This window comes from Rutidosis leptorrhynchoides, chromosome 3, assembly GCF_046630445.1.
Source record: "Rutidosis leptorrhynchoides isolate AG116_Rl617_1_P2 chromosome 3, CSIRO_AGI_Rlap_v1, whole genome shotgun sequence".
NCBI classification, from domain to species: domain Eukaryota; kingdom Viridiplantae; phylum Streptophyta; class Magnoliopsida; order Asterales; family Asteraceae; genus Rutidosis; species Rutidosis leptorrhynchoides.
Genome location: NC_092335.1, coordinates 116,412,442 through 116,484,530, shown reverse-complemented (window position 1 = coordinate 116,484,530; position 72,089 = coordinate 116,412,442). Strand labels below are relative to the sequence as shown.

At 34.0% G+C, this 72,089-nt stretch overlaps 2 protein-coding genes across 2 annotated transcripts; one reads left to right on the top strand and one right to left on the bottom strand.

Moving 5' to 3' along the window:
• Window positions 1-38,190: 38,190 nt before the first annotated feature.
• Window positions 38,191-43,272, top strand: LOC139896708 (ubiquitin carboxyl-terminal hydrolase 27). Its single transcript, XM_071879348.1, has 10 exons — window positions 38,191-38,616; window positions 39,084-39,210; window positions 39,673-39,773; window positions 40,055-40,285; window positions 40,980-41,048; window positions 41,671-41,799; window positions 41,946-42,083; window positions 42,346-42,408; window positions 42,488-42,742; window positions 42,834-43,272. The coding sequence occupies exons 1-10, from the start codon at window positions 38,308-38,310 to the stop codon at window positions 43,092-43,094; spliced, it is 1,683 nt and encodes a 560-aa protein (XP_071735449.1). The 5' UTR covers window positions 38,191-38,307; the 3' UTR covers window positions 43,095-43,272.
• A 3,151-nt stretch (window positions 43,273-46,423) lies between these two features.
• LOC139896707 (ribonucleoside-diphosphate reductase large subunit-like) lies at window positions 46,424-52,574 on the bottom strand. Its single transcript, XM_071879347.1, has 17 exons — window positions 52,182-52,574; window positions 51,931-51,992; window positions 51,736-51,823; window positions 51,004-51,267; window positions 50,632-50,872; window positions 50,477-50,553; window positions 49,652-49,822; window positions 49,467-49,559; window positions 49,229-49,378; window positions 48,872-48,958; window positions 48,604-48,768; window positions 48,094-48,213; window positions 47,594-47,796; window positions 47,370-47,519; window positions 47,124-47,271; window positions 46,783-46,869; window positions 46,424-46,698 (listed from the first exon to the last, which is right to left on the bottom strand). The coding sequence occupies exons 1-17, from the start codon at window positions 52,407-52,409 to the stop codon at window positions 46,594-46,596; spliced, it is 2,439 nt and encodes an 812-aa protein (XP_071735448.1). The 5' UTR covers window positions 52,410-52,574; the 3' UTR covers window positions 46,424-46,593.
• Between the last annotated feature and the right edge of the window lie 19,515 nt (window positions 52,575-72,089).

The window sequence follows — 72,089 nt, the reverse complement described above, 5'->3', positions numbered from 1 at the left end:
CGTACGTTTGTTTGGTCCGTTGGTTGTGGATGATACACGGCACTCATGTTTAAACGTATCCCTAAGGTTCCTTGTAAGGCATCCCGAATTTAGAAGTGAGACGAGTATCCCGATCTGAAATTTTAATGGAGATGGTACGCTGTGCCGAGCTAGAATTTTCTTTAATACACGTTTGAACAGGTTTTGTTTCTCAAGAGGTCCGCACTGCGAAAGATCCATCGGTTCCCGAAAATGGTTGTTAGGACTATTCACAGTCATGGCGAATACTAATATAATGTGAAGAGTTTCTCTCTCCATTGAGAAGTTTTATAAAGAGTTTCCTTTCACGGAAGTGCGAGCGATAAGACAGGAGTGAAATGAGAACTTAGAATAGGATGAGTTCACACCTTGAGGTAACCATGTAGCGCACTTAGTGGTCGAATGTTGAGGCTTGGTGGGATAACGAGATAGTACACGTAGTTGTATGATAAGTCAAAGAAGAGTGAAGTATCCTTGGATTGGGTGTTATCTTAAGTTCCAGTAATATCAGGCGGAAAATGGTGAAATAACAGAGCTATGCAACGTGGCACGTGTTGATGAGAAGGTTGATCGGGTCCATGATTAAGTATTCAAATTTTTCGAGCAAATTAACAAATTTCAGTTTCCTTGATTTCGAGTCGAGAGAGTATGCCTTTCGGGCATTCAAGTAGAAATATTTCCATATTTGAGTTCCAGTGTGCTAAACAAATTTAGCTAGTAAGGTTTGTGTGAAAGATCACGTTCAAAGTTCGGACACGGAGAGGTTTAAATTTTTCCCTCAGTGAGTTAACGAGTTTAAAGGTCGTGCAACACGAGAAAAGTCGGAAATGAATCTTCAGTGATAACCGGCGAGATCTAAGATTTTACGAATACAAGTCTGAGTCGTGAGGGTTTCCCGATTACGTGTGGTTCCGATTGCGAGATGTATTGAGATACTTTGACCACTAACAACATGGTCTAAAAATTGAACTTCGTTTTACCAAAATTCTTACTTGGAGAATTCGGTATAGAGTTGCTCTTTTCTCAAGTGTTCGAGCGTAAGTCGGAGACATTGTTCGTTTTCTTCTTCGTTTGAATAGGTTTAGAACATCAATTATAAGTACGATAACGATTTTGTCTAAATAAGTTTGCACACGCGGCTCCGGAGATTTATGAATACAGACGGAGCCTTAGATTAACTGAACGGTACTAAGAGAGATTTACAACTATCGTAGCGAGTTCGGAAAATGGTTTAGGAGACATCGTCTCCCTCAACCCGCAATTGATGATAACAAGGATGGAGATCGATTTGGTATACACACGAGATCCTCGTACTTGATCAAGAGGTCATTGATACGGGGAAAAAGAATATCGGTTCTTAACCGGAAATTATTTAGTTCACAATAATCTATACAAGACGATAGGGAAACATTTCTTCTTAACAAATAGGTTTTGAGCTCCTCAGCTCTATAGATGTCAAGTCAAAATTCAAATTATCCACCCAATAAGTTTAACGTACATCCTCCGATATAAATTTGGTGGCACACAATAGTTTTCCGTGGGTCACTTGAATGGCCTAAGTAATATCTAGGGGGAGTGGTGGAGTGCAAAGAGTACGAGTCAAAGTCTTGGTTATAAAACGTCTAACGGTAACCGAATTGAATAAGTATGAAATATGCGGGTTGTTGTGAAGAAACGTACCTGTGACTAGTCCATCGTTGTCTCGGGCATCCTAGGTGTCGATGTTGAAAGTTCAACGGCGGGCGTTGGGGTTGGCTTTCTTCTTTGGGCACGCATTCCTATAATGACCCGGTTGGCCACATTCGAAACAAACAACCGCCCTTGGCGCATTGGGCGTCTTTTGAGCGACGGTAACGGTACTTTTACAAATATGGGCCACATGGCCACTTCTTTGACACCTGATGCAAAATGGTTTGCCACATTCACCAAAATGATGTTTGCGACATTCGTTACAGTAGGGCAGGTTTCCGGCATACCCTTTCTTGCCGTCGGAGGTGAAGGACTTCTTGGTGAAGTTGTTGTTGTAGTTGCTCGATGGAGAGGCTTCCCATTTTATTTTGTTGTTACCCGGTTGGTCCTCGGCCGTTGGTGTCGACGCTTCAATTTCATTCACCATTTTTATAGATTGGCGGGCCATCGTTAGAGCCTCTTGTAGGTTGGCGGGTTTGGATGACATTACCCCGTGTTGAACGCTCTTCGAGAGGCCATCCATGTAAAGTTTGACTCTTAGGGATTCGGGAGTCATGAGATTTGGACACATTAAGACTAGTTCGGTAAACTGTTGATTATAAGCTTCGAGGTCATTCCCGACCATTTTTAAATTCCTTAGACCCTGTTCGAGCCTTCGAGTCTCGTCGCGCGGGAAGTATTCGGTGATCATTCTTTCTCTTAATTCGGTCCAAGAGAGTGTAAGGGCCTCATCGATACCCACTGATTGTACATACGTGTTCCACCATGAGAGAGCAACACCGGTGAAAGTGAGGGTGGAAAACTTGACCTTATCTTGGTCCTGACAACCGCTTATGTTAAAAACGGCTCCCGTTTGTTCGAACCATCGGGTGAGAGCAATCGGTCCCCCGGTTCCATCGAAAGTGGGAGGTTTGTACCCCATGAAGTTTTTGTAGGAGCACCCCTTGTTTGAATTACCGGCTCCATGATTGTTGTTGTGGTTGGAGAAGTGATCGGCCACGGCCTCACCCACGGCGGTGGCTATCATTCGTTGAAGGGCTTGTTCTAAAGTTTCAGGAAGGGTATTGTGTTGACCTTGGTGAGCCATTGTTCCTTCATGACACAAGAATATCGTTGATTAGTATTCTTAACAATACTAATCGCGATATGGAATAATGATGAAGAGAAAATTTTCCTTGACTCACCTTAAATTCTTTATGTCGTAATGTCGGAACGTTCATATGAGTCACCGTAATATAATCCCGGCAATTATATTACCCTGATTTATAAGTGCATTCGACATTATTCTATAAAGTCAAGGTGGCGCGTCAATCAAATTAAACAACGAAAGATTTAGATGAAGCGAGAGTTAGTTATGAGTAGAAACGTTCGAGTATAAATGCACAAATATTCAAGTAATTCCTACTTCAAGTCTATATGCCGGTTGTAGTCTAGATTCACTAATGTACCCTATGACTAAGGGTTGACACCAATGAACTCTAAATCTCTACAACCAATGCTCTGATACCATCTGTAGTGACCCGACCAAATCATGTTTGACGGCGCCATCTACGTAGGTCCCATTACATGGTCATAAGTCTTTAAGACAAAGTTTGACCGAAAATATGTCGCATTCATTTCATAAGTGTAGATGTTTCAAAGTTTACAAAAGTAGTTTCCATAACTAGTACATAACGATGTTTAAAGTACAAATGAAACACGTGCGACACAGTTTAAAGTAGTCAAAAGACGCTCCACATATGCAAGTATACACAACATCCAAAGCAAGTATCAAAAAGAATGAGCGGAAGCATGTATCACCTAATGTTCAAGGACCTGAGAAAAATATAGAAATCTATCAACGAAAACGTTGGTGAAATCATAGGTTTAAGTAAGTAAGTGAGTAAAAGTAAGTCAAACCACAAGATTTGCATCATTGATAAATAGTGTTAGAACATACACTGTTTCCCGAAAATATATTTCATCCGCATAACGGTAGCGAATCGTCCGAATGAGGGTTTGTCAAACCCATATGGCCATACAACATAAGTTCACGCCTACACTTACACACTGCAAGAGTAACTAATGATAATCGAATTGAGGATTTTGTTCTAAACTCGTATGTAGAATGTTTATTTTCATGTACTTGTGTTCACTTAGTTAAAAGAAGCGTTTATGTTTTCTCATCCCAAAAGTAAGTTCAAAAGAGTAAAAGTGGGACTATGATCTCACCTTAAGCGCAAGAGTAAATAAGTACTTCGACAAGTGATGTGTGCAAAGAACAATGCTAGTCTTGACCTAAACAAATAGGTTGTATCAATAACGATAGTCACGATTGGTCAAAGATGTTCAATTAGTCATATGGCTCGTTACGACTCGATTATAAAGCATGTGAATCAAATTGTCAAGTTTCATGCAAGATACAAGTATAGAATCATGTTAGAAATATTGCATAATCATTTGGTTAAGTTTGACAAAAGTCAAACTTTGGTCTGGTCAAAGTCAACGAAAAAGTCAACGCGTTCGGGTCGGGTCTCGAACTATTTTTCTGAGGTTTTTATTCATATATAAGCATGTTAGAATAAGTCTCATGTGAATAGGAGGTCCATAGCGTGCCAAACATTTTTCTTATTTTGACCAAGGAGGTCAGAGCCTGGACACGGCTTATGCCGCGCCGCGGCCCACAATTGTCGTGCCGCGACAATACACGGGAGCTGGTACATCGCCAGTTTCAAATGTTCAAGTCTTGATCCAAAATTCGTTTTAGCACAAAATGCAAACCGTAAACATTTAGAACGCGCACCTTATATCGTTGGAAAGCTCTTTTGACAAGAAACATAACTAAACATGTTTCATCAAACAAAAACATCATTTCCAATAACCGATTTCTCGTCATGTGATCATTTAAAGTCCATTTTCAAGTTTCAAGTTCACAAAATGCATTTTAAGTTTCGGGAATCCAATTCACACATATGATATGCCGTTTTGAAGGTAATGAAACATGCATTACAACTAAACACCAACAATTAATATTTCATGGCATTCAAGCATCAAAAAGTTCATCTCAAGAACGATCAAACCCTAATCAAGAATCACAAAATCATTAATCATGTTTTTGAAGTTTTACAAATCAACCTACACATCAAAATGAAGCTAGTGATACTAGTAACACAATTAAAACATGAACTTTAACAATTTAACAACATTTAATCTTCCAAAATCAAAGATTAAGCAAACCCATTTTCAAGTGTTCAAACTAGTTACTCAAAACAACAAATCGAACAAACAAAACATACATTCATGTTATACACGAGCCATAGATGTAGTGACCCGAACTTTTCCATGTTTATATATATTAATTGAGATTGATATTTACATGATTAAATGTTTCCAACATGTTAAACAATCAAACTTGTTAAGACTTGATTAATTGAAATATGTTTCATATAGACAATTGACCACCCAAGTTGACCGGTGATTCACGAACGTTAAAACTTGTAAAAACTATATGATGACATATATATGGATATATATATATAGTTAACATGATACTATGATAAGTAAACATATCATTAAGTATATTAACAATGAACTACATATGTAAAAACAAGACTACTAACTTAATGATTTTAAACGAGACATATATGTAACGATTATCGTTGTAAAAACATTTAATGTATATATATCATATTAAGAGATATTCATACATGATAATATCATGATAATATAATAATTTAAAATCTCATTTGATATTATAAACATTGGGTTAACAACATTTAACAAGATCGTTAACCTAAAGGTTTCAAAACAACACTTACATGTAACGACTAACGATGACTTAACGACTCAGTTAAAATGTATATACATGTAGTGTTTTAATATGTATTTATACACTTTTGAAAGACTTCAATACACTTATCAAAATACTTCTACTTAACAAAAATGCTTACAATTACATCCTCGTTCAGTTTCATCAACAATTCTACTCGTATGCACCCGTATTCGTACTCGTACAATGCGCAGCTTTTAGATGTATGTACTATTGGTATATACACTCCAATGATCAGCTCTTAGCAGCCCATGTGAGTCACCTAACACATGTGGGAACCATCATTTGGCAACTAGCATGAAATATCTCATAAAATTACAAAAATATGAGTAATCATTCATGACTTATTTACATGAAAACAAAATTACATATCCTTTATATCTAATCCATACACCAACGACCAAAAACACCTACAAACACTTTCATTCTTCAATTTTCTTCATCTAATTGATCTCTCTCAAGTTCTATCTTCAAGTTCTAAGTGTTCTTCATATATTCTACAAGTTCTAGTTACATAAAATCAAGAATACTTTCAAGTTTGCTAGCTCACTTCCAATCTTGTAAGGTGATCATCCAACCTCAAGAAATCTTTATTTCTTACAGTAGGTTATCATTTTAATACAAGGTAATAATCATATTCAAACTTTGGTTCAATTTCTATAACTATAACAATCTTATTTCAAGTGATGATCTTACTTGAACTTGTTTTCGTGTCATGATTCTGCTTCAAGAACTTCGAGCCATCCAAGGATCCGTTGAAGCTAGATCCATTTTTCTCTTTTCCAGTAGGTTTATCCAAGGAACTTAAGGTAGTAATGATGTTCATAACATCATTCGATTCATACATATAAAGCTATCTTATTCGAAGGTTTAAACTTGCAATCACTAGAACATAGTTTAGTTAATTCTAAACTTGTTCGCAAACAAAAGTTAATCCTTCTAACTTGACTTTTAAAATCAACTAAACACATGTTCTATATCTATATTATATGCTAACTTAATGATTTAAAACCTGGAAACACGAAAAACACCGTAAAACCGGATTTACGCCGTCGTAGTAACACTGCGGGCTGTTTTGGGTTAGTTAATTAAAAACTATGATAAACTTTGATTTAAAAGTTGTTATTCTGAGAAAATGATTTTTATTATGAACATGAAACTATATCCAAAAATTATGGTTAAACTCAAAGTGGAAGTATGTTTTCTAAAATAGTCATCTAGACGTCGTTCTTTCGACTGAAATGACTACCTTTACAAAAATGACTTGTAACTTATTTTTCTGACTATAAACCTATACTTTTTCTGTTTAGATTCATAAAATAGAGTTCAATATGAAACCATAGCAATTTGATTCACTCAAAACGGATTTAAAATGAAGAAGTTATGGGTAAAACAAGATTGGATAATTTTTCTCATTTTAGCTATGTGAAAATTGGTAACAAATCTATTCCAACCATAACTTAATCAACTTGTATTGTATATTATATAATCTTGAGATACCATAGACACGTATACAATGTTTCGACCTATCATGTCGACACATCTATATATATTTCAGAACAACCATAGACACTCTATATGTGAATGTTGGAGTTAGCTATACAGGGTTGAGGTTGATTCCAAAATATATATAGTTTGAGTTGTGATCAATACTGAGATACGTATACACTGGGTCGTGGATTGATTCAAGATAATATTTATCGATTTATTTATGTACATCTAACTGTGGACAACTAGTTGTAGGTTACTAACGAGGACAGCTGACTTAATAAACTTAAAACATCAAAATATATTAAAAGTGTTGTAAATATATTTTGAACATACTTTGATATATATGTATATATTGTTATAGGTTCGTGAATCAACCAGTGGCCAAGTCTTACTTCCCCACGAAGTAAAAATCTGTGAAAGTGAGTTATAGTCCCACTTTTAAAATCTAATATTTTTGGGATGAGAATACATGCAGGTTTTATAAACGATTTACAAAATAGACACAAGTACGTGAAACTACATTCTATGGTTGAATTATCGAAATCGAATATGCCCTTTTTTATTAAGTCTGGTAATCTAAGAATTAGGGAACAGACACCCTAATTGACGCGAATCCTAAAGATAGATCTATTGGGCCTAACAAACCCCATCCAAAGTACCGGATGCTTTAGTACTTCGAAATTTATATCATATCCGAAGGGTGTCCCGGAATGATGGGGATATTCTTATATATGCATCTTGTTAATGTCGGTTACCAGGTGTTCACCATATGAATGATTTTTATCTCTATGTATGGGATGTGTATTGAAATATGAAATCTTGTGGTCTATTGTTACGATTTGATATATATAGGTTAAACCTATAACTCACCAACATTTTTGTTGACGTTTAAAGCATGTTTATTCTCAGGTGAATATTAAGAGCTTCCGCTGTTGCATACTAAAATAAGGACAAGATTTGGAGTCCATGTTTGTATGATATTGTGTAAAAACTGCATTCAAGAAACTGATTTCGATGTAACATATTTGTATTGTAAACCATTATGTAATGGTCGTGTGTAAACAGGATATTTTAGATTATCATTATTTGATAATCTACGTAAAGCTTTTTAAACCTTTATTTATGAAATAAAGGTTATGGTTTGTTTTAAAAATGAATGCAGTCTTTGAAAAACGTCTCATATAGAGGTCAAAACCTCGCAACGAAATCAATTAATATGGAACGTTTTTAATCAATAAGAACGGGACATTTCAGTTGGTATCCGAGCGTTGGTCTTAGAGAACCAGAATTTTGCATTAGTGTGTCTTATCGAGTTTGTTAGGATGCATTAGTGAGTCTGGACTTCGACCGTGTTTACTTGAAAAATGATTGCTTAACAAATTTTGTTGGAAACTATATATTTTTAACATGTGAATATTATGTGATATATTAATCTCTTAACGCGTTTGATATTATGTGATATATGTCTACCTCTAGAACAAGTCCCATTGACTCACCTAATAATAATGAAGAGTCAAATGTAAATTGGAATGATTCGTGGACTGATTCACAAGTTCCCGAAGAGGAACCGGAAGAAGAGTGGGAACCGGAAGAAGAATCAGAATCGGAAGAGGAGGAACCGGATGAAGAAATAGAACCGGTGGAGGAAATAATAAAACGGTTAAGTAAAAGAAAATCCTCAACCAACCGACCAAGGTTAATTATGGTCAATGGTGTTTCCGCCAAGGAAGCAAAATATTGGGAGGATTACCAATTCTCCGATGAATCGGATTCCGACGAGAATTCCGATGATGTTATAGAAATTACCCCAACTGAATTTAAAAAGGCAAAAGAAAATAATAAGGGAAAGGGCATAAAAATAGAGAAATCTAATTCCAACCCCGATGAACTTTATATGTATCGTCAACCCCCGAAGTCCTTAAGTTGTAACAATGACCCGGGAACCTCTAAACCACCAGGTTTTTCTAAACCAATGTGGAAAATTACGGCTCGTATTAGGGGAACATCATATATCCCTAGAAACTTGGCAAAACGAACCAAAACCGAAGAAGAAGAAACAAGCGAGTCGAAATAAGATAGTTGTATTCGTGTGGTGTAATATATGTAATATAGTGTGCTTATGCTTTATGATATATGTAAAAATTGCTTGTATTAATAAGTATTTTTTTTATGAATCTAACTCTTGTCTATTTTACAGTATAAAAACACAAAATGGATAGACAACCCAATATTTTAAGAGACCTACCCGGAGACATGATTGATGAAATCTTGTCTAGAGTCGGTCAGAATTCTTCGGCACAACTATTTAAGGCGAGATCAGTTTGTAAGACATTCGAAGAACGTTCCAAGAATGCCTTGGTTTATAAAAGGCTTTCGTTCGAAAGATGGGGGATATCACATTGGGAAATCCATAAGTTACGATGTGTTTACTTTGACGCATATATTGCGGGGAACCCAAATGCTATTTTACGCAATGGGTTAAGAAATTATTTTGACTCAATATATCCGAATATTGGACTTCGTGATTTAGAAAAAGCGGCTAACATGCAACATAAAGAAGCATGTTATGCTTATGGATTAGTAATGTTCGCTTCTCACCAAAGTGAGAACAAGAACATCGGGCTACAACTATTAAACAAAACGTTCCCACAAGTGACGGAGTCGGTAATTGGGGTAAGAAATGAGGTTTTTAGATTGTTACGGGACTGTTGGACATTACGTAACCCTCGTCCCTTTAACGACGTTACACCACGCTGTCTTATCAACGGCCATAACGGTTATGTTCCACAAGACCAAGGATGGGAAGTAATCCTAGTAAAACCAGAATGCATGACTTGTTTCTGGACGTATGAATTACGTGTCTTTATTGCCTTTGCTGAACGACTTGTGTACTAGCTAGAATTATCTTCACAACCATCTTGTATCAAATTTATTGTGTGCTATATTTCATGCTATATGTAAAATAAGCGGTATTGTAAGTTTGTAAAATATTGGGTAAAAGTTTGAACGCGAAATATTATTATAATCAGTTTTTCATTTAGAATTGTAGTAGTTGAATTGTATATTAGCTACTAAGTATGAACTTAACGGGTAGGTACTACCCGAATTTAAACTTATAAAACGCTAATATGAAGAAAAAGCTTTTATAAATGAGTTCATATTATGCTACGAAATACTATTAACTACTCTTAATATTCTGTATGATTAACTTGTTCCATTTGATTATTTTGAAGGAAATGGCACTGACTACTCGACACACCGTGAATATGAATGAAGAAGAATTCCGTACTTTTCTAGCTTCAAACATAGCCGCAGTACAGGCTGCGCTACATACCAACAATAACCTTGGATCTAGCAGTACAGGAAATCGTGTAGGATGCACCTCCAAAGAATTCACTGCCTGCAAACCTTTGGAATTTGATGGAACCGAAGGACCGATCGGATTGAAACGATGGACCGAGAAGGTCGAATCGGTGTTTGCCATAAGTAAGTGTACTGAAGAGGACAAAGTGAAGTACGCTACGCATACCTTCACAGGTTCTGCGTTAACATGGTGGAATACCTATCTAGAGCAAGTGGGACAAGACGATGCGTACGCACTACCGTGGTCAGCATTCAAGCACTTGATGAACGAGAAGTACCGTCCCAGAACCGAGGTCAATAAGCTCAAGACAGAACTTAGAGGGTTACGAACCCAAGGATTTGATATTACCACGTACGAAAGACGATTCACAGAATTGTGCCTATTGTGTCCGGGAGCATTCGAAGATGAGGAAGAGAAGATTGACGCGTTTGTGAAAGGATTACCGGAAAGAATCCAAGAAGATATAAGTTCACACGAGCCCGCCTCCATACAACAGGCATGTAGAATGGCTCACAAACTAGTGAACTAGATTGAAGAAAGAATTAAAGAACAGACTGCTGAAGAGACCAATGTAAAGCAAGTCAAAAGAAAGTGGGAGGAAAATGGTGATAAGAATCACCAATACAACAACAACAGCAATTACAACAATAATCGCAACAATTATCCCAGCAATCGCAACATCAATCGCAACTACAACAAACGGCCCAACAATAACAACAACAACAACAACAACAACAACAACAACAACAACAACAACAACAACAACAACAACAACAACAACAACAACAACAACAACAACAACAGCAACTACAACAATCATCCCAACAACAATAATAACCGCAACAACAACAACAATCAGAAGCAGCTATGCCAAAGGTGTGAAAAGTATCACTCGGGGTTCTGCACCAAATTTTGCAACAAGTGTAAAAGAAATGGTCATAGCGCGGCGAAGTGTGAGGTCTACGGACCAGGGGTTAATAGAACGAAAGGAACAAATGGTGTCGGAACGAGTAATGGCGGAGCAAGTAGTGTCGGAGCAAGTTATGCCAATGTAGTTTGTTATAAATGTGGAAAACCGGGCCACATCATTAGAAATTGCCCGAACCAGGAGAACACGAATGGACAAGGCCGCGGAAGAGTTTTCAATATTAATGCGGCAGAGGCACAGGAAGACCCGGAGCTTGTTACGGGTACGTTTCTTATTGACGATAAATCTGCTTACGTTTTATTTGATTCGGGTGCGGATAGAAGCTATATGAGTAGAGATTTTTGTGCTAAATTAAGTTGTCCGTTGACGCCTTTGGATAGTAAATTTTTACTCGAATTAGCAAATGGTAAATTAATTTCAGCAGATAATATATGTCGAAATCGAGAAATTAAACTGGTTAGTGAAACATTTAAGATTGATTTGATACCAGTAGAGTTAGGGAGTTTTGATGTGATAATCGGTATGGACTGGTTGAAAGAAGTGAAAGCAGAGATCGTTTGTTACAAAAATGCAATTCGCATTATACGAGAAAAAGGAAAACCCTTAATGGTGTACGGAGAAAAGGGCAACACGAAGCTACATCTTATTAGTAATTTGAAGGCACAAAAACTAATAAGAAAAGGTTGCTATGCTGTTCTAGCACATGTCGAGAAAGTACAAACTGAAGAAAAGAGCATCAATGATGTTCCCGTCGCAAAAGAATTTCCCGATGTATTTCCGAAAGAATTACCGGGATTACCCCCACATCGATCCGTTGAATTTCAAATAGATCTTGTACCAGGAGCTGCACCAATAGCTCGTGCTCCTTATAGACTCGCACCCAGTGAGATGAAAGAACTGCAAAGCCAATTACAAGAACTTTTAGAGCGTGGTTTCATTCGACCAAGCACATCACCGTGGGGAGCTCCTGTTTTGTTTGTCAAGAAGAAAGATGGTACATTCAGGTTGTGTATCGACTACCGAGAGTTGAACAAACTTACCATCAAGAACCGCTACCCACTACCGAGAATCGACGACTTATTTGATCAACTACAAGGCTCGTCTGTTTATTCAAAGATTGACTTACGTTCCGGGTATCATCAAATGCGGGTGACAGAAGATGATATTCCAAAGACTGCTTTCAGAACACGTTACGGTCATTACGAGTTTATGGTCATGCCGTTTGGTTTAACTAATGCACCAGCTGTGTTCATGGACCTTATGAACCGAGTGTGTGGACCATACCTTGACAAGTTTGTCATTGTTTTCATTGATGACATACTTATTTACTCAAAGAATGACCAAGAACACGGTGAACATTTGAGAAAGGTGTTAGAAGTATTGAGGAAGGAAGAATTGTACGCTAAGTTTTCAAAGTGTGCATTTTGGTTGGAAGAAGTTCAATTCCTTGGTCACATAGTGAACAAAGAAGGTATTAAGGTAGATCCGGCAAAGATAGAAACTGTTGAAAAGTGGGAAACCCCGAAAACTCCGAAACACATACGCCAGTTTTTAGGACTAGCTGGTTACTACAGAAGGTTCATCCAAGACTTTTCCAGAATAGCAAAACCCTTGACTGCATTAACGCATAAAGGGAAGAAATTTGAATGGAATGATGAATAAGAGAAAGCGTTTCAGTTATTGAAGAAAAAGCTAACTACGGCACCTATATTGTCATTGCCTGAAGGGAATGATGATTTTGTGATTTATTGTGACGCATCAAAGCAAGGTCTCGGTTGTGTATTAATGCAACGAACGAAGGTGATTGCTTATGCGTCTAGACAATTGAAGATTCACGAACAAAATTATACGACGCATGATTTGGAATTAGGCGCGGTTGTTTTTGCATTAAAGACTTGGAGGCACTACTTATATGGGGTCAAAAGTATTATATATACCGACCACAAAAGTCTTCAACACATATTTAATCAGAAACAACTGAATATGAGGCAGCGTAGGTGGATTGAATTATTGAATGATTACGACTTTGAGATTCGTTACCACCCGGGGAAGGCAAATGTGGTAGCCGATGCCTTGAGCAGGAAGGATAGAGAACCCATTCGAGTAAAATCTATGAATATAATGATTCATAATAACCTTACTACTCAAATAAAGGAGGCGCAACAAGGAGTTTTAAAAGAAGGAAATTTAAAGGATGAAATACCCAAAGGATCGGAGCAGCATCTTAATATTCGGGAAGACGGAACCCGGTATAGGGCTGAAAGGATTTGGGTACCAAAATTTGGAGATATGAGAGAAATGGTACTTAGAGAAGCTCATAAAACCAGATACTCAATACATCCTGGAACGGGGAAGATGTACAAGGATCTCAAGAAACATTTTTGGTGGCCGGGTATGAAAGTCGATGTTGCTAAATACGTAGGAGAATGTTTGACGTGTTCTAAGGTCAAAGCTGAGCATCAGAAACCATCAGGTCTACTTCAACAACCCGAAATCCTAGAATGGAAATGGGAAAACATTACCATGGATTTCATCACTAAATTGCCAAGGACTGCAAGTGGTTTTGATACTATTTGGGTAATAGTTGATCGTCTCACCAAATCAGCACACTTCATGCCAATAAGAGAAGATGACAAGATTGAGAAGTTAGCACGACTGTATTTGAAGGAAGTCGTCTCCAGACATGGAATACCAATCTCTATTATCTCTGATAGGGATGGCAGATTTATTTCAAGATTCTGGCAGACATTACAGCAAGCATTAGGAACTCGTCTAGACATGAGTACCGTCTAGACATGAGTACTGCCTATCATCCACAAACTGATGGGCAGAGCGAAAGGACGATACAAACGCTTGAAGACATGCTACGAGCATGTGTTATTGATTTCGGAAATAGTTGGGATCGACATCTACCGTTAGCAGAATTTTCCTACAACAACAGCTACCATTCAAGCATTGAGATGGCGCCGTTTGAAGCACTTTATGGTAGAAAGTGCAGGTCTCCGATTTGTTGGAGTGAAGTGGGGGATAGACAGATTACGGGTCCTGAGATTATACAAGAAACTACCGAGAAGATCATCCAAATTCAACAACGGTTGAAAACCGCCCAAAGTCGACAAAAGAGCTACGCTGACATTAAAAGAAAACATATAGAATTTGAAATTGGAGAGATGGTCATGCTTAAAGTTGCACCTTGGAAAGGCGTTGTTCGATTTGGTAAACGAGGGAAATTAAATCCAAGGTATATTGGACCATTCAAGATTATTGATCGTGTCGGACCAGTAGCTTACCGACTTGAGTTACCTCAACAATTCGCGGCTGTACATAACACTTTCCACGTCTCGAATTTGAAGAAATGTTTTGCTAAAGAAGATCTCACTATTCCGTTAGATGAAATCCAAATCAACGAAAAACTTCAATTCATCGAAGAACCCGTCGAAATAATGGATCGTGAGGTTAAAAGACTTAAGCAAAACAAGATACCAATTGTTAAGGTTCGATGGAATGCTCGTAGAGGACCCGAGTTCACCTGGGAGCGTGAAGATCAGATGAAGAAGAAATACCCGCATCTATTTCCAGAAGATTCGTCAACACCTTCAACAGCTTAAAATTTCGGGACGAAATTTATTTAACGGGTAGGTACTGTAGTGACCCGAACTTTTCCATGTTTATATATATTAATTGAGATTGATATTTACATGATTAAATGTTTCCAACATGTTAAACAATCAAACTTGTTAAGACTTGATTAATTGAAATATGTTTCATATAGACAATTGACCACCCAAGTTGACCGGTGATTCACGAACGTTAAAACTTGTAAAAACTATATGATGACATATATATGGATATATATATATAGTTAACATGATACTATGATAAGTAAACATATCATTAAGTATATTAACAATGAACTACATATGTAAAAACAAGACTACTAACTTAATGATTTTTAAACGAGATATATATGTAACGATTATCGTTGTAAAAACATTTAATGTATATATATCATATTAAGAGATATTCATACATGATAATATCATGATAATATAATAATTTAAAATCTCATTTGATATTATAAACATTGGGTTAACAACATTTAACAAGATCGTTAACCTAAAGGTTTAAAAAAACACTTACATGTAACAACTAACGATGACTTAACGACTCAGCTAAAATGTATATACATGTAGTGTTTTAATATGTATTTATACACTTTTGAAAGACTTCAATACACTTATCAAAATACTTCTACTTAACAAAAATGCTTACAATTACATCCTCGTTCAGTTTCATCAACAATTCTACTCGTATGCACCCGTATTCGTACTCGTACAATACACAGCTTTTAGATGTATGTACTATTGGTATATACACTCTAATGATCAGCTCTTAGCAGCCCATGTGAGTCACCTAACACATGTGGGAACCATCATTTGGCAACTAGCATGAAATATCTCATAAAATTACAAAAATATGAGTAATCATTCATGACTTATTTACATGAAAACAAAATTACATATCCTTTATATCTAATCCATACACCAACGACCAAAAACACCTACAAACACTTTCATTCTTCAATTTTCTTCATCTAATTGATCTCTCTCAAGTTCTATCTTCAAGTTCTAAGTGTTCTTCATATATTCTACAAGTTCTAGTTACATAAAATCAAGAATACTTTCAAGTTTGCTAGCTCACTTCCAATCTTGTAAGGTGATCATCCAACCTCAATAAATCTTTATTTCTTACAGTAGGTTATCATTTTAATACAAGGTAATAATCATATTCAAACTTTGGTTCAATTTCTATAACTATAACAATCTTATTTCAAGTGATGATCTTACTTGAACTTGTTTTCGTGTCATGATTCTGCTTCAAGAACTTCGAGCCATCCAAGGATCCGTTGAAGCTAGATCCATTTTTCTCTTTTCTAGTAGGTTTATCCAAGGAACTTAAGGTAGTAATGATGTTCATAACATCATTCGATTCATACATATAAAGCTATCTTATTCGAAGGTTTAAACTTGCAATCACTAGAACATAGTTTAGTTAATTCTAAACTTGTTCGCAAACAAAAGTTAATCCTTCTAACTTGACTTTTAAAATCAACTAAACACATGTTCTATATCTATATTATATGCTAACTTAATGATTTAAAACCTGGAAACACGAAAAACACCGTAAAACCGGATTTACGCCGTCGTAGTAACACCGCGGGCTGTTTTGGGTTAGTTAATTAAAAACTATGATAAACTTTGATTTAAAAGTTGTTATTCTGAGAAAATGATTTTTATTATGAACATGAAACTATATCCAAAAATTATGGTTAAACTCAAAGTGGAAGTATGTTTTCTAAAATAGTCATCTAGACGTCGTTCTTTCGACTGAAATGACTACCTTTACAAAAACGACTTGTAACTTATTTTTTCGACTATAAACCTATAATTTTTCTGTTTAGATTCATAAAATAGAGTTCAATATGAAACCATAGCAATTTGATTCACTCAAAACGGATTTAAAATGAAGAAGTTATGGGTAAAACAAGATTGGATAATTTTTCTCATTTTAGCTACGTGAAAATTGGTAACAAATCTATTCCAATCATAACTTAATCAACTTGTATTGTATATTATGTAATCTTGAGATACCATAGACACGTATACAATGTTTCGACCTATCATGTCGACACATCTATATATATTTTGGAACAACCATAGACACTCTATATGTGAATGTTGGAGTTAGCTATACAGGGTTGAGGTTGATTCCAAAATATATATAGTTTGAGTTGTGATCAATACTGAGATACGTATACACTGGGTCGTGGATTGATTCAAGATAATATTTATCGATTTATTTATGTACATCTAACTGTGGACAACTAGTTGTAGGTTACTAACGAGGACAGCTGACTTAATAAACTTAAAACATCAAAATATATTAAAAGTGTTGTAAATATATTTTGAACATACTTTGATATATATGTATATATTGTTATAGGTTCGTGAATCAACCAGTGGCCAAGTCTTACTTCCCCACGAAGTAAAAATCTGTGAAAGTGAGTTATAGTCCCACTTTTAAAATCTAATACTTTTGGGATGAGAATACATGCAGGTTTTATAAACGATTTACAAAATAGACACAAGTACGTGAAACTACATTCTATGGTTGAATTATCGAAATCGAATATGCCCTTTTTTATTAAGTCTGGTAATCTAAGAATTAGGGAACAGACACCCTAATTGACGCGAATCCTAAAGATAGATCTATTGGGCCTAACAAACCCCATCCAAAGTACCGGATGCTTTAGTACTTCGAAATTTATATCATATCCGAAGGGTGTCCCGGAATGATGGGGATATTCTTATATATGCATCTTGTTAATGTCGGTTACCAGGTGTTCACCATATGAATGATTTTTATCTCTATGTATGGGATGTGTATTGAAATATGAAATCTTGTGGTCTATTGTTACGATTTGATATATATAGGTTAAACCTATAACTCACCAACATTTTTGTTGACGTTTAAAGCATGTTTATTCTCAGGTGAATATTAAGAGCTTCCGCTGTTGCATACTAAAATAAGGACAAGATTTGGAGTCCATGTTTGTATGATATTGTGTAAAAACTGCATTCAAGAAACTGATTTCGATGTAACATATTTGTATTGTAAACCATTATGTAATGGTCGTGTGTAAACAGGATATTTTAGATTATCATTATTTGATAATCTACGTAAAGCTTTTTAAACCTTTATTTATGAAATAAAGGTTATGGTTTGTTTTAAAAATGAATGCAGTCTTTGAAAAACGTCTCATATAGAGGTCAAAACCTCGCAACGAAATCAATTAATATGGAACATTTTTAATCAATAAGAACGGGACATTTCAATAGACACTAATTAACACTTTTATAATTCAAAAACATCAAGAACACAAAATCTAGTGATTTTAGAAAGTTACCCAAATGAGATGAAATTGGTATCAAGTCGAAGAGGATGAAGAGAGGATTCCAAATATGTAATTTGTTTTGATGTTAGCCTCCAAATCCGAAATTAGATGATGAATCTTGTTTGAGTTCTTGAGAGGAAAATGGAAGTATGAAAAGAGAGAAAGAGAGAAAATGGGAGGAGGAGGTTGAAGGTTTGACTAGTTGACCTAGTCAAATCTTTGGTCTCTTTGCAAGTTTAGTCCCTCTAGTTCGGGTGCGGGTGCGTGAATTAACCAAACGAATTATTTTGAATTACACGAGAGTGCGAGAGATGTTATAATCCAATAACGAAAATATTTTAAGAATGTTAGCTAATGGAGGATACGAATCGAGATACTGGGGATATTATTAAAATAAAAAGACGGGCGTTAAAATAATTTAACGGAAAAATGCGGGATGTTACAGCGCTCCTATACAGGAGCGGCACTTTTGTAGTTGTTTCCTGCACTTGTCATTTTCTTAGCCAATTTTGCCCATGATTTGGTCAATTTTACACCAAATCAACTCCTTAGCCCTTAATTTACCAATTAGCTCAATAACACACTAAATAGGCTTCGAGATAGTCAAAAATCGAGCAAAGTGAGGTAGATATCGTGAAATAAAGTATATATAAATGGAGTGATATCACCGATCACAACTTAATTATTTACACAACTCACAATCTCGTAATCTCGTAATTATTTACACAACTCACAATCTCGTAATCTCGTACGTTATTATTTGATGCATGTGATTAATGATTTGCATACTCGCATACACTATATACACCTGTCACACACAGATGCGAAACTATAATTTACATATTAGGATAGCTTATATGAAACTCGAAAAGTTGTGTCATGTAATTTACATAATTTGGACATAAATTATAACTAAGACTTAACTTTTAAGGAGGCTTACAATTATCTGGACATAATAATACAAATAAAACTTGGGTCTTGATTGGGCCTTGGGGGAGGTTGAACACCCTTCAGTCCCCCTTGTCTCCGCACCTGGTCACACGTGATTGAAATAGTGAATTAATTAAGTGATCAACATAAAACATGAACGTACTACCAATTCAACAACACTTATGCGTACCGCATTCAATAGCACACGTACTTAGTCATCGCTAGAAATAGCGCAACTATTGCCTCGGGGATCCAAAGTGCATTGGTACTTACGTACCACCAAGATGCGCCAACATCATTACAGGAATCCGCTTGGTGCATATGTAAGTATGTAACAAATGTTGGTTGGCAGATCACAAACAAACAAAAGGACACCCTAGGTGGTTGGCACGGTCCCAACATGGAATAACGATCTGATAACAATGAATGCTACCGGATGGCAACAACAAGCCGATAGGAGAACAACATTAAGGAAGAGTCGTACCTTTTTCAGCTTTATGGCACAAGGTAGAAAAATGAAGTTCCCTTTATCTTATTATGTGACATTAAAGGACAAAGACGCCCACCTACGTACACACATTGGGTAGAAGAATCATTTACGATTGTATCATGTTAATCCTTATCTTCATCGAATTAAACTCGCGCTACCGGACTCTAAACAACATCTCAACCTCCATTTATGGTTACATGTAATGTTATGAACATACACCCTAAATACCATCCTCGAGCCATCAATGAGCGGCTAACACGGTAATGGTACATCGACGTTTAGCCACTCCGGTGAGTTCATCATCTCACATCGGAGTTATTCACGGTATATTGGACTGGAGAGTTCAATTAGAATAACCCTTAAATCCCCCTCATTTTTTGACCAAGTGTAGACCGAACCCTTTAGACTAATTTATACTTGATCAATGGCTAAAGTTGGCGACGTATAAATCATCACTATTTATTTGTAGCCATATTTAATACATATAAATATAATCTTATTATTAAACATTTAATCTATTTATTATTAAAAAATTAGTTTAATATCATGAGAATAAATGATAGTAAATGATTATTTGAACATGGTGGGGACTTAAACATACAAGTATACTATATCGAGGTTCCCACCATAATCAAATATGTAAGTAGTCCGAGTAAGCACGAAATAAGAGTTAGATCATCTTTGAGTTGAAATGTAGCACACTTGCATTCCCTTCAATGCAATACATAGTTTGGATTTAGTGATTTTGGAGCAAAAATGATCACAATCCAAACATTCGTTAGCTGGCAACACAACTTCTACCATCCAAAAAAAGGCCATGAAGTCAACTTTATAACTTTTTCTACAATGAATAGTCACAGTTGGTGAATTGAAACAATAACATACATGTATGAGTTTGCGTACGATTATTATTTTCTAATCATTTCTTAAACCATTTTGTTGGGGGAGAATATGGGTTAATGCGGGCTTATGCTTAATGATAATACTAATCTTAACTCATAACAATAAGTGTTTTGATGATGACACATGCACATTACTAGAAGTGATGGTAGACATCTTGACATAAAAGCACAAGTTCACTAATTCACACTTACTTTAGTAAAAGACCAAAACCAAACAAAGATTAGAATAAAAGTTGGTCACACGGTTCGGTCCACGGTCGATCGCAGGTTAAACCGTGGAACCCTGCAACCTGGTTTATGAAACCAAGAGCGCACGGTCTGTAGTGACCCGAACTTTTCCATGTTTATATATATATTAAATGAAATTGTTATTTACATGATTAAGTGTTTCCAACATATTAAGCAATCAAACTTATTAAGACTTTATTAATTGAAATAGGTTTCATATAGACAATTGACCACCCAAGTTGACCGGTGATTCACGAACGTTAAAACTTGTAAAAACTATATGATGACATATATATGGTTATATATATAGCTAACATGATATTTTGATAAGTAAACATATCATTAAGTATATTAATAATGAACTACATATGTAAAAACAAGACTACTAACTTAATGATTTTGAAACGAGACATATATGTAACGATTATCGTTGTAACGACATTTAATGTATATATATCATATTAAGAGATATTCGTACATCATAATATCATGATAATATAATAATTTAAAATCTCATTTGATATTATAAACATTGGGTTAACAACACTTAACAAGATCGTTAACCTAAAGGTTTCAAAACAACACTTACATGTAACGACTAACGATGACTTAACGACTCAGTTAAAATGTATATACATGTAGTGTTTTAATATGTATTCATACACTTTTGAAAGACTTCAAGACACTTATCAAAATACTTCTACTTAAAAAAAATGCTTACAATTACATCCTCGTTCAGTTTCATCAACAATTTTACTCGTATGCACCCGTATTCGTACTCGTACAATACACAGCTTTTAGATGTATGTACTATTGGTATATACACTCCAATGATCAGCTCTTAGCAGCCCATGTGAGTCACCTAACACATGTGAGAACCATCATTTGGCAACTAGCATGAAATATCTCATAAAATTACAAAAATATGAGTAATCATTCATGACTTATTTACATGAAAACAAAATTACATATCCTTTATATCTAATCCATACACCAACGACCAAAAACACCTACAAACATTTTCATTATTCAATTTTCTTCATCTAATTGATCTCTCTCAAGTTCTATCTTCAAGTTCTAAGTGTTCTTCATAAATTCTACAAGTTCTAGTTTCATAAAATCAAGAATACTTCCAAGTTTGCTAGCTTACTTCCAATCTTGTAGAGTGATCATCCAACCTCAAGAAATCTTTCTTATTTACAGTAAGATATCTTTCTAATACAAGGTAATACTCATATTCAAACTTTGATTCAATTTCTATAACTATAACAATCTTATTTCGAGTGAAAATCTTACTTGAACTGTTTTCGTGTCATGATTCTGCTTCAAGAACTTTCAAGCCATCCAAGGATCCTTTGAAGCTAGATCTATTTTTCTCATTTCCAGTAGCTTTATCCAGAAAACTTTAGGTAGTAATGATGTTCATAACATCATTCGATTCATACATATAAAGCTATCTTATTCGAAGGTTTAAACTTGTAATCACTAGAACATAGTTTAGTTAATTCTAAACTTGTTCGCAAACAAAAGTTAATCCTTCTAACTTGACTTTTAAAATCAACTAAACACATGTTCTATATCTATATGATATGCTAACTTAATGATTTAAAACCTGGAAACACGAAAAACACCGTAAAACCGGATTTACGCCGTCGTAGTAACACTGCGGGCTGTTTTGGGTTAGTTAATTAAAAACTATGATAAACTTTGATTTAAAAGTTGTTCTTCTGGGAAAATTATTTTTCTTATGAACATGAAACTATATCCAAAAATCATGGTTAAACTCAAAGTGGAAGTATGTTTTCTAAAATGGTCATCTAGACGTCGTTCTTTCGACTGAAATTACTACCTTTACAAAAATGACTTGTAACTTATATTTATGAATATAAACCTATACTTTTTCTGTTTAGATTCATAAAATAGAGTTCAATATGAAACCATAGCAATTTGATTCACTCAAAACGGATTTAAAATGAAGAAGTTATGGGTAAAATAAGATTGGATAATTTTTCTTGTTATAGCAACGTGAAAATTGGTAACAAATCTATATTAATCATATCCTAGCTAACTTATACTGTATTATATATGTATTCTAATATATTATGTAATCTTGGGATACCATAGACACGTATGCAAATGTTTTGACATATCATATCGACCCTTGTGTATATATTATTTGGAACAACCATAGACACTCTATATGCAGTAATGTGGGAGTTAGCTATACAGGGTTGAGGTTGATTCCAAAAATATATATACTTTGAGTTATGATCTAGCCTGAGACGTATATACACTGGGTCGTGGATTGATTCAAGATAATATATATCAATTTTTTTCTGTACATCTAACGTTGGACAACTAGTTGTAGGTTACTAACGAGGACAGCTGACTTAATAAACTTAAAACATCAAAATGTATTAAAAGTGTTGTAAATATATTTTGAATATACTTTGATATATATGTACATATTTGTTATAGGTTCGTGAATCGACCAGTGGCCAAGTCTTACTTCCCGACGAAGTAAAAATTTGTGAAAGTGAGTCATAGTCCCACTTTTAAAATCTAAAATTTTTGGGATGAGAATACATGTAGGTTTTATAAATGATTTACAAAATAGACACAAGTACGTGAAACTACATTCTATGGTTGAATTATCGAAATCGAATATTCCCCTTTTTATTAAGTCTGGTAATCTAAGAATTAGGGAACAGACACCCTAATTGACGCGAATCCTAAAGATAGATCTATTGGGCCTAACAAACCCCATCCAAAGTATCGGATGCTTTAGTACTTCGAAATTTATATCATATCCGAAGGGTGTCCCGGAATGATGGGGATATTCTTATATATGCATCTTGTTAATGTCGGTTACCAGGTGTTCACCATATGAATGATTTTTATCTCTATGTATGGGATGTATATTGAAATATGAAATCTTATGGTCTATTGTTACGATTTGATATATATAGGTTAAACCTATAACTCACCAACATTTTTGTTGACTTTAAAGCATGTTTATTCTTAGGTGAATATTAAGAGCTTCCGCTGTTGCATACTAAAATAAGGACAAGATTTGGAGTCCATGTTTGAATGATATTATGTAAAAACTGCATTCAAGAAACCTATGTCGATGTAATATATTTCTATTGTAAACCATTATGTAATGGTCATGTGTAAACAGTATATTTTAGATTATCATTATTTGATAATCTACATAATGCTTTTGAAACCTTTATTGATAAAATAAAGGTTATGGTTGTTTTAAAAATGAATGCAGTCTTTGAAAAACGTCTCATATAGAGGTCAAAACCTCGCAACGAAATCAATTAATATGGAACGTTTATAATCAATATGAACGGGACATTTCAGTTGGTATCAGAGCGTTGGTCTTAGAGAACCAGAATTTTGCATTACTGTGTCTTATCGAGTTTGTTAGGATGCATTAGTGAGTCTGGACTTCGACCGTGTTTACTTGAAAAATGATTGCTTAACAAATTTTGTTGGAAACTATATATTTTTAACATGTGAATATTATGTGATATATTAATCTCTTAACGCGTTTGATATTATGTGATAGATGTCTACCTCTAGAACAAGTCCCATTGACTCACCTAATAATAATGAAGAGTCAAATGTAAATTGGAATGATTCGTGGACTGATTCACAAGTTCCCGAAGAGGAACCGGAAGAAGAGTCGGAACCGGAAGAAGAATCGGAACCGGAAGAAGAATCGGAACCGGAAGAAGAAATAGAACCAGTAGGGGAAATAATAAAACGGTTAAGTAGAAGAAAATCCTCAACCAACCGACCAAAGTTAATTATGGTCAATGGTGTTTCCGCCAAGGAAGCAAAGTATTGGGAGGATTACCAATTCTCCGATGAATCGGATCCCGACAAGGATTCCGATGATGTTATAGAAATTACCCCAACACAATTTAATAAGGCAAAAGAGAACAATAAGGGAAAGGGCATAAAAATAGAGAAATTTCTTTCCAAACCCGATGAACTTTATATGTATCATCAACACCCGTATTTCTTAAGTTGTGACAATAACTCGGGAACCTCTAAACCACCAGGTTTTTCTAAACCAATGTGGAAAACGACGGCTCGTATTAGGGGAACATCATATATCCCTAGAAACTTGGTAAAACGAACCAAAACCGAAGAAGAAGAAACGAGCGAGTCGGAATAAGATAGTTGTATTCGTGTGGTGTAATATATGTAATATAGTGTGCTTATGCTTTATGATATATGTAAAAATTGCTTGTATTAATAAGTATTATTTTTATGAATCTAACTCTTGTCTATTTTATAGTATAAAAACACAAAATGGATAGACAACCCAATATTTTAAGAGACCTACCCGGAGACATGATTGATGAAATCTTGTCTAGAGTCGGTCAGAATTCCTCGGCACAACTATTTAAGGCGAGATCAGTTTGTAAGACATTCGAAGAACGTTCCAAGAATGCCTTGATTTATAAAAGGCTTTCGTTCGAAAGATGGGGGATATCACATTGGGAAATCCATAAGTTACGATGTGTTTACTTTGACGCATATATTGCGGGGAACCCAAATGCTATTTTACGCAACGGGTTAAGAAATTATTTTGACTCAATATATCCGAATATAGGACTTCGTGATTTAGAAAAAGCGGCTAACATGCAACATAAAGAAGCAGGTTATGCTTATGGGTTAGTAATGTTCGCTTCTCACCTAAGTGAGAACAAGAACATCGGGCTACAACTATTAAACAAAACGTTCCCACAAGTGACGGAGTCGGTAATTGGGGTAAGAAATGAGGTTTTTAGGTTATTACGAGACTGTTGGTCATTACGTAACCTTCATCCTTTTGACGACGATAGAACACATTGTCTTACTATCGGTCACAACGGTTATGTTCCACAAAACCAAGGATGGGAAGTGGTATTAGTAAAACCAGAATGCATGACTTGTTTCTGGACGTATGAATTACGTGTCTTTATTGCCTTTGCTGAACGCCTTATTTATTAACTAGAATTATCTTCACAACTAATTTGTATCAAAGTTTTATGTGCTATATTTCATGCTCTATATAAAAAAAAGTGGTATTGTAAGTTTGCAAGTTATTGTATAAAGGTTTGAATATGATATTTTTTTTTTTGTGATTAGTTTTTCATATAGAATTGTAGTAGTTGAAATGGTATGTTAGCTACTAAGTATGAACTTAACGGGTAGGTACTACCCGAATTAAAGAGTATAAAATGCTAATATGAAGAAAGAGCTTTTATAAATAAGTTCATATTACGCTACGAAATACTATTGACTACTCTTGATATTCTATATGATTAACTAGTTTCATTTGACTATTTTAAAGAAAATGGCACCGACTACTCGACACACATTGAATATGAGCGAAGAGGAATTTCGTGCCTTTCTTGCTTCAAACATAGCCGCAGTACAGGCTGCGCTACATACCAACAATAACCTTGGATCTAGCAGTACAGGAAATCGTGTAGGATGCACCTACAAAGAATTCACTACCTGCAAACCTTTGGAATTTCATGGAACCGAAGGACCGATCGGATTGAAATGGTGGACTGAGAAGGTCGAATCGGTGTTTGCCATAAGTAAGTGTACCGAAGAGGACAAAGTGAAGTACGCTACGCATACCTTCACAGGTTCTGCGTTAACATGGTGGAATACCTATCTAGAGCAAGTGGGACAAGATGATGCTTACGCACTACCGTGGTCAGCATTCAAGCACTTGATGAACGAGAAGTACTGTCCCAGAACCGAGGTCAATAAGCTCAAGACAGAACTTAGAGGGTTACGAACCCAAGGATTTGATATTACCACATACGAAAGACGATTCACATAATTATGCCTTTTGTGTCCGGGAGCGTTCGAAGATGAGGAAGAGAAGATCGATGCGTTTGTGAAAGGATTCCCGGAAAGAATCCAAGAAGATATAAGTTCACACGAGCCCGCCTCCATACAATAGGCATGTAGAATGGCTCACAAACTAGTGAACCAGATTGCAGAAAGAATTAAAGAACAGACTGCTGAAGAGGCCAATGTGAAGCAAGTCAAAAGAAAGTGGGAGGAAAACGGTGATAAGAATCACCAATACAACAACAACAGCAATTACAACAATAATCGCAACACCTATCCCAACAATCGCAACATCAATCGCAACTACAACAAATGGCCCAACAACAACAACAACAACAACAACAACAACAACAACAACAACAACAACAACTGCAACAATCATCCCAACAACAATAATAACCGCAACAACAACAACAACAATCAGAAGCAGCTATGCCAAAGGTGTGAAAAGTATCACTCGGGGTTCTGCACCAAATTTTGCAACAAGTGTAAAAGAAATGGTCATAGCGCGGCGAAGTGTGAGGTCTACGGACCAGGGGTTAACAGAACGAAAGGAACAAATGGTGTCGGAACGAGTAATGGCGGAGCAAGTAGTGTCGGAGCAAGTTATGCCAATGTAGTTTGTTATAAATGTGGAAAACTGGGCCACATTATTAGAAATTGCCCGAACCAGGAGAACATGAATGGACAAGGCCGCGGAAGAGTTTTCAATATTAATGCGGCAGAGGCACAGGAAGACCCGGAGCTTGTTACGGGTACGTTTCTTATTGACGATAAATCTTCTTACGTTTTATTTGATTCGGGTGCGGATAGAAGCTATATGAGTAGAGATTTTTGTGCTAAATTAAGTTGTCCATTGACGCCTTTGGATAGTAAATTTTTACTCGAATTAGCAAATGGTAAATTAATTTCAGCAGATAATATATGTCAGAATCGAGAAATTAAACTGGTTAGCGAAACATTTAAGATTGACTTGATACCAGTAGAGTTAGGGAGTTTTGATGTGATAATCGGTATGGACTGGTTGAAAGAAGTGAAAGCAGAGATCGTTTGTTACAAAAATGCAATTCGCATTATACCAGAAGAAGAAAAACCCTTAATGGTGTACGGAGAAAAGGGCAACACGAAGCTACATCTTATTAGTAATTTGAAGGCACAAAAACTAATAAGAAAAGGTTGCTATGTTGTTCTAACACATGTCGAGAAAGTACAAACTGAAGAAAAGAGCATCAATGATGTTTTTGTCGCAAAAGAATTTCCCGATGTATTTCCGAAAGAATTACCGAGACTACCTCCACATTGATCTGTTGAATTTCAAATAGATCTTGTACCAGGAGCTTCACCAATAGCTCGTGCTCCTTACAGACTCGCACCCAGAGAGATGAAAGAACTGCAAAGCCAACTGCAAGAACTATTAGAATGTGGTTTCATTCGACCAAGCACATCACCGTGGGGAGCTCCTGTTTTGTTTATCAAGAAGAAAGATGGTACATTCAGGTTGTGTATCGACTACCGAGAGTTGAACAAACTTACCATCAAGAACCGCTACCCACTACCGAGAATCGACGACTTATTTGATCAACTACAAGGCTCGTCTGTTTATTCAAAGATTGACTTACGTTCCAGGTATCATCAAATGCGGGTGAAAGAAGATGATATTCCAAAGACTGCTTTCAGAACACGTTACGGTCATTACGAGTTTATGGTCATGCCGTTTGGTTTAACTAATGCACCAGCTGTGTTCATGGACCTTATGAACCGAGTGTGTGGACCATACCTTGACAAGTTTGTCATTGTTTTCATTGATGACATACTTATTTACTCAAAGAATGACCAAGAACACGGTGAACATTTGAGAAAGGTGTTAGAAGTATTGAGGAAGGAAGAATTGTACGCTAAGTTTTCAAAGTGTGCATTTTGGTTGGAAGAAGTTCAATTCCTCGGTCACATAGTGAACAAAGAAGGTATTAAGGTAGATCCGGCAAAGATAGAAACTGTTGAAAAGTAGGAAACCCCAAAAACTCTGAAACACATACGCCAGTTTTTAGGACTAGCTGGTTACTACAGAAGGTTCATCCAAGACTTTTCCAGAATAGCAAAACCCTTGACTGCATTAACGCATAAAGGGAAGAAATTTGAATGGAAGGATGAACAAGAGAAAGCGTTTCAGTTATTGAAGAAAAAGCTAACTACGGCACCTATATTGTCATTGCCTGAAGGGAATGATGATTTTGTGATTTATTGTGACGCATCAAAGCAAGATCTCGGTTGTGTATTAATGCAACGAACGAAGGTGATTGCTTATGCGTCTAGACAATTGAAGATTAGCGAACAAAATTATCCGACGCATGATTTGGAATTAGACGCGGTTGTTTTTGCATTAAAGACTTGGAGGCACTACTTATATGGGGTCAAAAGTATTATATATACCGACCACAAAAGTCTTCAACACATATTTAATCAGAAACAACTGAATATGAGGCAGCGTAGGTGGATTGAATTGTTGAATGATTACGACTTTGAGATTCGTTACCACCCGAGGAAGGCAAATGTGGTAGCCGACGCCTTGAGCAGGAAGGACAGAGAACCCATTCGAGTAAAATCTATGAATATAATGATTCACAATAACCTTACTACTCAAATAAAGGAGGCGCAACAAGGAGTTTTAAAAGAGGAAAATTTAAAGGATGAAATACCCAAAGGATCGGATAAGCATCTTAATATTCTGGAAGACGGAACCCGGTATAGGGCTGAAAGGATTTGGGTACTAAAATTTGGAGATATGAGAGAAATGGTACTTAGAGAAGCTCATAAAACCAGATACTCAATACATCCTGGAACGGGGAAGATGTACAAGGATCTCAAGAAACATTTTTGGTGGCCGGGTATGAAAGTCGATGTTGCTAAATACGTAGGAGAATGTTTGACGTGTTCTAAGGTCAAAGCTGAGCATCAGAAACCATCAGGTCTACTTCAACAACCCGAAATCCCAGAATGGAAATGGGAAAACATTACCATGGATTTCATCACTAAATTGCCAAGGACTGCAAGTGGTTTTGATACTATTTGGGTAATAGTTGATCGTCTCACCAAATCAGCACACTTCCTACCAATAAGAGAAGATGACAAGATGGAGAATTTAGCACGACTGTATTTGAAGGAAGTCATCTCCAGACATGGAATACCAATCTCTATTATCTCTGATAGGGATGGCAGATTTATTTCAAGATTCTGGCAGACATTACAGCAAGCATTAGGAACTTGTCTAGACATGAGTACTGCCTATCATCCACAAACTGATGGGCAGAGTGAAAGGACGATACAAACGCTTGAAGACATGCTACGAGCATTTGTTATTGATTTCGGAAACAGTTAGGATCGACATCTACCGTTAGCAGAATTTTCCTACAACAACAGCTACTATTCAAGCATTGAGATGGCGCCGTTTGAAGCACTTTATGGTAGAAAGTGCAGGTCTCCGATTTGTTGGAGTGAAGTGGGGGATAGACAGATTACGGGTCCGGAGATAATACAAGAAACTACCGAGAAGATCATCCAAATTCAACAACGGTTGAAAACCGCCCAAAGTCGACAAAAGAGCTACGCTGACATTAAAAGAAAAGATATAGAATTTGAAATTGGAGAGATGGTCATGCTTAAAGTTGCACCTTGGAAAGGTGATGTTCGATTTGGTAAACGAGGGAAATTAAATCCAAGGTATATTGGACCATTCAAGATTATTGATCGTGTCGGACCAGTAGCTTACCGACTTGAGTTACCTCAACAACTCGCGGCTGTACATAACACTTTCCACGTCTCGAATTTGAAGAAATGTTTTGCTAAAGAAGATCTCACTATTCCGTTAGATGAAATCCAAATCAACGAAAAACTTCAATTCATCTAAGAACCCGTCGAAATAATGGATCGTGAGGTTAAAAGACTTAAGCAAAACAAGATACCAATTGTTAAAGTTCGATGGAATGCTCGTAGAGGACCCGAGTTCACCTGGGAATGAGAAGATCAGATGAAGAAGAAATACCCGCATTTATTTCCAGAAGATACGTCAACACCTTCAACTGCTTAAAATTTCGGGACGAAATTTATTTAACTGGTAGGTACTGTAGTGACCCGAACTTTTCCATGTTTATATATATATTAAATGAAATTGTTATTTAAATTATTAAGTGTTTCCAACATATTAAGCAATCAAACTTATTAAGACTTGATTAATTGAAATAGGTTTCATATAGACAATTGACCACCCAAGTTGACCGGTGATTCACGAACGTTAAAACTTGTAAAAACTATATGATGACATATATATGGTTATATATATAGTTAACATGATATTATGATAAGTAAACATATCATTAAGTATATTAATAATGAACTACATATGTAAAAACAAGACTACTAACTTAATGATTTTGAAACGAGACATATATGTAACGATTATCGTTGTAACGACATTTAATGTATATATATCATATTAAGAGATATTTGTACATCATAATATCATGATAATATAATAATTTAAAATCTCATTTGATATTATAAACATTGGGTTAACAACATTTAACAAGATCGTTAACCTAAAGGTTTCAAAACAACACTTACATGTAACGACTAACGATGACTTAACGACTCAGTTAAAATGTATATACATGTAGTGTTTTAATATGTATTCATACACTTTTAAAAGACTTCAAGACACTTATCAAAATACTTCTACTTAACAAAAATGCTTACAATTACATCCTCGTTCAGTTTCATCAACAATTTTACTTGTATGCACCCGTATTCGTACTCGTACAATACACAGCTTTTAGATGTATGTACTATTGGTATATACACTCCAATGATCAGCTCTTAGCAGCCCATGTGAGTCACCTAACACATGTGAGAACCATCATTTGGCAACTAGCATGAAATATCTCATAAAATTACAAAAATATGAGTAATCATTCATGACTTATTTACATGAAAACAAAATTACATATCCTTTATATCTAATCCATACACCAACTACCAAAAACACCAACAAACACTTTCATTATTCAATTTTCTTCATCTAATTGATCTCTCTCAAGTTCTATCTTCAAGTTCTAAGTGTTCTTCATAAATTCTACAAGTTCTAGTTTCATAAAATCAAGAATACTTCCAAGTTTGCTAGCTTACTTCCAATCTTGTAGAGTGATCATCCAACCTCAAGAAATCTTTCTTATTTACAGTAAGATATCTTTCTAATACAAGGTAATACTCATATTCAAACTTTGATTCAATTTCTATAACTATAACAATCTTATTTCGAGTGAAAATCTTACTTGAACTGTTTTTGTGTCATGATTCTGCTTCAAGAACTTTCAAGCCATCCAAGGATCATTTGAAGCTAGATCCATTTTTCTCATTTCCAGTAGCTTTATTCAGAAAACTTGAGGTAGTAATGATGTTCATAACATCATTCGATTCATACATATAAAGCTATCTTATTCGAAGGTTTAAACTTGTAATCACTAGAACATAGTTTAGTTAATTCTAAACTTGTTCGCAAACAAAAGTTAATCCTTCTAACTTGACTTTTAAAATTAACTAAACACATGTTCTATATCTATATGATATGCTAACTTAATGATTTAAAACCTGAAAACACGAAAAACACCGTAAAACCGGATTTACGCCGTCGTAGTAACACCGCGGGCTGTTTTGGGTTAGTTAATTAAAAACTATGATAAACTTTGATTTAAAAGTTGTTCTTCTGGGAAAATTATTTTTCTTATGAACATGAAACTATATCCAAAAATCATGGTTAAACTCAAAGTGGAAGTATGTTTTCTAAAATGGTCATCTAGACGTCGTTCTTTCGACTGAAATGACTACCTTTACAAAAATGACTTGTAACTTATATTTCCGACTATAAACCTATACTTTTTCTGTTTAGATTCATAAAATAGAGTTCAATATGAAACCATAGCAATTTTATTCACTCAAAACGGATTTAAAATGAAGAAGTTATGGGTAAAACAAGATTGGATAATTTTTCTTGTTATAGCAACGTGAAAATTGGTAACAAATCTATATTAATCATATCCTAGCTAACTTATACTGTATTATACATGTATTCTAATATATTATGTAATCTTGGAATACCATAGATACGTATGCAAATGTTTTGACATATCATATCGACCCATGTGTATATATTATTTGGAACAACCATAGACACTCTATATGCAGTAATGTGGGAGTTAGCTATACAGGGTTGAGGTTGATTCCAAAAATATATATACTTTGAGTTGTGATCTAGCCTGAGACGTGTATACACTGGGTCATCAATTTTTTTCTGTACATCTAACGTTGGACAACTAGTTGTTGGTTACTAACGAGGACAGCTGACTTAATAAACTTAAAACATCAAAATGTATTAAAAGTATTGTAAATATATTTTGAATATACTTTGATATATATGTACATATTTGTTATAGGTTCGTGAATCGGCCAGTAGCCAAGTCTTACTTCCCGACGAAGTAAAAATCTGTGAAAGTGAGTTATAGTCCCACTTTTAAAATCTAAAATTTTTGGGATTAGAATACATGCAGGTTTTATAAATGATTTACAAAATAGACACAAGTACGTGAAACTACATTCTATGGTTGAACTATCGAAATCGAATATGCCCCTTTTTATTAAGTCTGGTAATCTAAGAATTAGGGAACAGACACCCTAATTGACGCGAATCCTAAAGATAGATCTATTGGGCCTAACAAACCCCATCCAAAGTACCGGATGCTTTAGTACTTCGAAATTTATATCATATCCGAAGGGTGTCCCGGAATGATGGGAATATTCTTATATATGCATCTTGTTAATGTCGGTTACCAGGTGTTCACCATATGAATGATTTTTATCTCTATGTATGGGATGTATATTGAAATATGAAATCTTGTGGTCTATTGTTACGATTTGATATATATAGGTTAAACCTATAACTCACCAACATTTTTGTTGACGTTTAAAGCATGTTTATTCTCAGGTGAATATTAAGAGCTTCCGCTGTTGCATACTAAAATAAGGACAAGATTTGGAGTCCATGTTTGAATGATATTATGTAAAAACTGCATTCAAGAAACATATGTCGATGTAATATATTTCTATTGTAAACCATTATGTAATGGTCATGTGTAAACAGTATATTTTAGATTATCATTATTTGATAATCTACGTAATGCTTTTGAAACCTTTATTGATAAAATAAAGGTTATGGTTGTTTTAAAAATGAATGCAGTCTTTGAAAAACGTCTCATATAGAGGTCAAAACCTCGCAACGAAATCAATTAATATGGAACGTTTATAATCAATATGAACGGGACATTTCACGGTCGACTCCACAGTCAACCGTGGGTCGATCGTAAAAGATTCTGTCCGAATTTCCTACAATTTTAGTTCGACCACTTCGGGGCATCTATAATTTATGAAACTTGTTTAAACATGCTTAGAATAGGTTCCTATTTTATATCCAAAAGAGTTTTGGTCACTAGAACGTTAATCTTGGTTAATAACACCTAATGATACCTTAATGACGATTTAACCTTGATTAAGGATAACACATAAGTGTTATAAGAAAACATGTACATCTAAAATGTGTTTAGACATACTTAGGATGATCATCAAGTCCCAACCAAGAGTTGCTCCTTCCTTGTACATGTGTTAGACATTAATGTATACTTACACATTAATCTTGCAAATGCCACTTTGCAAGTAGAATTTACATAGCCTTGGTTCAATGCTATGTTATCACTACATGTTTAATTCTATATTAGTTAGTGATCTCTTGCTAGTCATTACATTAATATTACTTGACTACTTGCTATTTATACATGATTATTATTTGACTATGTGCTAAATGCTAATTTGCTAAGTAGTTACTAAATATGTATATGTATGAATCTTGTTTTGCTATTTGTTACAAGTTAATCATAAACTTGTATTTGGACTACTTCAAATATGCTACTTGGATAACAATTAAAGTGTCTTAATCTAGTGTTCTTAAAAGGATGAAATCCACTAAGGATAAAAAACCATTAACACACATAGGATTTGCTTAAGTCTAGAAACAAGTTTAAGAATGATTTAGACTTGATTAACATGATGTCTTAAAACATGCTTAATTGATATTACTTGCTTAAATTGTTAAGACATCATGAACACACTTAATTAATTCACAAACAAGCTTAAAGATGAATATTAATATGCTTTGTGATTAAAGTGGATTATTGTCATCAATGACATGTTGACCAACCTATAGGACCATAAAAAATGTGTTAATTACAAACAAAAGGTTATGACACAACTGGAATGGCCTCAAATGATTATCATGACTTGTATCCAAAAATGTTAGACTTTCCACTTTAAGCATGACAACTCACTATCAAGGCAATACATCCAAGGTAAATGAACACTTAATGCATATAGTACTTGTATAGGATGTTGGGTATCTTTTGCGGATATTAAATGAAGTAAAGAGTCCAAAGATTCAAGTTCAAAACTGATTCAAACGGCTATACAACAGATAGAAGTTTTGAACTGGACCGCGTGCGGTCGACCCATGGTCGACCGTGGTCCCAGCCGCAACAACGGCTATATTTTATCTCTCCATATAAATAGCAAGACTTGAAGAACTTTGAAGATTTGGACCTCTTGCATGCTTCAACTCAAAATCATCAGAGAATCACAAGAACATAGCTCATACACATATGTTTGTGATTAGCAAGAGAAGTTTCTATAATCTCATAAATTATAGAAGGGGTTGTAAACTTACTATCAAATTACTATCTTTGTAAGTTTACATAGTGTTGTATTAATCCTTATAATTGTATTAGGATTGTCATCACTAGAAAGGGTGAGTCTTGTACTTTGTAACTAGAAGCATATGCTAGCTTAGCTATCATCTTCCTTAAAGAGAATTAGGGAGTTAATTAATTCTATTAGGGATTAATACTTGTCCAAGTTGACGACAAGTTGATATAAGTTAGAGGTAATCTTTCAAAGAGATAGAAAGATTATGTTTGTTGTCTAAGAAGAAGTACAAGACTTGTAAATCGGATCTCCACCGGATTTGGAGAAAGGTGCTTAGCGAAGCAAAACTCCTGATTAGTGAATCGGGAGTGAATTAAGGTGGATTAGTTAACATCCACCCGAACCACTATAAATCCTTGTGTTTACGTTCTTTACTTTACATTCCATATTACTACAAACATAAATACTACACACATTGGTTAGAGTTGACTAAATTGATCAAGGATTGTTCTAATCTTGTTGATCATCAAGTTTTAAAAATCGTATTAAGTAACTATTCACCCCTCTAGTTACTTATACATTTTATCATTCATTCTCATACATTGAGAAGTTTTTTTTTATGTAAGTCACATATTAAAAGAGTAAACAATTGTATATTAATTTTACTATAAAGTTTAATTGAAATAACTACGAATTGCATATTACAAGTGAATTGCGAATGCGGAGTTATTATAAGCTTAATTTAGAAGTGTAATATGCAAATAAGTTTGTTGCATATCTTGTAAGTCGAGGGCATGATATCAAATGGTGATTGGTCTAATAATATTGAAGTAATCTTCTCAATTAAGAATTTGTTAGATCAAATAAAAAGGCGGACATGTGATATGTTCATAAAAAATAAAATGTCATAATGTATTAGTTTACCTAAAAATAGTGCAGAGCATGACTCCAAATACACGGTGCTGGTCATTAATATATGAGAGTTAGATTTCCTTTTATAGATTCATGTAAGATCACTAACATACCTTTAAATAATGTTTTAGACATTTTTAATGCAGCGTGATCACACAAATTTTGCCACCATCACGCCACCATGGCGTCGTAACACGGCGTGATGAGCAGGAATTGTTGCAGGCGTGATGGTTGCTTCACGAAAGAATAAGGTAGCGTGAGGAATGGATGCATTAATGGGTTGTGGCAACGTACGTTGCTTGGGAAAATTGCTTCGTGTTTGCTGTTATTATTATTTTAATTTAATTTGAAGCTTGAAGTGAGAATCAATGGTTGAACTGTTTGAATTTTTCTAGGTGGTGAACAACACCTCGATGGGGATGCAACAATGAAGATGATGGTATTTTATCAAAACTGTCAATTTTAGTCCCTGAAGTATTAAATTCTTTAAAACAAGTTTTAAACTTTTTTAATTAATAATAACATAGTCCGTATGTTTCTATAAATTATATATATTATATATGTATTTAAATTATAATATAATTAAATAAATTAACTATAAAAATTAATAAAATAACAAGAAAAAAATGAAAATAAAAAAGTTGGACCAATTACCCCATCACGTCATATAACTATAAACTCCATCACGCCATTACCTTTGCCAAATCAGAACTATACTCCACAAAAATATCTCATCACGCTCCATCACCCCGTCACTATTAAAAATTGGTCTTATACATTTTTTATGTTATACTCCTAATTTATTTGAGGATGTGTTTTAAAGATAATATCAAATAGTAATTGATATATTAAAAATCACCATTCTTTCTTTATGTAAAGTTTTTTATTATTTTTTTTTGAAAGGCAGAAGAAAAATTTTATTGATAAGAAAAATTATACATTACAAGGGAGGCATGAGAGAGTGCCTCTAATATCAGCTACATTAAAGTTTTTTATTATAGTTAATTTAAAATATGTTGATTATCTAAAGAAAAAAGCTATTGAATCAATTAAATGGGAATTCAATTGAGTTGTTTATAAAAGTTTTTAACTTTTACTCCGTATTTATTATTTATTTATTTTTATATTATTATTATTATTTTGTTATTAAATTTATCTAAAAATAACTTTAAGAACTATCTTTAAGAAATTGAGACATGTATAAAAGGCTTGTACTTTAACTAAAACCACCTACCCACTTCTCTTAACCAACTACATGTATAACAAGTTTAAACTTGAGTTTAATTTTTATGCATGGCCTTTAGGTTTATCTTTAAAATTTTATAGCATGCTTAAATAGCTTGTAACTTACTAGTAACTACTCACCTCACCTATACATCACTTATGTGGTATTGGATTTTGTTGTTGTTATTACTAGTAACTACTCAATTAACTTTTCAATAATTAACTTTCTAACCTTTTCGTACAACAATTTATGCCCAACTAATTTTCTTATCATAGCCATGATTAGAAAAATTATTATTATTATTATTATTATTATTATTATTATTATTATTATTATTATTATTATTATTATTATTATTATTATTATTATTATTATTATATTATAAGTTATTATATTATTATTATTATTATTATTATTATTATTATTATTATTATTATTATTATTATATTACTATTAAATTTTATATTAATTAACTAATTAATCAAACCAAAAGTTTTGTTTTAAAAAATTACCGGAGTAAATGTATCCCGAATCTTTATTTAGAAAACCTTTACACAAATCGTCAAAAACTCAGAAACATGAAGCAAGTTCCCTTCGAAGCTTGTTTCAAAACCCCCCAAAAAGTGAGGTTTTGAACAATCAAGTGACCTCACTTTGACCCTTTTCGTGTGCGATCCGAACCCATAAACAATCAAATCAAATGAAAATACACGGCGACATAAAGCTTCAATCTTTGTTCAATTCATTCAAACATGGGTTCAAAACCGTATCTCATAACACCCATTGGGTTACTTCATCTGGGTTTCAAATCTCTTTAGCAAGTAGTATCATAAGTGTTGCTGGTTTGATTTTTGCATTAAAAGATGGTAGAGGTAAAAAAGGTTTTAATAATTTATTGTTATCTTGGTCGGCATCTTCGCCGGAGACGGAATCATCGCCGGAAAACTTGTGGGTTGTTCCCGGATTGCAAAATCTTGGTAACAATTGTTTCCTGAATGTAGTCTTGCAGGTATTGTTATATCTCGCAACTTATTTAGTTGTTTTATGCTTTATATTTTTTATTTGAACATGTGTATTTTGATTTTTGATGTATTTTATTTTGGGACTGCATATTTTTTTTTGTGTTTATAAGCTCATTGCTCAAAAAGTTCTTTACTTTTGATTCAAGCCAAAATACAACAGTACACAAACACTTGAAAAGTGCTAATTGCGTTTAAAAAGTGCAGTAAGTAATAAGCAGCAGTTTATTCATGTACAACTAGAGATGATGGCAATCAATTGCAAAAGTCTTTTTCGTAAATAAGTGTCACATCATATGAAATTTCAATGCTTTGGTGTGCAAAATTGTGTATGCTGTATGCCTGTATGAATGTGTACACTTTTAAGTATAAGTTGCTATTATATGTCATGATTCTTATCGACTCGTTAGAAGTAAATTTTGATCAATATGTGAATATTGAATTGGATATTTGGTAGGCTTTGGCTAGTTGCTCTTGTTTTATAAGCCATCTCGATAAAATTGTTGAGGAATTTGAAGCTTCACCATTATCGGAAGGAATTGAAGATATGCCACTTGCAGTCTCTTTGAATAATCTATTGCAAGGTAAGAATAAAATCAAGATATGACCTTTTTTATTTCCAAGTGTATAAATTTAGTCAATTAATTATTATAATGAGCTTTTTTAGTTATTGGATTATTTTCGACTATGCTTACTGAGTTACTTCTCACTTTGTTCATTATCACAAGACAAGTATCTTAATTGTAAGTCAAAAGGTAAAACCGTGAAGCGATGTGTTGGATAAGAATCTTGTTAGTTATAGTAAAGTAAATTTAGAAGTAGTTACAAAAGCTATAAAATATCATCAGACATGCAATTACACAATAGAACATTTGATAGTCCAAGCAATTAAACGTTTTGATACACAACAAATTTCGACATGCAGTATTAAACTTAAGTTAAACTCTTCATTATAATTGCTACTTGCTAGTTTATCAGTCCAGTATTTTGTAAAATACTTAATTTCTATTTACACTATCATCTAATGGAACTCACATTTTTTGTAGAACTATGCGTTGTTCTAGACAAAAGAAAGGTATTAAGTCCACGCAAAGTGATGCTTGCAATGGCTTATTACACTCCAGATTTTAATCTAACTAATCAGCAGGTAATGGCTATTATAGTATTATCATCGGCACATGAGCCCGTTGCCTATACTAGAGGGGTGAAGTTGACCCACACACTTATGAATGGGTTGGGTTGGTTATGTTTTCTTTCTTATGGTCAAACAAGTCAAATTGGTCAAAAGTCTGTGTAATGTTTATGAAATTTCATGAGAAAAGTGCCGTTTTGACTCGTTAAGATTGTGTGAGTTAACATGAATTCATTTGACCCGTTACACGACCCAAACATTATATCTTTTTCATATATATTTTCACTTTTGATCAGGATGCTGAAGAAGCATTAGCCCACATGTTGTCTTCATTAAGAGAAGAATGCTCAGAATATTTTGCCTCAAATAATAGTTCTCTGGCTGTTGCAACTACGTTAAGTAGGCGTATTATTACTGCAGAGAGACGTGATATTTTAAGTGAGCTTGAAAAATGGGCTCAAAGTTTTCTTGGCCCGTTTAACGGGATTGTTGGAAGCGTTTTAACTTGCCAAAGCTGTTCGTTTCAGGTTGAATGGTACTTCTGTTTTTTCCTTCTTTTTATTCAGCCTTCAAATATAAACATATATCTGCTATATTACTATTAAAGGTGGACTGTTCTCGGTCCAGTCAAATAAAAAGTTTTAAACGTAAGAACGGGCTGGAAGTTATTTGTTTCAAAGTTATTTTATATTATATATTTAGTTATTTAGATTATCATTGTAAAAATGTACTACAACAACAACAAAACACAATTCCGCATTTGCCAAATCATTGTAAGAAAATTGTTTTTTGTTATACTTCAAATGCATAAAACCTCCTAAATTCATTTACATCAGAGTAGGATTAGATCATCTTTGTGATAATATACATCTTAATCATACTTTATAAGATTAGATTACTTGTATAAGGAAAAAAAAACAATATGTGTGTGTGCGCATCTACTCTCATCACCTTTTTTGGCTCGGGACTGGACCCACCCATATTTTCACCTCTAATATTTATGTTGTCTTTAGAACACGATTTATTGTAACAATTTTATGAAACATCATACATTTTTAATAGCATAACATTGGTTGTGACTTTCAAAGGTAGTCTCTATAACGCTCATTGGCACTTATAACTTTTACCTTGCAATCATACCAAATCAATAATAATGTTTTTGATACATAATTAAGAAGTAAAGAGGTTACAGATTTCATGTTTGTTTTATCCGTTTTGCAGATTTCTTTGGATTATCAATTCTTTAATTGCTTGTACCTTTCACTATCTACATATGGGGTTGGTTTTATTGTATGTTTCTAAACTCTTTATATCTTTTATTTTCTTGGATTTCTTACTATACAAGTATATATTAGATATATAATAGGGGTGTCAAATGGGCATGTTTTTGGTAATGGTCAAAATGAGTAGATTTCATTGTTACTCGGACCAAGCTGGATCGACCTTAAATCTTTTTTTTTTTCTTTATGCATAATTAGTTAATGTGCTAATATGGAATTTCACAAACCATATTGTTGCGATAACATCTATTTTCTGAATAAATTAATCTAGAAGGTTTATGCGTAATTAGATTAAGCGAATTTAGTTTGCTTAACATGTTCAACTCATTTCGTTGTTAGCAAGTTTTTCAAATTTGCTCCTCTAAATTGCAGACTGGTAAGGAATTAAAGGTAGAAGGTTTTCCTTGTTCGGGCTACCCGGGAGGGCGAGTAATCCGACCACATACTCTTATGTACGCAGCCCTGCAGGATTACTCCCTGGCCGTTTCCAACCCTTCCCTGGCCACCACTAAATATTCACCCTAGACGGGATTCGAACCTGAGACCTCTTGCAAGGAACTAAGGGCCCCGACCACTAGGCAGACTTGTAAGGAATATTAATATAAAAATTTCTTGTTTTCCGATTGTATCAGAGACCCGGATGCTCGATAGAAGATTGCTTGAAGCAATATCTTGTTGCAGAACGGCTTGAAAACTATTTTTGCACTTCTTGTTGGCATATTACTGCCATTAGGTATTTATCTCTCTCAAATAAGAATGAGGTAAGTTACCTACCAAGTTAATTAATAGTTTCATTTAATTATGAACGCTACTTACTTAATCTTGACTAGTCTATTATCATCGGTTCAAGATTTAATATTGTTTGTTTTCTATGAGTTATACTAACATTCATTTCCAAAATTGCCAGAGAGATATTGAAATACTTCGAAGCTGTAACAAGCAAGATACATGTGCCTGCAAAAATCTACCATCTCTTGGTTCAATACCTTGGTCTAATAACTATTCGCGCACTTTCAAGCAATTACATATTGCACGTTGTCCACAGGTAACGATACCATGACTGGCTTTATTTCTATCCGTCAGTCTCATGTTTAAAAAAATATGTCACATTTTTTTAATAGAGGTTGGATATGACTACAAAGTTTATATATTTTTAGTAGTTATATGATCTGCTAGAAATAAAAATAAAATAAAAACCGCTTGACCCATTACAAGTAAAATGGGTTGAAATATCTATCTCTAACAGTTTAACCATTATTGATAATCTTCTATCACTATCTATAATGAACATGTTCATATTATTGTAGATATTGTGTCTTAACTTACAACGTGCTTCAGTAGATGTGTTTGGGAATTCAATTAAGCTCCAGGTACTTAATATTTTTTACAGGAACTTTCGTGTGAATATTGTTTCGCTCTATTATCAATAACCAATTATTGTAATTATAGGGTCATATTCGTTTCCCTTTGACTTTGGATATGTCACTGTTCCAAAACAAAGGAGTTGAAATAGAACATTCTGAGCAGAATTTGCCAATTGGTAGACTTATGCAGCAAAATCAACAACCGATTCGTAATTCTGATATTATACAATTACAATCTCATACATACATGTTGGATCAAATATTGAGACAGCCGGCATCAAAAGTTGACGACAGTATAGAAATTCACAAGGAACAAACTAGTACCCATCAAGAAAACAAGGTTTGTCTGACCTCAAAATTATGTGCACCTTTTTGTTTTTGCATAAGCTTATGTAGGTCAATGTTAATGTTTATTGCTATATATTGTTCAGGTACTTGAGACTTTTAGTTTGATGCCAAATGCAAATAATATGTACAATCTTGTTTCGGTTGTGGAGCACTTTGGAAATACGGGAAGTGGACATTATACTGTTTACAGAAGAATAAGTAGCAATATAAAGGATTCCGAAGTTGATGAAGCGTCGGTTAATGTAAATTGGGTTGGAGTTTCGGATAGCCAAGTTTACAGGGTCTTGGAGGAAGATGTTCTTGCTGCACAAGCTAGCTTACTTTTTTATGAAAGAATTGTTTAATTCTGATAGTTTTTCACCTCACATTCAAATTCAATTTTGAAATTTTATACACAAATACATAACACATTTGAAAGGTTTATCTAGTTTTTACCTCTGTTTTGCTGAATTATTTTTTTTTTTTTAAGCACGGTATATCAAGTTTTAATCTGTTATACTATATGATTTTTTATTATTCTATTTAAGCTGGAATGTTTTGGACTTTTGGTCATTTTGTGATTGTTTTAATATAATTTCTTTTTGATTTCCAGATATGTGGTCAAGTGCATATATGATCATACAACATATTTCGCATCAATGTGTTTCAATGCTTCTTCATTATACTACATACTAACAACAAATGCAAGCCATCACTATCATTTTATCTTTTTTGAGTTGTCGTTTAATTACTATTCATAAGGGGCAAAATGGTAACTTTTATTCTCTCCTTTCGTGTTTTGTCTACCAACCCTCGTTTAATCCAAAGTCCAAACACATTCATATATTAGACCACCCCCTATCGTTAGTTACCCGACCGTTACCCGCACATTACCCGTAACTAACCATAGGCACGGGCTCATTACCCGCTTTAGTTACCCGCATTCACCATGGATTTAACGGAAGTTTTAAGTTTAGTTATAGGAATTGTGGGTCCAGTGGCTTTTTATTGTTGGACTTGATGCTTTATTGCTTGTACGTTGTATATTAAGAGGAGTATTGTTTTAGCCATTATAGGGAGTGTTTAATTATGAGTTAGTTATAGGATATTGGTGTTGATGTGGCGCTGATGTGGAAGATTAAGATGATGAATAGTTTAGTTACGATAGAGAGTGGCCTTACACATAATCAAGTTCATCTATACAAAAAGGTTAAGAGTTTCAGACTCTAGTAGATAACGCACAGTCGCACACATATGGCAGTAAACTACCTTGGAAAACCCATCAATAACATTATCAACCTTTCTTTAATGGTACTATTAACTTCCACAAGACAAGCATTTGGGACATATCCGTATTGTTATTAACTTCCACAGTTCATCAATGAACACGCCATTTGGAACATATCTGTATTCTTATTATCTTCAAACAAATAAACCCGATCCCGTATCCAATCCCGCGACTGTCACTCATCGAAAACCGCACAACCAAAACGTTCAGCGGGCAATCCCAGAACACATAAACGAGGCCTGCAACCAAGGACATCCCTAGTATCCGAAAAACCCAATCGAGCACATAACCGAGGCCTGCAACCAAGGACATCCCTAGTATCCGAAAAACCCAATCGAGTCCCTCGAGTAAGTACCAATCCCCGTTCAGGCAGACTAGTATAGTAAATGCCACAACAAATGATAGAAAACAAAATATATTCATAATAATTGATTAATTTATAGAGGGAACAAGTTGAAAAATGACTGGTGATAACGAATAAAGGGACTAGTATATTAATTTAAAAATGTGACATTAAAAAACATGTATTTTATTTTAGCCTATTGAACAATATCGTTTTCAGTGGCCAGATCATTCATTTTCAAGGTAAAGTTTAAGGCTAATGTTGAAAGTGATTAAATTCATTTATTTATTTTTTTTATTTTTTATTTTTATTGTGAAAGGCAAGATCAAATTCATCTTTTTATTTTCTTTTTTCTTTTTTTTTTCTTTTTTTTGGCAAAAAAACGATAACATTAATAACTGATCCGAAAATCAAACAGTACAAGCGCTACAACATTATCCAACAACGAGCCCTAGTAAAGCTAAACAATTAGAGCAAACGGTCTCACCAACAGGGTGAAAAAACACGTTAACTAAAAATTAAAGCTAGACTAAAAGCTATAACAAATGGAAATATTATATCGATAATACAAACTAAAGTTTAACAGACAGAAACAAACGGAGATCAGGAGAACGTTGATACCGCAACAATCCGCCAGGGCATCATCACAACCGTCACAAAGGGACCTAACCTGCAAAATACCAGTTAAACCGCCAAGGCTAACCCCAGATCTCCAACTGGGAGATCGTCGCCTGGAGAAGCCCGGAAGAACAACCAGAAAGGAAAAGCCTAACGATGCAAAACCACGGTCGAAGACTCAATCAGGCAACCAAAAACGCCACGAACCACCGCCATCACCGCCACCCTCACCAGCAGCCACCACCAACAGGGTGGTTACCACCAGATCCGGCATCGGAATGACGGTTCCACCAACAAAGACGCGGCCGAACGACACCAACAGGGTGTATACCGCCGCCGAACACCGTCGATGTTATTCCGGCGAACGCAGTCACCAAATCGAAACGAACCGGCAAAGTCGGAGGCCAACGCCTACACCACCATACCACGAGAACGGTGATAAAACGCGATAAGCCGTTGGAACCACCAAAAACCAACCGAAAAATGATGAAGATGATCTGAAGGAGAACAGAAAATCCAAGCCACCGGCGAGATGCCGGTGGCCGGAAAAGAAACATACCTTGAAGACTACAAAATGGAAGAGATGATTGAAGATGAAGAAGAAAATATAAAGGCTTGGGAAAACAAAATTGGAAGTAAAAAAGCAAACAGAGATTAAATGAGTTGAAATTCAAAATGGCACAAAGCCAAGTCAGAGAAATTTCATATTGTGATACAATAATTTCTCTTTTGCAAGATCAAATTCATAATGGAACCAGAGAAACAAATCATAAGTACCAAAATTAACCAGCCAATTTGAAAATTAACAGTTCATTGCTTCACAGTTCACATTGATGAGACTTGGTAGTCTTAGTTGTTCTTAAACAAAAAGTTCTTATCATTGAAAACTAACCAATCAATGATTTCGTTATAGCTTCGTTACCAACCGAAATCATTGAAATATCCTATCAAAACTTCCTGTCATATCCATACCCAAGTTTCCACAAAATTTCAGTTCAGTAACACCACCTTGGGCCGCCACACCACAAATATTTGTAGGTTGCAACAAATAAACTCGTGAATATCACTTACTCACATTCCCTAGTGTAATTTCTATCATCAATAACAATTACGATTTTGTTGTTAATCCTATCCCTAGTACCATATTGTATCTACTCACCAAAAGGTGCTTATTAACAACTATCTTGGGTTTGACAAGTCAAGGAACAAACACGTGATTTTGGAAGTGTTTCGCTAAACTTCTTCTGGTGGTTTTTACAACTTTATCTTATAGAATCGACAATTATGGTATCTTTTGGATGGATACAATATTATAGTATTATAGTATTATATTATAGTATTTTGTCTATATGCCCTTTTTTTTTAGTTGTCGTTTAATTACTATACATAAGAGACAAAATGGTAACTTTTATCCTCTCCTTCCATGTTTGGTCTATCAAGTCTCGTTTAATCCAAAATCCAAACACATTCATATATTACACATAATCAAGTTCATCTATACAAAAAGGTTAAGAGTTCCAGACTCTAGTAGATAACGCAGAGTCACACACATATGGCAGTACACTACCTTGCAAAACCCATCAGTAACATTAACAACCTTTTCTTAACGGTATGATTAACTTCCACAGGACAAGCATTCATCACGGTTCATCAATGAACACGCCATTTGGGACATATCCGTATTCTTATTATCACCTTCACTCACCCTCTCCGTTTTTTCCTGCATATAAATAGAAGCTTATTGTTTATGTTAAAAAAAGCAACGATAAGAGCAAGTTTACAGCAACTTGTTAGCCAACATTACCTTGTTGAGAATGGAAGTATCAACTGTAAACTTAATTGCATCAGCTGCAGCACGTGATCGCAAATAGTACATACCTGTCTTGAGCCCCTGAAGTATAATAGTACATCCTTAATCTAAAAGTTGTTAACTTATCCAGTCCATTTGATATTACAAAATAACGCAGGTAACTTATTAATAAATAATTGGGTCAACATCATCACCTCTACATAACCTATCAGTACTTGGTGCCTTATAAAAGATTACTCATTTTAACCTGACCCTTTTTCATAAGTTACATAACTGCCCAATTTGACACCTCTATGAATCAGGCAGCAGACAGTAAGAGTGAAATATTGTAATACCTTTGACCATGTATAAAAATGCAAAGAGGTAAGCTTGCCAAAGTTGGGTTGGTCCATGTGTATGTTCAGACTTTGACTCTGATCTATGTAACATCCACGATCGACAGCCATGTCAACCAACGTCCTTTGTTTGATTTCCCAAACAGTTCTGTTTGCAAATTACATATCCCAATCATGAAATGACAAACTATTGGAGTATATGTTAATATAAAAGATATAATGAAGACGATAAACGAGAAATCATACTTGTAAATAGCCTTTAAATCTTCAGGAATTTCTGAAATTTTCTGAACAGAACCATTTTCATAGATGATCTGATTCTTGAGAGTCGGAGACCAAAGGCCCATCTCAGTTAAGTCATGTAATAAATGCTTGTTCACCACTACAAATTCTCCACTGAAGATGAAATTATGGTCAAATCATATCCCATCAAAAGTCAATAATTAACAAGCATAACAAACATACAGTACCTCAAAACCCTGCGGCTGTAAATATTTGAAGTATATGGCTCAAAGCACTCGTTATTTCCAAGTATTTGGCTTGTAGAAGCAGTTGGCATTGGAGCTATAAGTAGTGAATTTCTTACTCCGTTTTTGGATATCATTGTACGCAACGCATTCCAGTCCCATAAATCTGAAGGTATTACTCCCCACATATCTGGTTGGAGAACTCCCTGCAAGATATAAAGAAACAGTATTGCAGGTGGCGAAATAGGCGGATTGGGTAACAAGTTAACATGTAATTATACATATGCTAATAGAACAGTCCAGGTGGAGTTGACAAGAAACACTAATCAGATGTTAAAAGCATACTTTAATGTTTTATATACATGTTAAAAAGCATAATGGTTGGTTTGCAATGAAAAGTCTTAAATAATCAGTTACCACTTATTACATTTCTTACTTTCTTAGTCCATAAAGTGTCAAAAGACATATACATATCAACTAGAAGCATATGCTGAAAGACATACCTTGCTGACAGGACTTCCAATATATGTCTTGTATGTGCCTTCTTTTTCAGCCAACTCAGAAGAAGCTTTCAGGGCATGGTAGTATATTGTCTCAAATATATCCTTGTTCAACTGTTGAGCCTGTATTTAAAATAAAAATAATTAAAGATACAAACAGCAAACTAACTTACTCCAATAAAAAGTGGCCATTTTTACCTATTTAGCTAAATGAAATAGTCAACCGGGTTGCGAGAGTTGAAATTCAGCAGCCATAGTTTTTATGCTTAAGGACTACCAAACAGTTCTTCTAAGTAATCATGCATTTATTGTAACATAGTTAATTTAATTATAGTTTTACACATTGACAATTTATTATGAAGAGTATGAATAAAGAGTTTGTGACGTGACCATTTTTACCGGCGACAAAACTAAGGTGCCTCAAGCAAAACCATTTTGACCCGTTACCTAACCCACACGTTGTCACTTCTATTATTATAAGACATACAGCATGAGATCAGAGACACGAATTACCTCTGGCGAATCAAATGCCAAACCCAACAACATGAAGGTATCTGCTAGACCTTGGACCCCGATACCAATAGGCCTGTGTCGAAGATTTGATGTCTTTGCAGTTTCCACAGGGTAATAATTTATATCAATTATTTTGTTTAGGTTTTTAGTAACAGTTGATGTGACCTGCCAACAATAACAAACAAATTAAGTAATTAGAACACCAAATGTGTACAGCTATGTTTACAAAGAAGAAAATAGGAAAATAGACAAGAAGAACAAATCAGACCTCTGCTAGTTTGTTGAAATCGAAGTAACGATTGCTGGAATCTCTACTACCAACAAGCTTTGATGGTTGAGATTCTGCTGAAATTCCCTGTAAGAGACATAAAGACATCATTTTTATAGGAAAAAAATGGTTTGTTTAGCATAATTGTATAACTTTGTTGTTCTAGTACTAATGTGGTTTTGCTTATACGATGATCTGTGGATGGTTTATGCAATATTGTTACACCTTGAGTGACTTATGACACGTGCAACTCATATGATTACTTTTCAGGCTAATTCTAAGACCTATTATTGACACATATTGACACATTCACAATGTGTGGATAATGTTTAAGAATGAATATAGCTCAAATCATACCTTTTCTCTGACAAAACGAGGTAATGCAATTGATGCCAGGTTGCAGACAGCAGTTTCTGTTGGACTTGTGTACTCAATAATCTCAGTACACAGATTGGAAGACTTAATGGTACCAAGATTCTGCTGGTTGCTTTTCCGATTACAAGTGTCCTATAAAACAACAGTTTGTTTTATTTACAAGTTTGAAACCATAAGAACCATAGATTTACAACAAACTACATCAAGTCTAGCAGACTACCTTGAAAAGCATGTAAGGGGTTCCAGTTTCTATCTGGGACTTCAAAACTTCAAACCAGAGATTCTGTGCCTGGACAACTTTTTTTGCTTTCCCCTGATAATGTAAGAATAATGACCTGTTAGCCATCAAACTAGGCCTATTTAAAACAAATATCAATAATATTGACAAACGTATATCAGCATTACCTGTCTTTCATATTGAGTGTACAGGTTTTCAAATTCTTGACCCCAACAATCAGCCAAACCGGGAGCCTCATTTGGACAAAACAAGGACCATTGACCATTACTCTGGACTCTTTCCATAAACAGATCTGGTATCCAAAGGGCATAAAACAGATCACGAGCCCGTTGCTCTTCCTGCATTTATTAAAATAATTCATAATTTATGACATCTTAGCACAACAGAATAGAGTACAAATGAGCTGAACAAACCAATTATATCAACTTCAATCTCAAATAAAGAAGTGGGCATGTATCTACATATAAAATATATATATATATATATATATATATATATATATATATATATATATATATATATATATATATATATATATATATATATATATATATATATGTTTTTAGTCACTAACTGATTTTAGATGGTAAAAATTGTCAACTATTTATAATTAAGCTTTCATAGATTAGTTTCATGCTAGCTATAACAAAAACTATGCTAGCTGTTCTTTTAGCCTAACTTGAAAGACTTCAAGTTCCATCTCAAGAGACGAATCTCATTTAATTATAACAAGAGTACTCTATTCAGTCAATTGATTTTTTATTTACTTTTTATTAAAGAATACCAAACACTCAAACAGTTGATTATCTGATTATTACAACTTCAAACAGCTGTAGCAAATCGAAACACTATCTGCTACAGTCAATTTTATTGAAGTTAAATAATTCTGATCATTCAAAATCATATCATCATTTTCAAAACGCACATTCAAACACACCATTTACCAAACATATAATCATAAAAATGAAAAACGGTGGAGGACCAGTTGCTACCTTTCCATGATTCTTCCTTAAGTCAAGAAATTGGAAAATATCAGCATGCCATGGTTCCAAATATACAGCAAAAGCACCTAAATTCAGTGACATAAATTAAAACAGAGTACAAATGTAATAAATAATCAAAATGAAACCTCAATAGAAGTACCTACCCTTCCTCTTGCCACCTCCTTGGTCAACATAACGAGCAGTATCATTAAACACACGCAACAAGGGAACAATACCATTAGATGTTCCATTTGTTCCACGTATGTAGCTACCAGTTGCACGGATATTATGAATAGAAACACCAATTCCTCCTGCTGATTTGCTGATAACAGCACATTCCTTTAATGTGTCATATATGCTTTCAATGCTATCATCTTTCATGCATACTAGGAAACAGCTACTCAACTACAAACCACATCATCATTAGCATAGTATAAGCAAAAAATACAGTATAAACTTCACAAGTAACATGAAAAAACCACTAGCATATATAAGGAAGAACTTTTATTAAAGTAAATGATGTAAAATTGTCTTACTTGGGGCCTGGGTGTTCCTGCACTGAAAAGGGTTGGAGATGCATGGGTGAACCATCTCTGTGACATCAAATGGTATGTCTCGATAACAGAATCGATGTCATCCTTATGAATCCCAATAGCAACCCTCATTAACATATGCTGAGGCCTTTCAACAACTTTCCCTTCAATTTTCAAGAGATAAGATCTCTCAAGGGTTTTAAAACCAAAAAAATCATAGTCAAAGTCCCGGTCATATATAATCTCACTGTCCAGCCTAGCAGCATGCTGAAACAAAAAGCCATACACAGTTACTACCTTTTATAGAGACATCATAACATCATATATGCTGATGCAATGTTAGAGATTACAGCTTAACAGACATAATGACACTTGTCATTAGTAGAGATCTACCATAGATAATCAGCATCTTATATAACCAAAATTGATAACCCTTTAGAGTATATTTTGCAAATTGTGACCAACATTTTCTTCTTTGACCAAAAAAATGTAAAATACACAGCGTATGTATCAGATAATTGTATCCGTATTAGTTTGTCAAAGATTATGTAAGCAACAAAAGAAGCCAACCCAATCACACCTCTACAAACTGCATACTAATCATTAGACAAATAAGTAGACAGAAATTACATTTTGTTAGCATTTACCACAATCGCAGATAATTTTTACAACAATCAATTACAATTAACGAATCAAACCTCAATACAACTGTCTTAAATTATAAACATATATCACCTTCATTATAATTTCATAAACATCGTCCGCAATAAGAGCAGCCTTCTGTCCAGATCTCTCACTAACATGATTGTACATGTCTTTTACTCTATAGTAACATCAGAATTCAAATTAGTCACAATCCAAACCAACAGTGTGATAGTGTATGTGTAAATATCCTCAAATGTTGGTATACACAATTTAAAACCAACTTACGTTTCAGAAAACGATTTCTTCGTGTTCTTATGCAGATTCGAAACCGCAATCCTGGCTGCCAACTGCACAATTATATATCGATCACCGTTAATTGAAACAATTAACGGTTGAATTCTAACAAACACCAAATTGTACGGATATAAAAAGTATATAACGCTACAAGCCTACAATTACAAACACAGCTACGAAAAGTAAAATAAACAAAATCAAAGTATCAAAACGATCTAATTGGAATTTAATTGAATACTTACAGAAGCATAATCAGGATGATTAGCGGTCAAAGCGGCAGCAGTTTCTGCAGCGAGTTCATCTAACTGACTGGTGGTTACACCTTTATAAACACCTGCACACACTTTTTGCGAAACAAGAACAGGATCACAGTGATCGATACTGAGTCCGTAACTCAGTTTTTTCAATCGAGCTGTGATTTTGTCGAAGTGTACGGGTTCTTGACGTCCGTCTCTTTTGATTACATACATGTTTTAGCAGAAACGAAAGTGAAATTACAAATGAAATGATGATAATTAGAGATGATTATGTAGTGGATAAGTGTTTGTGTGTTGAAGAAGTTTGAAGCGTTTGAATTTTGGAATTAGGGTTTCACTCGGTGAAAATAGGGTTTCCCGCCAGTTAGGATATAGCGGGCTTACGAAGTACGGAGTAGTTCTTTTTTTCTTTAGTTAATTTCATGTTGGTCCTCGAGGTTAATTTCATGCATTGAAAATTCAAAAATAAAAAACTTATACAAACTGTCATTTTATTACTCCGTACGTATTAAATTTAGCATTTTAGCACTTAGACTCAATTCAACGCAGCGTTAGATTGGTTCGTCAGATGAGTTGGAAATGGAGTATCGGTTAACCCGGCATTAGGTGTTGAAAGACGAAGGCATTAGTTGCTCTTGTGTCGAAATTAAAAATTGAGCGTGAAATTCACCCTTACACCAATAATAATTCAAGACACATTATATGTATATTATTTAAATTTATTTTTTCGCATCAACTTCTAACCATATTTTACCATAAAATCAACCTACAAATATATGACACAAAAATTTGACCTTGTAGGTTAATGAAATTCAGATACAGTCACAGTTAAAAATTCATGATTTCAACAAAAAATACATCATTTGTCTCCAACGTTACAGTCAGAGTTAATAGCAGTCTTAGATATATAAAAATAAATAAATAACTGTAATATCCTTCATCTATGGTGAGTCGTAAATTTATGAATTTAGAAACTAATAGGAGTGACAATTTGTCGGCCAATCATAGTAATCTAATTAATTTACAAATCAAGTATTCAACGTATAATAACAATGTTGTTAATCATAACAACAATTAAGTTATGCATAAGGAATAAACAATCTTAATACGGAGTAACAATTAAGTTATGCAGAAGGAATAAACAGTTATTCGTCGAATGCAATTATGTTAGTTTTACACAATTTATAACTCAGGGTTACAAACTTACATAATATGATGCTCTATTAACCTAGTATATGTTAACTTGAGATTATAAGAAAGTATCTTTCTCAAAGTTTGATTTAATTTCAAAATAAAACGCGAACACAAGCGTCATTTGTTTGTTCTCTCTCTCAAAACCTCTCCTTCACATCTCCCAATAATTCAAATTAAAGGTTCCTCCTTCTACCGCCGTGAGTTCCGGCCACCGGCATCCTCGCCGGTGGTCGGGAGTTTCCTATTTTCCTCTAATGCTTCCTTTTTTTTCTTCGTGTTCTCATTTCCTACCTTCGTTGCCCGATTTGGCATAAGAATACGGCTCCTTTCAACAACCCTTGTCGTTTTTCAGGAGACAAATCCGGTTGGATCTCACCGGATTCTGAGGACGTAAAAGGTTTGTAGTGTGGTGGGTTGCTCTTCCTTTCATTGCCGGTCGGTTTTTGCCCCTATTTTCGTTTTGCAAGTCGGATCTCTATCTTCGCCCCTTTTGTAACGACCCGGCTTTTTCAACTTGCTTTTGTGCCTTGTATTTTTGCGAAACTGCGTATTTGTGCGTACTGCGTTACTTTATTACTATGGAACCTTGGCACACGTGTTTTATATTCATATATACTTTAAAACATGCCTTGGTACGATTAGAATGCTTAACTTGTCCATTGGATGCTTTATAACCGTTATCGTTACTTGCCGTTACGATTAAAACGCGGACTGCGCGTACGTTTGACTTTTGTCAGAACCGGAACTTTTGGACAGCGAAATATTAATTATTATTTTATAATAATAATTACTTGGGCCTTTGGATGCTTAATTTTATTTATTTAATTGCTAAAGCCCAATAGTTAGCCTTTTTGGACTTTTTACCTTGTTGGGCTCAAGCCCACCCTACTCTAGCTAGTGACTCAATTAATTAGCCCAAATATATTTACTAGTGGCCCATAATAATAAATAAATAAATAAATAAATAATTAGTGAGTCATGCTAGCATTATGGATAAGGATAATTAACTTTGTTACATAAGATTCTAGCAAAAGGACACACTTTAGACACCATTAGCCAAAAAGTAAACTTTTTGTCCTTCCCCTCCCCCTCCATAAACCGTCCACCACCACCACCCTAGATCTTGCCATGTCATCAATCCATGTGATCACTCTTTGCTTATAAATACTAGCCTTTAGCCTCTCATTTCAACACTTGATCATTTTGGTTTTTCACACACTTGTTCTTTCTCTCTTTCTTTCCTTTCTAGCATTACTTGTAAGTCTTCTTTTCCTTCTTCTTTTTCTTTTCAAATTCATGATCATCATCATCATTTTATGGAGATCAAAGTTCCTTTTAGCTTTGATCTTACTTATATCTTGTTGATTCAAGCATGAATCTTTCAAGAACATGGAAGATTCAAGCTTTTAGCTTGAATCTTCATAACTTTTGTAGATCTACTTCTTTTATACTTTAATCTTTCTATTTTATGATAAAGATTCAAACTTTTGTTTGTAATCTTCATGCATCTTCAAGATCCAAGCTTTATGCTTCAATATCTTCAAGAACAATCAAAATGCAAGCTTTCTAGCTTGAATCTTCATATCTTTTTGTTAGATCTAAGTTCTTTTTGCTTTGATCATGTTGTTTTGTGAAAAAGATTCAAACTTGTGTTTGTTATCTTCATATATCTTAAAGATCCAAGCTTTATGCTTCAAGATCTTCATGAACACTTAAAGGTTCAAGCTTTCTAGCTTTGTAACCTTGTAACTTGTGTGAAATGGATCCAAGCTCTCTAGCTTAGGGTTCCATCACCTTTTTTGACTTAGATTGTGTTCATACTTGTTAAATTGATGTAAAGTTTGTAACTTTAGTTGTTATTGTGACTTGTATTAGTGTTAAGACTAAGGATATGATGTAACCTTGGTTCATCATCCATCTAAGACTCATGAATGAGTTGTATTCTTACTTGGTCTTAACATATTGTGTATTGATGGTGAATCCTGGTCAAAAGTGATGCTAAACCATCAACGAGTTGTACACTTGAAGCTACAAGCATCAAGGATGAGAACCGTGATGAGCATCGAGCACCAAGAACCCCACTGGAGCACATGTACACTGATTTTCGTATCTGATCAGACCACCTGGACTACTGGAAATCTGATTTTCAGTTAGTTCGGTTCGAGTAGATGATTTTCCGTTTAGGCCTCGTCTTAATCCGAGTTACGGTTTAGGATTTATGGCCCTCCGAGAGTCACTACACCCTATTAACGTTGTGCTGAAATTTATGACCTACTTGCACTTAAACCGTCTCCACGGTCAAACGAAGACGAGTTAGGTCCTGAAAATTGGTCAGATGTTGGGGGACTCATATACGGAGCCATAGCCACTGACCATGCATCTTTTCGATTTACGTAGAGGTCGTAGCAGCTGACTGAAGTCAGCCTATTGTTTTGATCTCTATTCTTGTCAAACTCACTTAGCTTTTATGATGATGAATGATGATGATGATGACACTTAAACTTATTTTATGCACTATTAGAACTTATTAAGACAACCTACTGACCTAGTAACCTTTGATTTAGGTTGACGACCTTTCGGACCGACTTACTACTTGTGTACTTTCATTACCGACTTTACCGCTTTTATCACTGTGAGTTATAGCATCCCTTTTTACTTTAACTATTTTGGGACTGAGAATACATGCGCTTTTACGTTTTACATACTAGGCACGAGTACTTAAACTTTGTATGTATGTGGGTTACATAACGGCATAAACATTCCCTTTAGCACGGTAACGTTTAGTCATTGGTTTTTGAACCGGTGAACGCGAATCTTAGATATGGATCCATAGGGTTTGACATCCCCACTCGGGCTAGTCGCGCTAGCATTTAACGGGTGTTTAATACTTCGTGAACATACGCACTCGCCAAGTGTACTTTCAGGGGGTTATAAACATTAAGTCTAGTTACCGGGTGCCCACGGTTATACATATACTTATTCATACTGATTTGAACATACTGTTTTGATACGCTGTTTGCAGCACTGAAATCTCGTGGCCTACGTTACATTAATAATACAAACAAACTATAGCTCACCAACATTCGTGTTGACTTTTTAAGCATGTAATTCTCAGGTGCTTAGACGATGTTGCTTCCGCTGTTAGCCTTGCTATTCTAGTCTCGGTGTATAGACTTGCTGTTACAGACTTGCTGTGTTAGACTTCCGCTGCATTACTTAGAGATGTCTCAAGCATAGAACTTTTACTTTGCATTCGCAACTTATGTTATTTTCAGAACAATAGCTTTGTAATGACCTTAGTATCATGTACTCATGTTAATGTTTCCTATTCATCTTTTGTAAAAACGTTATCTTTTATGAATGCATATCGGTTTTCAAACAGCATATAGTGTTTGACCTTGTAATGATCCTATTGTTGATGTACCGTACACGATGATTTTGTACGGGGCGTCACAGTTGGTATCAGAGCATTAGTTGTAGGGAATTAGGTTGCATTAGTGAGTCTAGACCGGACCAAGTAGGATTCACTAATAGGACTAATCTACAACTTGCTAGTTTACTTGTTTCTGCGGACCACTGCATGCTACTATGTTATATTACTGCATGTTACTGCTTACTACTACTGCATGCCACTGCTTATTTCTACTGCTGTATAATCTTACTGCATGCTACTACTTACCTTTACTGCCATGCGAACTTACTGTGTGCTTATTTTACGCTGCTGCATGCTACTATCTGCTTTCGCTTGTTACTTCTGTTTAATACTGTTTTCATTGCCATGCTATGCACTGCTGTAGACGATCTAGGCTGCTGTAGTTACTATGCCTGATTACGTGCTTGCTACCCGTCTGCGTTTCGCTATACCGACTTGGAGAACTTATCTTTCCTAATTCAGATGTTTTCTGAACCCTTTTCCCCGCTCTTCTAACTCTAAGTACTAGTAATGTAATCCACCTGTTACTACTGTTGTACCATTCCATAAATCGGAACATTACTTCACGCAATCTAGGAGGATTTGTCGGAGTAACCGCACCTCGAGCTCACCCTAATTAGCCACGTACAACGTATGAACATTCGAAGGATGTTCAGTTTCTGCAAGATGACCCGTATCCCGTACACTTTCGTGACCGTCACTTATCTATTCCATTCTCCACCACTACTCGACGATCTAACGACACTTCTGGACTTAGGTCCCTGACACTCTTAGGCATTGGAGAAGTCGGGAGGACATCTCCTTTCACAAGGTCAGAGTGCCTTCCACTGATGCTCAGCCATACCCAAGGACTTGGGAGTCGCCTCGAAACATATCGTATTACTACTTGCTACACGTACAACTCGAAACGAGACCCATATTGAATTTCTAGAAAGGAACCTAACGACATTACCGGAACCCGAATATTTTGAAGAAATTTCGGGACATTTAGGCATTGATGCATGATCTGCGGGACATACGCACCCACACCGAGGAACCGTGAGATTAACTATGTAGATTATGTTTTGAGATAGCATAGATAAAGCAACGTTATATGAAACTGAGTAGAACTTGAAGTGATCACGTTACATTGACCATATGGAGCGATATTGGAATGAACGTGCGATTTAGTACAATATAATGACGCCAGGCCAGTGTGATTATATTGAAGTAAATCATACAGAAGTCCCAACGTTACTACATGAGGAATATGAAGTGATTCAAAGGAAATTTTGGTAGGAACCGCTTGAGTATACGCATTATGGTTCGTTAGAGGTAGGGAAAGAATAACCACGTAGCCTAGATACTGTAACCCAAAAATTTGTTATAGATATAGACACCCTGAATACTTAAGAAAAAAGTTCTTAAACAGGAAAAACTTTGGACTTACTTGCGGTAGAGTAATCGTTACCTCAGTTATGGAGACTCGCATGGATCCTGATTTTAGTTAGGGTACATTTCTTCACAACGTTTATTGTCTCGAAGTTGTTTAATACTAGAGTGATAGAAACCTTACATCTAAGAACCTTAGTGTTATGACTAGTAAGCCATTAACAACCATGAGGGTTAAGTATTCTCTAAGACAAGTTAATGGTAATCTGACAGAGATAGAGGAATAATTTAAGGTAGTACCTTAAAATTAACAGGTGGGTCATTGGAAATGACCTCATGTCAACAAAACTTGGAAAGTTTTAAAGTAGTAGTTGGAAGTTTTAAAGGATTAGTCATCTACGCACAATCAGATGTTATTTGAGAAGGCTGATAGAATTTTTCGCGGTAGTATAATAAGATTTAGTTGGAACAAATTGGCTTTCAAGGATGAAAGCGTAAGTTATTTATAGTAAGAATATTATTCGTATACCTCGCGAGAATGGTGAGCCAGAAGCCATCTGGGTTACTTCAATAACCCGAGATCCCACAATGGAAATGGGAAGGGATGACAATGGATTTCATCCCGAAGCTGCCAAAAACAATAGGCAGTTATGACACTACCTGGGTTATTGGTGATCGTCTCACCAAATCTGCTCACTTTCTAACTACGAAAGAAACCGATACTATGGACAACGATACATAAAGGAAATTGTATTCCGTCACTTCGGCAATTCAAATTCTATCTTAAGGACTACCCAAGAATCTTATTTAATGCTCATTCTTACGCGACTCTGAATCCTAACTTATCCCGAAAGAATTCTTATTCGATGGTAATCACACCAACATCCTTCTTACCTCGATATTAGTCATATCAGTTCGAGATTTCCAAAATCAATGGGTAGTTAATTCCCATCCTCATACTCTCCTTTTCGTATCTCACTTATAAGCAACAACTTTACACTTAAACATTTTTGGTCGAAGGACTTATGCACTACTAATAGTCATCAACCACATTTAGATCCAACAGTTTTCATTACCTCGTAACATTTTTGCTCAAATGTCACCCGAAATTTTCAAAAAAATCTTTTACTCGATCTTTTTCCAACTTGTAACCTCCGAAATATGAAAATTTAGTTTGCTAAAAAATTTTACTTACACTATTTTACTGTGCGATCCTCTCAAAGTTTTATGAAAGTAAATTTATTTTATTTGCCGTTCGTGCAAATTTTTGAAATCATATACGTTATATACAATAAAGTAAATAATTACTTATTTTGACAGATACATATGAAATTTTACTTTTACAAATCAAATCTTTTGTTCAAAAGATATTTTACCTTGAATGGTACAAGTTGTACATAACCCTAGATTACAAAGAACTTCGTTTCTTTTCTTACATTGTTACCTAAAATGATTTCTATAAAACTTTAGTTGCTTATTATACAAAATTTTTCGTTGCTTATTCGTATCCAAGTCATCATGAAAACTTTACAACCGTCGAAATTGAGTGATTTATGTGTGTGTAAGTGATGAAGGCACTTACTACCACGACATGCAGAGCCTTAGTGTAGTGACCCGAACTTTTCCATGTTTATATATATTAATTGAGATTGATATTTACATGATTAAATGTTTCCAACATGTTAAGCAATCAAACTTGTTAAGACTTGATTAATTGAAATATGTTTCATACAGACAATTGACCACCCAAGTTGACCGGTGATTCACGAACGTTAAAACTTGTAAAAACTATATGATGACATATATATGGATATATATATATAGTTAACATGATACTATGATAAGTAAACATATCATTAAGTATATTAACAATGAACTACATATGTAAAAACAAGACTACTAACTTAATGATTTTTAAACGAGACATATATGTAACGATTATCGTTGTAAAGACATTTAATGTATATATATCATATTAAGAGATATTCATACATGATAATATCATGATAATATAATAATTTAAAATCTCATTTGATATTATAAACATTGGGTTAACAACATTTAACAAGATCGTTAACCTAAAGGTTTCAAAACAACACTTACATGTAACGACTAACGATGACTTAACGACTCAGTTAAAATGTATATACATGTAGTGTTTTAATATGTATTTATACACTTTTGAAAGACTTCAATACACTTATCAAAATACTTCTACTTAACAAAAATGCTTACAATTACATCCTCGTTCAGTTTCATCAACAATTCTACTCGTATGCACCCGTATTCGTACTCGTACAATACACAGCTTTTAGATGTATGTACTATTGGTATATACACTCCAATGATCAGCTCTTAGCAGCCCATGTGAGTCACCTAACACATGTGGGAACCATAATTTGGCAACTAGCATGAAATATCTCATAAAATTACAAAAATATGAGTAATCATTCATGACTTATTTACATGAAAACAAAATTACATATCCTTTATATCTAATCCATACACCAACGACTAAAAACACCTAAAAACACTTTCATTCTTCAATTTTCTTCATCTAATTAATCTCTCTCAAGTTCTATCTTCAAGTTCTAAGTGTTCTTCATATATTCTACAAATTCTAGTTACATAAAATCAAGAATACTTTCAAGTTTGCTAGCTCACTTCCAATCTTGTAAGGTGATCATCCAATCTCAAGAAATCTTTGTTTCTTACAGTAGGTTATCATTCTAATACAAGGTAATAATCATATTCAAACTTTGGTTCAATTTCTATAACTATAACAATCTTATTTCAAGTGATGATCTTACTTGAACTTGTTTTCGTGTCATGATTCTGCTTCAAGAACTTCGAGCCATCCAAGGATCCGTTGAAGCTAGATCCATTTTTCTCTTTTCCAGTAGGTTTATCCAAGGAACTTAAGGTAGTAATGATGTTCATAACATCATTCGATTCATATATATAAAGCTATCTTATTCGAAGGTTTAAACTTGTAATCACTATAACATAGTTTAGTTAATTCTAAACTTGTTCACAAACAAAAGTTAATCCTTCTAACTTGACTTTTAAAATCAACTAAACACATGTTCTATATCTATATGATATGCTAACTTAATGATTTAAAACCTGGAAACACGAAAAACACCGTAAAACCGGATTTACGCCGTCGTAGTAACACCGCGGGCTGTTTTGGGTTAGTTAATTAAAAACTATGATAAACTTTGATTTAAAAGTTGTTATTCTGAGAAAATGATTTTTATTATGAACATGAAACTATATCCAAAAATTATGGTTAAACTCAAAGTGGAAGTATGTTTTCTAAAATGGTCATCTAGACGTCGTTCTTTCGACTGAAATGACTACCTTTACAAAAACGACTTGTAACTTATTTTTCCGACTATAAACCTATACTTTTTCTTTTTAGATTCATAAAATAGAGTTTAATATGAAACCATAGCAATTTGATTCACTCAAAACGGATTTAAAATGAAGAAGTTATGGGTAAAACAAGATTGGATAATTTTTCTCATTTTAGCTACGTGAAAATTGGTAACAAATCTATTCCAACCATAACTTAATCAACTTGTATTGTATATTATGTAATCTTGAGATACCATAGACACGTATACAATGTTTCGACCTATCATGTCGACACATCTATATATATTTCGGAACAACCATAGACTCTCTATATGTGAATGTTGGAGTTAGCTATACAGGGTTGAGGTTGATTCCAAAATATATATAGTTTGAGTTGTGATCAATACTGAGATACGTATACACTGGGTCGTGGATTGATTCAAGATAATATTTATCGATTTATTTCTGTACATCTAACTGTGGACAACTAGTTGTAGGTTACTAACAAGGACAGCTGACTTAATAAACTTAAAACATCAAAATATATTAAAAGTGTTGTAAATATATTTTGAACATACTTTGATATATATGTATATATTGTTATAGGTTCATGAATCAACCAGTGGCCAAGTCTTACTTCCTGACGAAGTAAAAATCTGTGAAAGTGAGTTATAGTCCCACTTTTAAAATCTAATATTTTTGGGATGAGAATACATGCAGGTTTTATAAATGATTTACAAAATAGACACAAGTACGTGAAACTACATTCTATGGTTGAATTATCGAAATCGAATATGCCCCTTTTTATTAAGTCTGGTAATCTAAGAATTAGGGAACAGACACCCTAATTGACGCTGATGTTTGCAGCGGGGTATACGAAATAGCTATTAATTTTTACTAGAAAATACTATTAAATACGATACAATTTTACACAAGATATTTATTTATTTAGAGAATGGATATACTTAAACCTTGCTACAACACTTATAGGCAGTGTACCTAATCGTACAGTAGTGTAGTTTTTAGTAAGTCCGGTTCGTTCCACAGGGAATCTTTTTAAACAAAGCTTAACGCTATATTAGTTTACTTTTATAAAAATACAAATATATATATAAGTAATATTATTATTATAAAGGGGGGTTTTTACCGTTTAATGACCGGTTTGTCGATTTTAAAACTTTAGTCACAGTTAAAACCAAATGTAAAATATTAAAAATAAATACAAGACTTAAATTAAAGCGTAAAGTAAATAACGATAATGAAATTGCGAATAATAAAAGTGCGATAAAATAAACTTGCGATAATTAAAAAGTACGATAATTAAAAGTGCAATTAAATACAATAACAATAAAAATGCGATAATTAGAAGTGCAATTAAATATAAAATAAAGGAAATTAAATATGAAATAAAAGAATTATGCTTATTTAAACTTCCGTAATCATGATGTTTGACGTGTTGATTTTAAGCTCATGAGTTAATTGTCCTTTGTCCTGGATTATTTAATATGTCCATACGGATTTGTCCATAATAGTCCATCAGTCATAAATATAAAGAGCGAAAGCCTTCGTCAAATTATTCTTATTCCCGAAGTCAAATATTCCAACTAATTGGGGATTCGAATTGTAACAAGGTTTTAATACTTTGTTTAATGAATTCACCAGGTTATCGACTGCGTGTAAACCAAGGTTTTACTACTTTGTTAACAATTACACCAATTACCCTTGAATGTAATTCACCCCTGTTTCAACAAGTCTATTAACTATCAATCCAGTTCCGTATCCGGTAAAATGAATAATTATTGGTATTTATAGATATCCTGCCCACCGTACCCAGTCAAGCGTATGTGGTTATATATAAATACGTCAAATTATAAGTTTGTATATTAAATTAACAAGGTATTGTTTAGTTAATATAAAACCCATTAATAGCCCATAGTCTAATTTCCACAAGTGTCGTTTTTTTATCCAAACCCCAATTATGGTACAAAGCCCAATTACCCAATTTTAGTAATTAGCCCAACATCATGATTACTTTGGATTAAATAAGCATAATAATAACTTAGCTACGAGACATTAATATAAAAAGGTTGAACATAACTTACAATGATTAAAAATAGCGTAGCGTTACACGGACAGAATTTCGACTTACACCCTTACAGCATTCGCTAACATACCCTTATTATTAGGATTAAAATTAAAATTAAAATTAAAATATAAATATAAATATTTACGTAGTATTATGAGAGAAGAAGAAAAAAAAGATGATTTTTACGATCAGAATGCGCGAGCTTTATAGGCAGTTTCAGAAATTGGGGCTCCGCGACTCGCGGCATTTTTTGCCTTCAAACTCCGCGAGTCGCGGAGTTTGAAAATACAGCTCACAACTTTGGAGTCTTTCTTGCCGACGGTTTATAAATAAATATAATATATTAAATAATTATAAGAATTATTTAAATATTATATTATATTTATGTGCATAGTTGACTTGTAATTTTTAGTCCGTTGCGTCGAGCGTTGAGAGTTGACTCTGGTCCCGGTTCCGGATTTTCGAACGTCCTTGCGTACAATTTAATATCTTGTACTTTGCGTTTTGAATCTTGTACTCTTGTAATTTCGAGACGTTTCTTATCAATAATTGGAACCTCTTTGATTGTCTTTTGTACTTTTGAGCTTTTTGGTCGTTTGCGTCTTCAATTCGTCGAATCTGTCTTTTGTCTTCACATTTTATTATTTAAACGAATATCACTTGTAAATAGAACAATTTCAACTAAAAGCTTGTCTTTCTTGAGGAATAATGCTATGAAATATATGTTCGTTTTTAGCATTATCAAATATTCCCACACTTGAGCGTTGCTTGTCCTCAAGCAATATCGTTTTGAAATACTAGAATCACTTCTTTATTCTTCACACTTTGTACATCAGTGATTTCTTTACGGCGGTATAAACAATGGTAGTAACGATATGGTTTACAGTCCCACATGACTATAAAAATTTAGATCCATTAAGGAAATTGGATCTTTATGAAAACATTTGATCTTTTGAAAATTAAATCTAGTTTTTACCCTAGATAAGTTTTCCGGAATAACCCTTTACCGGTGTTTGCAAAATATTTTTGTGGGTTTGGTGGGTTTCAGATTTGAAAATTTTAGCTCAAAACTTATGGTTTTGTGTCACCCACTTGCTAACCTTGTATTTGGAAAGCAACACATCCAGTTTACTTGTCCCCTATATTACCTTTCGGTAAACTACCGTCCGGTTGTAAAGGAAAGCGTTGAACAAGCAACTGTTAAGGCAATGTCCCCTGACATGCTTTTAATTATGGTCTATAACGTGTCGGACGCAATTACTATCCTTTGTAGGAGCAATAGTAAAGCTCACCCTTATAATTTTCGGTCTGGCACAAGGTCCTGTCTTTGACCATGCTATGCAACCACCGTTCTTACGGTTGACACCCGATTTGGTTCAGGTGACCTAATGAATTCCAGGTGAATTCCTAGGATTTTACGTTCAATGGTAATGAACGCATTGAAAATGGGTTTTCAGAAAACAAATCGGTTTATAATTTGATCAAAATATTTTCTCGTTCAAGCTCGAGTTTAGATATCATTGAATTCCATGAGTTTGAATTCTCAATCTTTAAGGTCAATCTCAAGGATTGAGTAATATCAGGCTTAAAAGCTGATTTTTGATCTTTTAAGGAGATTATCCTTTCTGGGGATCTGATTCATTAGTCTTATCAAGCTAATTTGCATGGTGCCCCCCATTGTATGAGATAAATCCTTCTCATGGTTAGGATAAATCTGACCACTTGGCAACCCTGTTTAATGCTGAGGTCCGTGGATTTCCTGCTGATTTTAGTGATGACTTTTCTAGATTTTTCGTCAACCTACAGCTGGTCTGGACGACAACTTCTTGACCTAAATCAAGAAGCGCGTTTCTTTTTTCGGAAGACTTTACTTCCTTTTGATGATGGAATTGATTCATCGTGTAGATCCGTCTTTTCTTTTCTTTCATCGGGTAAAACAGTTTAGTTTAGTCCAAAGCAAAAGTATTTTCAGTTATTTGTTACAGATATATGTGACATATGTTTAAGATAACTTGGTAAATTTTCCCACACTTGGCTTTTATTTTCCTTTTTATCGTCCTCTATTCCATTTTAAATGAATTTTAACATTTTGGTTTGTTTCTCAATTTATGTCCTTTTTGCGGTAACAATAATTTCGGTGTTAAAACCTAGTTTTATCGTTCATAAATATGTATAAACATGATTTTGAGTTCATTTAATTGAAATTTTTTTAAAAATTTTACTAGAATTGGGTAGTCAGTATATAAGACTAGGGCTGTTCTTTATTATCAGAGAGCACTAGATTCTAATACAACTACTGCTTTACTAGTTTTTTTTTTTTTAATGGTAATCAAGTGTATAAAGTAAAAAATTTTAAAATCCGAAAGAATTTAACCCCTTCCCACACTTAAGATCTTGCAATGCCCTCATTTGCAAGAAATCAGTAACAATTTAAATTATTGAGGGTGATTTGTGTGAAATTGATTAAATTTTACCAAAGTTTCCAAACATATTGGCGTTTGTTTGCTGAATGATAAATGGTGCACATCATTTGTTCATTCCGTCTTGTTGTTATTTCACATATATTTTGCATCTTGTCGTCAAAATTAGTTGCTTTTGCTGAACTTAATGCCAGTCTTTGAAAATGCGTTGTTTTACCCTGTTGTGTACATAAGATAAACTGCAAACATATATACATATTTTTGAAGTTTGGTATATTACCCCACATTCAAAAATTATTAAAATCTAAGAATAAAAGTTAGAAAATTATAAAAGCTATTACAATATTAACATAAGTATTAAATGTATCAACATTACAAATTACAAAATAAATAAAACTAAGTAGACTAGGGATGATACTGGTACCAATAGGGGTTCCAAGCATAACCATAGGTGCTATAGAATGCTTCGGCAGGGTTATACGTAGGATACGGTGGTTGCATCTCTATAGACCAGGGAGGGAATATGGGTTTTGGTGTAGGAATATAGTTTCTACCTATATGTTGGCAATGAGCTATGATTTGGTTCTGATGAACTTGCCAATCTTCAAATGCTCTCTGTCTAGCATTCTCGTACTCCTGTGAAGCTATAAACCTTTGCATTTCTTGCATTTCATTTCCCCCTCCTACATTACCTTGCTGTTGGTTTCTCTCAACCTGTGGATGTCTACCATGGTATTGGACTGCAGCGTTATTTCGCCTCTTCAAAACTTTCTCACCATGGTATACATTTAAACCTATTGTATCGCGGGGTTCTGGTTCTTCTACTAATAATCCCCCCCGACTTATATCCACACCGAGATATTCACCAATCAAAGTAATAAAAATACCACCTCCTATTATGCTATGCGGTCGCATCCCCCTAACCATAGCTGATAAATAATAACCCACACAATAAGGTATACTTACAGTGCTTTGTGGGTCTCGAATACACATATGGTAAAACAAATCCTGTTCATTTACCTTTTCCTTGTTCTTACCTCTTTGTGTAATCGAATTAGCTAAAAACCTATGAATCACTCTTAATTCAGCTCTATCTATATCCAAATAAGAGTAATTTCCCCCTTTGAAACGGTGATGGCTTGTCATTTGACTCCACACACCGTGTGTATCAAAATTTTCATCTATCTTTCTACCATTTAGTATCAACCCTCTACAGTCGGCAGATGCTAACTCCTCAGGCGTATATATACGTAAAGCCTGAGCCATGTCTAGTAAAGACATGTGGCGCATCGAACCGCCTAACAAAAATCTAATAAAAGATCGATCGGTTAAACTAGCTACCCGATCATTCAACTCTATACTACACAACAATTCTTCACACCATACTTTATATACAGGTCTACGCATGGTGAATAAACGTACCCAGTCATTAAAAGTAGAATTACCATACCTCTGTACAAGTAATTCCCTAATTGGCCCGGCCAATTCTACAGCTTCTAAGGGTCCCCATTCTATGACCCTAGGTACCTCAACAACTTTAGAATGAAGCGTATGCAACCCCCTTTGATACTTTGGATAATCTATCCAAAGTCTGTCAAATCTCAGGTTCGGATGCAAATCTTCCAAGTGCATATCAGAAAATGTCATGACTGGATGAGGTATATCCTGTTTGTAATAGTTATCCACCTCCTGTTGTTCCGCATTCTCAGTAGGAGCATTGCGAGCTTGGGATGAAGATTCACCCCTTTCAGTCTGCAAAACACATCAAACACAATTTTTGTGCATCCAAATATGCATTAGTGTCAGCAAAATCATCAATCAAAATAATTACAATGACATGATCAATTTATATCAAACTTAAGCTCATTTTCACATTTTTATCAAATCTACACTTTTCCATATAAGCATATACGAAAATGTTCGCCAAGTTCATAAGCATTCAACTCAAATAACATGTCAAAATAATCATTACTAGCAATTAAACAAGTTTCAAATGGCATTATCTCTCAAAAATCAAGTTCATGAATTTTAGACTTGAAAAAGTCCACTTTAATTCTCAAAATCATGTTTAGGCTCAAAGTTTGGATCATTTAACTACCTAAACATGTTACACTACTTAATTTAGCAACAATTCATGACAAAAATCGGCCATAACCTGTTTATATCAAAAAGCCCCAAATTTGCTCAAGAACACAAAACCTAGATTACTCAAAATTTGAAGTTTAAGGCTTCTAATCATGTTAAACAGCATCAATCTAGGTTATACAAGCATAATACATAAACAATTTAAGCTTAATTACACTAAAAAGCATCAAAATCAAATTGGGGAAAAAAATTGCTCAAGAACACTAATTTTCGAATTAAATGGTGTTTAGGTGTAGAAATTTACCATTTTTCTTGAGTAATTCCTTGATAGCATCCTTCTCAACATGATTTTAGTAAAAGATTTGATGATTAACGGTTAAAAATTGTGATTTTGGGGTGTATTTTTCGGGTTTTTGTGCAGTTTTTTCGGCTGTTCTTTGCTGTGTTTTACTTGTGGTGTGTGGACTGAGCTGTTTAGCTCGATTTTATTTTTTTCTGTATTTCGATCCCTCCGCGAGTCACGGGGTTTTAAAGCTTCAAACTCCGCGAGTCGCGGAGTTTGCTTTTTTTTTTTTTTTTTTTTAACATCTTATATTAATTAAAACAATTAAGTAATTAATTTTAAAATTTTGTTTCCCTTGTTATTTAGGACGAGGTCGTTTCGGATCGATGTCCTATGTGAAGACCCGTCCTAATCCATCCGGACGAAGTCCATATCGATTATAAACGATTCACAACAGTTGATTACATCGCGAGATACTTGACCTCTATATGATACATTTTACAAACATTGCATTCGTTTTTGAAAAGACAAACTTTCATTACATCGAAAGTTGACAGGCATGCATACCATTTCATAATATATCCAACTATAATTGACTTGATAATAATCTTGATGAACTCGACGACTCGAATGCAACGTCTTTTGAAATATGCCATGAATGACTCCAAGTAATATCTATAAAATGAGCAAATACACAGCGGAAGATTTCTTTCGTACCTGAGAATAAACATGCTTTAAAGTGTCAACCAAAAGGTTGGTGAGTTCATTAGTTTAACTTAAACAATCGTTTCCATCATTTTAATAGACCACAAGATTTCAGATTTCCATTTCTCATAAACATACGTCCCATGCATAGAGACAAAAATATCATTCATATGGATTGAACACCTGGTAACCGACATTAACAATATGCATATATAAGAATATCCCCATCATTCCGGGATCCTCCTTCGGACATGATATAAATTTCGAAGTACTAAAACATCCGGTACTTTGGATGGGGCTTGTTGGGCCCGATAGATCTATCTTTAGGATTCGCGTCAATTAGGGTGTCTGTTCCCTAATTCTTAGATTACCAGACTTAATAAAAAGGGGCATATTCGACTTCGATAATCCAACCATAAAATGTAGTTTCACGTACTTGTGTCAATTTCGTAAAACAGTTATAAAAGTTGCGCATGTATTCTCAGCCCAAAAATATAAAGGGTAAAAAGGCAAATGAAACTCACGATACTGTATTTTGTAGTAAAAATACATATGACGTCATTGAACAATGCAGGGTTGGCCTCGGATTCACGAACCTATATCAATTGTGTATATATTAATACGTATAATGTAAGTTACAAAATTTCATTTATTAATATGTATTATTTATATATTATAGTTTTGTAGAATTTATTCTAACCTTTATTTTAAAACGTATACTTATATTATATTTTAAGTTATATTTTATATATATATCGATTTTATGTATATATATCTATAATGATTTACGTTTATATAAATAGTGACATTAATATATTTATATACATATATTTGTGGTTAGTATTGTATTTATAAAATTTTATTAGTTTGTTATGTGAATTATTAATACAATCCTAGTATATACCATAAGTATATATATAGTGTACAAAAGATTTATTTGTTAAAATAATAATTTAGATAATAATGATTTACTAATAATAATAATAATTTTATTAATAATGATAATACTAATAGCAAAAAAAATGAAAATGATAACTGTTAATGATACTAATAATAATAACTCTAAAATAATATTAATACTAATACCATACTTATGTTAATAATAAGGGTTCTAATATTTATAAAATGATAAATGATAATCATAATAATACTAGTAAATATTAATGATGATACTGATAAATATGATATTATTAATTGTAAATGTACTGATGATACTATTATTTATAAACCGGTATAAATTCTAATATTGATGATAATAATATATTTTTATTTCCTTCATAATAATAATAATAATGATAATCATAATCATAATCCTAATGATGATAAAATACTAAAATGATAAGTTTATTACTAATAATAATATTATTAATACCTATCATAATAATAATAGTAATGTCTATAATACTTTCAAATATGATAACAAGTATGATACTAATAATAACAATAACAATAACAATCAAAACAATCACAATAATAATAATAATACTAATAATAATTAATATATAATAACAATAATAAAATTAGAAAAGAAAACTACCTCACATGAAAAGAGTTTCAAAAAAAAAAAAAAAAAAAACTACCGTCCTCTGGACTCGATCTCGTGACCACATGCTCACACGCAAACACTCTCGACCATCCCACCAATTCTGATTCTCTGTACTAATATCGAATTTAAATTTTATATATAAACTGTTTTTCTTCTATTCCTCTTCTTCTCCACAAGTCTCATGGATTCAACAAAACATCAATAACCAAAAAAAAAAAAAAAAAAAAATCAGGGTTCCTTTTAAAGCTTCAAAACATTACAGAAAAAAAATAATTTGGGTTATAAAATAAAAAAAAAAAAAACACTAAAGGCCTACTGCAGCGTCGGTTCTTGGAACAAAACAAAAAAAATTGATTTCGTAATAGATAACATTATAGATAATGTTTATAACACGAAATAGTTTTCTAAACATGTATAAAAACTACTGGAATCGTCAATTTGATCAGAAACATATACACGAACGCGAATTTGTCTCAAGAACAATTGTTGACTTTTTTTAAACTAAACTTTGACTTCAAAATTCAAGATCGATATAAAGATTTGAGAGTTGAGATTTTGCAGATAGATTCAAAGAAAGATTTCTAACCTTTCTGCATTTTTAGATTTTGAAACTTTATTCGAAATTGAATTAAGAGAAAAAAAAATTAGAGCGTGCAGAGAAGAAGAAAAAAAAAATATCGCTGTGCTCTTTAATCCCATTGGATTTCCTTTTTATTTGATTTGCAATTATACATAATCATTTTGTAATAATAGAGATCGGTTGATAAAAAATGGAGAAAATGTCAACACAGGTTCACGAGTTTGGAGCAGGAAAGAAACAAAAAAAATAATAATAATGGAGATAAAGGATACAGAGGTCAAGCGTATAATATAGATCCCTACTGTTTTTTTTAATTAATAATAATAATATATAATAACAATACTATTAATATCTAATAATATTAATAAAATTAATAATAATGATAAATATAATATTAATGATAATAATAATTGTAAAAATGATAATAATAATAATAATAATAATAATAATAATAATAATAATAATACCATACTAATTATGATAATATTAATATTTTATCGATAATAATAATATTAGTAATAATAATCTAATTTATACATCCAATTTCATCTTTATATGATATAAAGTGATATTATGAATACAAATATTGATATTTGACGATACAAATAACATTACTACAACAACTATATTTGTATTTAAATTTAATTTATTAATATCATCTTTTATTATGTAATATTTAATAATTATGTAATATGTATTGTAACATATACTGAATATTATATATTTATGCATTTTAATATAAATATATTATAATATTTATTTACATACTAATTATATTATACTTATGTATGTAATTATGAAAAATATAAATGTTTTATATATGTAAGTAT

What these genes read in the sequence shown, in the direction of transcription:
- LOC139896708 (XM_071879348.1), top strand. Translation starts at nt 38,308, where the DNA reads ATGAAAATACACGGCGACATAAAGCTTCAATCTTTGTTCAATTCATTC. An exon ending in CATATGGGGTTGGTTTTATT is followed by an intron (nt 41,049 to 41,670) that starts GTATGTTTCTAA and finishes CGATTGTATCAG; the next exon opens with AGACCCGGATGCTCGATAGA. An exon ending in GTACCCATCAAGAAAACAAG is followed by an intron (nt 42,743 to 42,833) that starts GTTTGTCTGACC and finishes TATATTGTTCAG; the next exon opens with GTACTTGAGACTTTTAGTTT.
- LOC139896707 (XM_071879347.1), bottom strand. Translation starts at nt 52,409, where the DNA reads ATGTATGTAATCAAAAGAGACGGACGTCAAGAACCCGTACACTTCGAC. An exon ending in CTCGTTTTGTCAGAGAAAAG is followed by an intron (nt 48,959 to 49,228) that starts GTATGATTTGAG and finishes TGTCTCTTACAG; the next exon opens with GGAATTTCAGCAGAATCTCA. An exon ending in ATACTTCCATTCTCAACAAG is followed by an intron (nt 46,699 to 46,782) that starts GTAATGTTGGCT and finishes ATTTATATGCAG; the next exon opens with GAAAAAACGGAGAGGGTGAG.